Genomic DNA, 57,587 nt, shown 5'->3' with positions numbered 1-57,587 from the left:
CAACCCATCAGTAATGGATTTTACTCACTATATCACTCTGGTCTCAAACCCAAAAGTGCACCTTCCTTAGCCTTTGAAGAGAAATTGGAAATAATAATAATAAAAATTACAGTATTGTATTCAACATTGGTACAGTTGGTAAATAATGGTATATCATTTATATTTTGGTTGCTTGCTGTAGTCAACATTAATTGGCTGTCTCCATTAAATTGTTGAACAGAACTCAGGTGGTGTTCAGAATATGCTTCATATTAGACTTGGGCTAGTGAGGTAGTGGTTATGATGTAACTCAGTAAAAGGAGAAGGTCTGATGCAGGTGTAGCTCTGCATCAAACCATATTGTAGGTGAGGTCCTATTGCTAGGCCTAATGATGATGTCGGATTGGTCCTCATAGAGTGGTTAAAGCATAGAGGTAATGCTCACAGAATGCCAGCAGGAAGAAGTGGAAAGGCTAATGGTCTGTGATTAATTGAATTTGCATGGAGTGGCCAGTGATGTTTGGTGTTTGGTTCCTCCCCATAAACAAAAGCTGTAGGAAATTAACAAGGATGAAGGACAATGATGTTTGCTTAATTTTGTTTCTGTTTCTCTGGAACACTGTGTATGCACTAATACTGTTTCCTATTGTACACTGTTAACCAGGTGTTTGTGATTCCAATAATATCATAATTGCCTGCTACTTTAGTAAGATCTAAGTCATGCATCTTGTTTTTAATACTCATTATTACATTTAGTCACTTAATTTTCTGACTGATGTGTCATATTTTCTCTTGGGATTAGTGTGAGATGAGTGAGATAAATGGTACACAGAGAACTCTCTGGAAAATAAAAGACTGATGAGCAGGCATGGTAGTGTGCTTACTTTTATTTAATATCGCCACCGAATAAATAGGAAAATCTTTCACAAGAGCTTACAGGCTGTCATAAAAAGAGTTATGTTTACTCTTACCTTGGTAACTGTATGCAACAGAAGTTGACCATCACTTCCTTGTTGAATAATGTAGCCTGAGAAAAAAAAGGTAGAAAGACAAAGCACAAAACTGCTGAAGCACAAGTATTCTTCAGGTGAAGGGTACATATATTCAAGTTAGTGAGATTGTTGGAAGACCAATTAAAAGCAGTATAAAATGCACTAAAAATTGCAGGGATGTATGAACAGCCATTTGTGGCTCAAACACAGCCAAACTTGGTCTTTTAAAGAGCTGCTTTTTATAGCACCGATCTGTTAAAGAGCTGCTTAATATGCTTATAATTATTTGCATACTGTAAATGCACAAATTGTGTATATTTGCTGTATTTGGACCACTGGTCTTCCCAATTTATACAAATCAACTGCAATATTGTTTATGCATTATAAGCAAGGTATACATTTTAGATCATTCTTTTGAAAACACTATTTTTTTCTTTTTAAAAAGGCATTCTTCTCCTCTTCTGCACAACCATTGTATTGTTATGTGGACATACAAACACAGATAATTGAAAATACCTCAGTTAAATGAAGAGCGATATCTGCAGATATATTTTTCCAATATCAGGGAAAACACAGTTTCACTTCTGATAATAATTGACATTTTCTGATTTGTGTGGTTTCACTGATCATTCCCATTGGCAGTTTCAGTAGTTTGAGAAATTCCATAAAAGTTTTTTTCTTCAGCACAATCAAATAATAACACTGGACTACAACTTTTTTTAAAAGTGTTGTTTCCTCAGAAATGTTTGGTGATTATGATAGACCTCTTGATGTTGAACACAAATACAATTTCAGACTGTATCATGTGGGATTATTGAGAAAAACGAAATAAACTTTTATACAATATACAGTAATGTGTTTAATCAAATAATGGTGCTGAGTCCTTGCATTAGTTCAACTGAGCTAAAAATGTTTTGTGGATGATTTTCATTTGTACTCGGTATCTGATGCTTCTCTGATCAATGTCCAACTACAATCAGCCAGCATTAACGGATTCCAGTTGCCCTGATACCATTCTTCCATCTTCGTGATGTCCTAGTGAGACCTTTCATCATGCTTGTCACTGACCAAGATTTGCATGGAAGAAGTCCATATGCGAATGAAGAAAATGAATCTTTAGTGACATTTTGCACTTCGTGGACTTGTATATTTGAAGCATGTTGCCAACCAGCTGGACATAGTTTGGTGCTTTGTAGTTGCCAAGAAAGTTTTCAACAACATCCTTGAATGCCTTCCATGTGACTTTCTTCAAACTGCCTGTCATTGATGACCTATTTGATTTGTGGACCAACAAAAATACCTTCCTTAAACTTGGCATCACTTATTCTTAGAAAGACCTGTCTCAAATATTGAAATTCAATCAATTCACCTTCCTTGTTCATTGCCTTAACAACATGTTTCATGAGTCCAAGCTTGATGTGAAGAGGCGGCAAAATATCTTTGTTGGATCAACAAGTGGTTTATGGCTACACTCTTCTGCCCTGGAACCAAATGCTTGTGGAGTGGCCAGTCCCTTTTAGTGTAATGAGAATCTTTAGCACAACTATGCCACTCAGAAATGAAACAACAGTACTTGGTGTATCCAAGCTGCATTCCTAGTAGCAGTGCCACTAATTTCAGATCACCACAGATGCATTCCTACTCCAGTGTTTTATGACCTGCACTGGGTGCAATGGCATAGTATACAAAGGCATGTCTGGACACAAGAAAGAAAAAACTTTTCCAGCTTACGTTGACTGCAACATTTTAATAGGCCTAAATTATTAATTGAAATAACAAATATAGGCGGTTTTAAAAAAAATGCTGTGTGATATGGAAATTCCATGGTTACTTATGTGATCAGCAGCCCAAAATCCATCAGATTTACCCAAATGTATTCAGGAAAACAATGTTGTCCAGTGTAATTGAATTTTATTACACAACCTCTCCTGTGTAATAAAGTTAGTGTGGAAATTGTTAAACTTTTAGAAAACAGAATACCTTTTTGATGTCTATTTAAATATTAGTCCATGTCAATGAATGAATTAATCTATTCATTGATAGACGTCTTGATGTGGATCAGAGGTGTCCAGTCCTGGTCCTCCTGGTCCTGCAGGGCCGATGTTTCTACAAGGTTTTCAAGGTCTTTTCACAACCGCAGCACCTGAAGAGTGAAGCTTAAGTCGGTAACCAGCTAGTTTAGCTTGATAAGAGATGAGCTTGAATGAAAACTCATAGATGCACCAGCCCTCTTCAATGCTTGATCTTGCTCAGTGGCTCCCAGTCCTAGTCCTGCAGGAATACTGTAACGGAAGCCGGTCCAGGCTCCCGCGATGCGCGATGCGTAGTTCAGGACCATATGCAGACGGTATAATCCGGAAGTAAGTGGAGAAGGACATCAGGGGAGGAGACGAAGAGGATCAGGGCGTGTTGACAGACAGGGGGGCATGACTACGGTGATCCGGTGCTGGGGGTGCGGGGCGATGGCAAACAAGTTCAGGTAGTCCAAAAGGGGGAATCTGGGGCGCAGTCCAAAGTCCAAAACCGGGGGATCCAACCAAGATGAAACAAACACAGTTAAAATCCGGAATAGGAACAGGGTGTAAAAACCAGGGTGATGAGGCCAGGCGCTCCGAGCCCCGGAGTCAGACGGTCAGGATGCCGTGATGAAGCCTATGCCGTCGGGTCTCTCCTGGACCGGCTGGTAGGTGGGCTTCTGGGCGTCCATCTCCCACTGCTGAGCCAGGAATAGTGAGAGCGTCAGGCTTTAATAGTGGGACACCTGTGTTTTATGTGGTTCTCTCTTAATTCAGCTGAATGGCTAAAACTGAAAAACTAAGAAAGTCACAATGAATTTGGAATGTCAATTTACATTATATTAGTAATAAATTATGAACATTACTATAAATAATATGGTAGTTTAGCGTCATCTAGTGATTACATTTGGAATGACATAAGTGGTTGGAAAATGTCTACTGTTGAGCTACTTGGTAAACATTCATTCATCCGTGTTTGTATTGCGACAATTATAGTTAAACGGGTTCCTTGATGTAACGCTCAAATATCTGCATGGAAATCTGAAATGTGATAATCAGTCTTAAACGATTTCACAGAGCAAGACGATTTCAATTTTATGCCATCCACAGTTAATTAATTTTAATTTACATTTAATTTTTGTTCCCAGTACTTCAACTGATACTTGAGTTGGGAATTAAGATAACTGAGCGTGATGGTTTTCAGACCTGTTGCAACCTGCTTTTGTAAACGTAATGTAATAACATATTCTATAAATATCATCGCGCATTTTGTAAACGCCAAATTATTCTCTTTTATAAAACAAGTTATGTGGCTAATAACAGTTATTTAAAAATATAATCCCATCATAGGATATACATTCAATAACATCACATAGGCGTCACAGACATTTATATTTTAACATATGCGTCAAGGATCAGTACTTTTACAACCGCAAATATTCCTCATTTTGTAGAAATAATGTCGGTAAAATACAACAATATAGCTCTAGGTCTGTACTGTGCTGTTATCTTGCCGGAAAAAAAAAGATTAAACTTTTTTTCTTTTTTTACTGAACTATCTCTTCCACATTTGCACTTCTTTTTTTATCCAGCCGTCACTGACGGCTGATGCCGAAATGAGCCGAATGTGACGTCAGGTGCTTCGCAAGTCCCGTGTCGCTGACTGGCGAAGGAAAGGAAAAAAAAGCAACAAGAAGGAAGAGCAATGGCGACATTGGATCGCAAACTGCCCAGTCCGGATGCGTTCCTGTGCAAACCCTGGTCCACCTTTATCGACGCAGCTAAATTACACTGCTCTGACAGTAAGGACCCGGCATAATAAAGCTTGTTTTCCACGCAGAGTCATTCAAATTGTGCTCCAACGCTGTTAAATTGTTAGAGTGGCCACTGGTGTCCTCCATGCTTCTCTTTTTATAATAAATACACAGCCTGAGAAATCAAATAAGTATGTAGAATCAAAGGGGTTCACAGTTTGCTGCTGTTGAGTTTTAAGTGTCGCCGTGTTTCCCGTTGAAACGTTATCTCTGTATTAAGTATCTCTGTGACAGATGTCCTGCACTGCTGTCTGCTCTGTACTGTAGCCGTACGTTCGCACCTATGTGGGCCAGGTACACAAAATAACTGAGATTAGGCAATTCACTTTTCAGATTTACTTGGAGAACACTCCTGACTTTTCTCTCTTTGCGTTTGTCCGCAGATGTAGATTTAGAAGAGACTGGCAAAGAGGTTGGGAAAGGCAGGGAAGTGATGAGACTCAATAAAGAAGGTAAGTTGAGAGGCGAATGGTGTTAATTTCAGACTCTTACACACAGGAGGCTTGGAGTAACGCACTGACAACGCGTTACAAGAACCAGGCACACTTTCCAAGTCCTTACAACCTGGGTTTTGTGTGCGAGTTTGCCCGATAAACTTCGCCATAGAATAAACTTTGCCGCTGCGCCGCTCGAGTTTCACTACAGCTGTGGACGGAACACGCAGGGGCTGCTTGCCGGTCTGCGAGACCTCCAGCGTGATGCTGGCGCACCGGTAGCTGGCTTTCAGCGTGGCACTACAGAGAAGTCATGATTAGGATCAGATATTAGTAATATGCCTCTCGGAGATGTACGACGCTCCGTGGGCTGTGGAAGTGTTCAGGAAGGTGCGATTTAACATGCGTCATTTTTTCCCCTGCCAATAAGCTGACGTCTATTGGGGAAAAGCTCTTGCTATGTTATTAGGGCATCATAAGGTTGAGTTTATAATCCCTCAGCTAGCAGCAGGTCGTGGCGTTTTCACTTCAAGCTTCACAGTTTTCTGTGGCAACCTGTAAAGAGTTTTAGTAGTGTTGCTGGTGGCGTAGCAAACAGGTTGTTCAAAGTCCTGTCCCTGCAAAGATGCTTGTCATACGCAAATAGCCACACAGGTTTGAAAGAAGTTCTGCTTATTTTACAGCTTTACAAAGCACTACTGGAACTTCGATGGGGTTAAAACTCTGTGGTAGCTAATGCAAGGTAGGACTGCTTTCAGAGATGACATAAATGAGGTCTGTATCCTGTTTGTTCATTCTAATGGATAATGTATTCAGGAGATTAATTAGAGGCATCTAAGAGGTTGGTCAAGGATAGCTTTTACATAGTGTCAGTGGAGTTTAGGTCTAGTGATTGGGAGAATATGGCAGAGTTGTGACACCTTACTGTTTCTTTGCATTGGACTTGATTGTGTGAACTGGGACATGATCCTTCATGTCCTGGCTTCCTAGGACAGATGACTTTCGACATGCACAGCACAGCTACTTCCTTGAGGCTCTTAATAAACTGGGCAGAACCTGTTTGTCTTTGCAGTCCATCAGGTGTGACAGTCCAGGGGTCCAGATAGAGCCTCATACCGTAAGAGACAGGCCACATGTTAGCTCTTTATTACTGTGAGGACCATATCAGCCTGCTGATGTCTAGTTACTGGATTGGTTATTTCTATAGAATTAAAAACAAACCATTGAAAACTATAAAAGGCCTTTTTTCTATATAAGCAATGGCAGGTGTGCAATTTTAAAATAAGCACTGTCTGTAAACTCGAAGCATGATGTATTTATATTCATAGTATGAATATGATACCATATAATTAACATTAACAGAAGGAAATTCTTGTCTCAGTGTAACATTATGTTTTTCATACATTATGGGTAGCACAAATGAGAATAGCTGCTGAATTAGGAATAATTCGCATTTACATATTATTTTACTGATAGACTTTTCCAACCCACTGACATTTGTACAGCTGGGTGTTTTACTGGCATAATCTGAGAGCAGTACTTTATGTGGGAGTACAACAGCAATGCCACCCCTGGGATTTGAACCCACAACCTTCTAGTGATGAGTCCAGAACCCTAACCACTACTTCACACTACTGCCTTGGGAGAGCTGGCTGGAGTTTACTGATGTTCTTTTTTCCGTGTATACATCTTGTGAACAGATCTGAATCATTTGCGAGCTGCATTAGAGAAACCAACATGTCATAGAGCAGGTCTCCAATTAATGTGTTGCATTATTGATAAGTGAGGCAACTCCTACCAGCAATGCAGTGCCACAGCTTTGCAGGGCTTCCGTTGAAGTCCAAGCACCTCCTTACTTGAGCCTGTATATACAGTACATATTAGCCAAACAATTGGTTCTGAAAAAGTTATGCTACGTACAAATGCACCCTATTCAATTTCAGAATCCTCTCTTTCTACCTAAAAAGGCTGAGATACTGTACTGCTTACCCAATTAAAATTTTGGTTTTTAATTACATTGTACAATTCTGGAATCTCTATGAATTTTATCTAAAAGATGATTGGTGTGGTGTATTATTTATTGTTCATGAAGACAAGCTACTGTTTTGTAAGAGTTATATTTAGTTTATAGCCTAATGTAAAAACAGGAGAAAAACTAATTCACAGTACTGCACACAGCAACTCCTTCATGCTTTTAGCAACAGATTGTTTACATATTGAGTATAATATGGCAATAGTGTTTGCATTTCATACAAGCCCTGTCTAGGTGGAAAACTACGGTTCCTGAGGAACCGTACCATAGCCCAAATTCATTTACACATAAATACATCCATTCTTAACCATAACTAGAACCATGTGAATGGTGGAATCTTCATTGCATGCAAAGACATAATCCCTACTTTTCCTAAAGTAAATTCCTTTGTGGTTGGTGTAATTTGCATATTCAGTTCCACTCACAGTTTTGAGATGTTCAGTTCTGTGTTTTAGTCAGTCTTTGCTATTATCCAACTCGCTGTTTGTGATCTGTATAAAGGTGTGGCTTGTAGCTTGTTGCACTTGAAGTTCAGCAGGGGAGGGAAAGGTCCCTATAGATGTTTATTAACTGTAAGAAAGGTAGTAGAAATTGCCCATTCATGGAGTAAATTTGCTGTTTCATAGAAGAAAAGCCACAATATTCTCCTTGAGAAATATGAAATGGGAATCTGTCCCATATAAGAGTACTGTAACTGGAGTGCTCTAACATTGTATAGTTTTGTATAGTACCATTTTAAATGTTGAATTAATGAATAAAAAATCCTGCATATGTTTCTGATAGATCTACTTTTTTACTTACTTTATCTCAATAGTAGTAAGTACATTTTGTATTGTAGGCTTTTAACAAGGATCTGTTAATGGCTTTTTGAAGCAAAGTTATGAAAGTTGTTCCTTATTCAGCACAAAAGAAAACCTGTACTTAAAATAATAAATCGCTATAGAAGCTGACCTATAGTTTTTTCTTGGAAAATGTAAGAAAAGCTTTCTCTCAGTTATATCCTTGAACTGAAAATATCACATTTGCTGAGGCAAGGGATTGGAATAAAAAATAAAATCCTAATCCCGCACCACTTTAAAAACAGTGTATAAATAATGTCTTAAAAACAACTGTAATAAAAGAACATATGAGTGAAGTAAGATGTTGATCTCAACGCATTTCATGTTTCAACTTCTTCAGCTAATAGTTAAATCAGTTTACTATAAATGTTGTTTTCATGTTTATTTAAAAAAAAACATTATGGTAAAGGCCTACAGAATCTTTGGCTATTATAAATGTTTCTTTCTGTATCACCTTCAGATAGGTGTAAATGAGAAGATATAGGTTAACTGTTTCCTTACACGAGAAGGAACAATCTGAAAGGAAAGAAATAAATACTTAGTTTGTTTTTGTTGATGACAAATATATTCATGGGTAGACTAGTTTATTTTGCTCATACACAAGTGCATGAATGTGTGTATTTAGAATAGCTGAGAACTAGGCCACTGAATTTGTATTTGTGATCATGTGATGATGTGAGTATACACCATTCTGCAGAAGAAGTTAAGAGTGCCTCTACAGTTTTCAAATAAGTCCCTTCTTTTCTCATTCTCTGATATCGTATTTCTTGGTAGAGAGTTTTGTGTGTGAATTGGAGTATTATTGAGTATGAAATTAACAGAGAAAGAGTCAAACTTGCCCCCGCGGCAAAGCTGGGGAGCAGCCTAGCGTTTGCCATGCTAGCTGGCCACTCACCTTTCACTCGGTGCCGGTTACCTTGGAAACAGATTCCGACAGAAAATCTGCATCACCTGCAAGCAGTTTCCACCTATATCTGGTGGTGCACTTAAGGACAGCTTTGACATGGTTTAGGGTATTGGTATAGAGTCTGCTCTTGAGTCTACTGGGAGCCCCCCTGTATTCCTAGTCTCAGGCTCCTGAGTTCTCTAGTTCCCTGTTTTGTGCTGTGTTTTGGATGTTGGACCCTTGCCTTGTTCTTGACCTAATCTCCCCTACATTCCCTTGGAGCTTGGTCCCTACAGTGTTTTCCCGACTTTGACCCTCGCTAGTTTCTGACCAGGAACTCTGGACTGTTTGCCTGTACCACTGTGCTCTGCCTATTTCCCCCAGTCTGCTACAGCTTCGTCTCTGGCTCTCTCAGCTGTCTCACCCAGTGAGTGGGTTCACCTTACGAAAAAGAAAAAACACTGCTGCACCAGGTGATCTGTCGATTTGTCCGACTTCTCCTCAACCTGTTTAAACCACAAGCTTTATACTCACATGTACTTGTAAATAGCCCTCCTAGAAAGTAATTGTATTTTGCTCTTTTTGGGTGGTTCTCAGACTGACCGACAGCATGAAGATATGGTCTGGTTAAATTCAGACTTATGCCAGGCTCTTACAGATGGGTATGTTGGGTATCCTTTATTGTGCTCTGTTTTCAGTGGCCATGTCCAATGATGCTTGTTTTAGTTTTGTTGCATGTTCCTTTTTGAGGTGATTTTGCATAAATCTGCCTCGTTCTTAAGGCCCTTGACTATTAACCTAGGTAATTAGGAATAGCATAAAAGGCCTGTTCATGTCCTTGCACATAATTCATTAGGATTTCCAGTTAGGATGAGGATCATTTCATTATAAATAATCAGGCTTGCTGTAATTATGGTAATACTGATATTACCATATTTGAAGATTGTGTATCTTAGTTGTACCTTTTGAACTTAGTTTTTGAACTTTGCTCATTCTGAACGTAATTAGCTTCCTGGTCACAAAATCCTATTTCTGGCTTTGAAATTGAACTATATGACATTGTGTTACTGTCTAACGGTTGACTGGTTTGGGGCCTATGATTAGCTATCCATTTTGCTGAAGAATCTTATTCATGGAGGTATATTAAGACATTTTGTGAAATCATTTTGTCCATTCATCATATCACTTTTTCTAAAGTAATTTTATTGAAGGAGTATTATTCATAATGATATATTTTCTTTACGTGAACATGCAAATACAGATGTTATTAAAATGGATGCAGGTAATCTTTGTGTATATAAAATACATTTGACTGTACATATAGGAAATTACCACTTTAAAATACAACATCCTTAAACATTTGCTTTGTTTCAGAACCACTTGTGATTTTTGAGTTGACCTGTGTTATTGCATTATTACCCAAAGACCTGTGTCTACCTTCTCAATTTTGGAAGTCTTCATGTATTATTAAAAACCTTCAAAAATGATTGACCAAGTGGATCCTAGATAGCGTATTTACTGAATGATGTGTGTGTTCTTTTTTCAGATATGCACTTATTTGGCCATTATCCAGCACATGATGAATTTTTTCTTGTTGTATGCAATATCTGCAACCAAGTAGTAAAACCCCAGGTTTTCCAGACGCATTGTGGTGAGTATTTAAATAATTCAAGCCTTTGAGGGATCAGAACTGACTTGATTCAGTACATTGAGTCAATCGCTGACTGTGACCAGGACATCTCAAGTAGTGAGGCACAATTAGCTCAGTGTCGCCCACAGAGTAAGAGTGGGATTAGTCACAGCTTCAGCTGTAACATCCCTGTGACGTCCTGCAGAGGCAATAGTGAGGAACACACCTCTCCACCATTCAGCGTTGATCCACTTGTTTTTCACTGCATGACTTACAGTGGTTTGTAGCGAAAGATGAATCGCTTGGTGGAGAGGTGTGTTAGAAGAGCCTGTCTACACTACTGCCCCCTTGTGGGTACAGGGGTCGTTGCCGACATCAAGACATAATTGGAATTCCAAATTGGGTGGGTATGCAATACAAAATTACACCCGTAGCTCTTTTTTACGAATGCAATTAGTTCCCAGAAACCCTTTTGTATAGCGAAAATTAGTAAAAAGAAAAACCTACTTTCATTATTGTTTATGGGGAAAAAGCACGATCTGTTCTGGACACCAAAAATGTCCCTCCTACTTTTACTTTTTTCACCAAAAAATGAAAAACGAAACAATCACGTTAACACTGTGGTTTGTGTTTTTTGTAATGAAAAACACTGCTTCCCTAGTCACACATCATTAATCATACTAGTGGGTGAGTGATAGTGGATTAGTGAAATGTGATGCGAACACTGCACTATGATATGAATTTAAGACAATTGTCAGTAAATTGTGTGCAGTTTTTTTCATAGAGTTAAATCTAGAAGTGTTCCGTCACTGTTTGTCACAGGACGGACTTATTTTGTTATTCAGTCTTAATTTTCAGACTTACTTTTTACTTTAAGTACAGTGTTGTCCTGTACAATATCCACTTCATTTGCGTTTTGTGTAATGACACACACTCACAATTTTCATTTTCTAAACACCTTTAGGGTCCATGATGAAGTCTACACCATTAATATTCTTACCAAAAGAGCACACACAACAGCGAACAACGCACAAAGCAAGACGTGGTGAACTGTATCACACATGTCTCTTGTGCCAATATGTAGGTTCTGTGCCAACACTCACCCATACTAGAGGGTGAGTGATAGTGGGTTAATGGAATCTGTTGCAAATGCTCGATATGAAACGTGTCGCCTTCCTCTTCACTCTCTATATTTGGCAGAGATTTTGAAATGTTTCTTCGTAGTAGTTCTTTCTAGTTTCGAGTTGGGTTTCGTTAGTCGAAATGTGGGAAAAAATTCACATGCTTCGTACTATCTAATTTTCATAAAAAGAAAATTTGTAAAAAGAGGTACGGGTGTAGTTGGTGACTGGAAAATTAAACATGGATTTTAAAAATGGATTTTAGCTGGTATTATGCAATACTTTGCGGTTTAGTATTGAAACAGTCTAGCTCTTTATTTAATAGCTCAGCGTAATGGTTCAGTGTAATAAAATTTGCTTTTACAAATAAGAAACCTTTTTCCGTACATTTGGTAGAAATTGAATTAGATTACAAATTTGAACACTGTTATTATATTGTGAGGGTGCATCATTTGCTTTTCTAATGTTTACTTAATGTATACTGTACTCTCTGTACGACTGTCTCATTGTCAACACAAGCTGCAAAGTTCACTCTAGTGATTTGATACAACATCACAGTTATGTAAATTCGGTATTACGGCAAGATTGCCTGACTTTGTGTCTTTAATGTTAAGTGCTAAGTCAGAGGTTGCGAGAAATGCGAGTACTGTTAACTTACATGGTTGCTATACTTTTCTGTTCCTGGTGGATGTCCAACATGCACATAGTCTTAAGATGGAAAGTTGGAAAATTTTGGGCATGAAAAAGTTTAGTGCAATTCTAAGTGATAACTAACACAAAAACTTTTAAGTAAATTGTTTGCAATTTCTTTCGCAAAGGTCTTTCCATGGTTCATACTTTTTACTTTTTCGTTTGACACATTTTAGTGTCTTTGTAACAGTTCCCAATTCCTGGAAAACACCAGGCATACACAGGCATAGAAATGGCAGGCAAGTGAAGTAGGGAAATATCAAGGCTAGGGGTATGATTCTGTAAAGTGGGAACTATACTGATTGAGGTATACAAAGTTGCACTTTATCCCCTTTATCATTTTGTACTGTACTCTCTGTTTTCTATAGAATGGTTTAAAGATAATGGAGTTTGTGTAGAGATGTAGAATCACTTTTTCGTACCTTGCTTCTTAAATTAGTTAAGTGATTAGGAATCTGAACTGTCACTTGTTAAGATGTGTGAGTGTTCACTAAACCTAGAAGAGATGTCATTGTGAAATATTATAATTTAACAAATTATTTTTTTACATGTAATAAGTTTTACATCTGAGATGGAGGGTGCCAATGTATTTGTAACTGTAGGTTTCACTAGTCTGAATTCATAAAAACCAACCTGGGTTTGGAAAGGATTGTTAAATTTTCAGGAATTCCAAAAATTACTATCCTTGGTAGACAAGTGAATACAAATGAACACTGTTTGGTTTAATGATTCTAAACACTTTCATCAAATTGTTAGTGACAATTATGCAAAATATAAGAAGGTTTTTTATATACGGGTTTTAATATCCATCCAGAAATATCCTTTGCTGACTAGTAATGTCACGTACCCCATTTGTGAGCTATACAAATGGCAAAACTGCCACCCAGATCGTAAATCTGCCAGAAAAGAACCAGAGGTTTACCACCTGACCATTTTATTGTTTTGGTGTCTCAAAGGTTCCTGGAACTGTCGATTAAATTGAGGCGAGGTACAAAACATGCTCCTTCAGCGGTTTCAGAATGAAAAACAAGAACTGGAGAGAGTTTTCATCATGAGAATTGTCAAGCCAAACTACATACAGTAACTAGTGTATAGTAAAATGTGTTCACATCTGTACAAGTACACATGTATATAAACTCATATTGCATGGGGAGGCCTAGCCATGGGTAGGCAAACGTGTTGCACAAATGCAGGGTCCCTGAAGGTTTTAGAGGCACCTTTTAATGAGCTCCTGATCAAGACCTGGACAAAACAAATATTGTGACTTCTTGTCAAGGATTCAACAAGGATACAAGTGTTTATTTCAGCGCCCATGCACACCAACAGTGTCAGTGGCTCTTTACAGGGTAAACCATCCAAATAACAGTGAACAAAAGTAAAAAAGATAAGAGAGAAAAAAGGTGGAAAAGGAGGAAAAGGCATACATTAATCATAAGCTTGACTAAACAGATAAATCTTCAGTGTGGAGTTAAAGACTGCGAAAGAGTGTACATTTCTCAGATTTTTAGGCAGTAAGCTCCTGAGTTGTTGGAGCAAGGCAGCTGAAAGTGTGCACAACAAGGTGCTTGTACCTGTAAGAAGGTGCTTCAAAAAGATGAGCCTCAGCAGAGTGTGGAGCATCTCGCATAGGGAGCGATGAGGGATGCTAAGTATTGTGGGGATTTGGTGTGTAGGGCTTTACTAGCTAAAAGTAAAATTTTGAACTAAATGCACTGGGTGATGTCCACTTATTTGGTTCAATTAAGCCATAAAGATCTGAGATGGAGTGAAAACCAGAAACCAGAAGGCAGCACTCCAGAATCAGGGCTGGATACCCTTGGCCTAGACGACAAATTATCAAAAACATTTTCAGAAAGTTAAACATAGGACTTACATGTGTTTTATGGTTACTTTTCTATAAAAGTTAAATTATTACTATCCCATATCATGATCACAATCATGACATATTATCCAGGATCCCCTGGCTCATGAAATGCACAGATTTTGGGCCGTATAACATGTGAGGGCTGTGAACTTGTACTGAACTTGTTAAGTGCCTGTAAGAAGAGCATGTTCCCGTTTCCAGTCATGCATGTGCTGGGTTGTGACTTCACGAGCAAATAAAATCTGGGACATTGCATTCTCACTGATCTCTCATGCACTGGGACATCCCCAACACGATCATGAAATAATAATCACTTGCTCAATATAGTGACACCTAAAGCTGTGTTTGGCATCCGTTAAAGGCTTGCATATATTAAAAACCATTTGTGATCATGTTTTCCTGAGCAATTGTGATTGGCTGTGTTCCTTAATTATTTATAGTGTTATGTTGTGAAGGATTCATTTGTTAACTTTGTCCCGATTTTGAATATGTGGAACAATATAGAAATAGGATGGTTCCATCTTGGTGTTATTGATATTGATGAGCTCTTTGTGAGCAGCAGAGTAACAATGTTATGGTTTATGCTTTATCCAAAGGAATATAGCTTATGATTGCATGATATAATAGAGTATTAGAAGTTTATTCTTTATCCAAGTCAGCTTAGCCAATAATACAATTGAATGATAGGATGGAGGATAGTAAACTTGTAAAAAATAGTTACATATTGCAATTCTAATTATAGTGGCATAGTATAAACCTAATGCAGTAATCTGCTTTAAGCAAGAAGCAAAAAGCTTTGAAGTTCTTTCTAAAAAGTGTCGTAAAATATATTGAGAGTTCGGGAAGCATTAGCTTTTCTTTCTTTAATACACTATTTTCTAAGAAAATTTCCAATGCATAACTCTTTTTATACTGCTAAAGGAAGCATATAATTGTTATTTTAATAAACTAAACTTAGACTTAGTTTCTGTAACATCAGCAGTCTCTGACGCTTTCTGCTTTATTAGGCTAAACTATTTTGACCTCAGTTAATGACTCAGGAAGTTACAATATACAGAATCACTGCTGCATGTATCCTATATTAAAGAAAATTAAAAGATGACAAAATACCATTTTTTTATAACACATATAGACACAGTAGTCCTGCAATACTGATGAACTGGGAAAGTGAAATATAGTAGTTCACTACCAAATCCTGTTGAACTTTTGCAAACTTCTGTATTTCAGGATCATATGTGGGACCATAGAACTCGACATCTACACGAGTGGGAAAGTGAGACAAAATTAGGTTATTATAACACACTCCATTTTCATATTGTAGTATTGTAAGTATGGCTGATAAATGTAATTGGAAGGGCGGTCATGACTTCCAGTGGTCCAGTCTGAGAGAGGTTGCACATTGAATCCGCTTGGGCACATTTCTATTGCTACTTTTGATCAGGATCGAAAGAACAGGATTCATTGTTAACACACTGGTGGCAGATTTTATGTTCCTCTGAGGAAGAATGGGTTTGACAGAATCATCTCTGATCCTGTAACAGGATAGACACACACAGTAGTACATGGTGGATCTCCCACTGTGTGATACAGTACACACTGTGGTGCATCACATCACTAGTTGTGTTTTAACAAAAAGTAATCCAATTACATTTTCTGTTTAAATAACCAATGCATTATATTAGATTTTTCTCTAATAATTACAGTTTTTTCAGCATTCTATAAAGCTTTGCATCGTTTCTACATTTGTGATGCAAAATGTAACGACAACAAAATGCTTTATTTTTTCATCATCTGTCATGATGCTGATGTTATATTACACTTGGAAGTCAAGTTAGGTAAGGAACAAATCAATCTTAAACGTTGTTGATTAAGTTAACTTAATGTGCACATGTGCTCTGTAAGTAGCTGGATAGTGTTTTATCCTCTGCTAGGTTCAGTATTATTCCAGGTGCTGTCATATATTATACTGTAATAAAGTTCACATTACAGTAAAGTGAAATGATCTGACAACATACTTTGTGTTGCTTCGTGCAGTGTTCCATAACACCTTTAATTAAATGACAAATACTGTCTACAACAAATCTGGTGAGAAAATGCTATATACAGTAAAAAAACAATACAGCAGCTCAGTATTACCAATCTAAATTTTTTGTAAGATTGTAAATAACTGTTCAACCTAAGACTGTTTTCACATTTTGTCATATGTAACTGAGAATCCTCCCTCCTTTACTTACAAATGCACACCAAAATCCCTTCTACACAAAAATCCCTACTCTGGGTCTGGCCCAGGCTTTCCATCTGTAAAGAATAGTCAATGAAACTTAACCTGGAAGAGAGAGGGAGATCATATACCATTACAGGAGGTAAAGAGGTGTTCTAGTAATGTGAGAGGCCTGTAAAGAGTACTCTTGGAGATGTGGGTATTTGGAAATAACTGCCCACTTTTCATAAAACAGGTGGATAGGATTTTGAGTCTGATTACTGTATAGCGTGCAAACATGCTTGATGGGCTAAACAGTCTTCCCGCATTTGTGACCCATTGTGCTTTTGTTGAAGATCCCTGTCAACCTGGGAAAAAACAAAGAAAAGAAACAAAGTTAGTCCAAGTGAAAATCATTTTGTCAGTGGTTTACTTGTGAATGAAAAGTCTAAAATAAGAAAGCCATGCATAGTGCAGGATTCCCACCTCTGGTCATGGACCGCCACAGGTTTTATGGGTTACCTTTAAATCTATTTCTTATCACTTGCGGCATTTTTGTCTTGTCCTCTGAAGCAGGTGATTTGTGCAATAAATAGCTATTGAGATGTTTTCAAGGAAAATTCCATCAACCTGTAGGGCTCAAGAGCCACAGTTTGCTTGTTTTAATTCAATTGATTGACTAAATTGATTAAATCTCATATGTTCCACACATGTACAAATGGATGATTTAAGGATGGATATCCTGCAAGACCTGGTATACTGTTGCTCCTGAGGGCCAGAGTGGGTCACTCCTAATATAGTGGTGCAATGTATGTTCACATAATATGTTTAATAGCGCAGGTCTGTGGACTCCTGTGGCTGAAAGAATTCGTACAGTAAGGACCGCACTGTACAGACAAAAATAGTTTTAATGAAATAAACACTTCTGCCACGGGTAAATAGATTCTGAAAGTAGCACAACCCAAAGTTGTTTCATATAGTAAAATATGGGACTAGAGCTTCAGTGTGACTTTTTAAATGTTTTTACTGCCTAACACATTGTGCTGCAGTAGAGTAAGGGTGATTTCTAAGTGAAATGTAAGAGAAAAGGTTATTTCATTGAAAAGACAGTGTTTGATATATGTTGAATGATCTTAATAAAGAATGAAACAAATCATTGGGCTTGCAACAAAAAACTAAGCTGCAATATTCTAGCCCTCTTCATTTCTTATTTGTGTTTTCTTTCACTGGTAGATCAAACTAAAATATTCAAAAAATACAAATCAACTTAAAATATTCCGCTGTTATAATTGATTTCTTAGGTCTAGAAGACTAAACCACGGGAAATGTTATGAAGTGGCGTTAAGTGTTTTATAGGGTTCAACTTGGATGGCAGCATGATGTTTTATAAGTGCAAATACTGTTAAGTTACAAAGTGTTGCCATCACCTTTATATAATAAAGTAAAATTTCTATAGTATATAAAAGGACTGCATCCATTACAGATTATCTGTAAAAGAAGAGGAGAAATGAAGAACAAGGGTGTTTAAAACTGAAAACAGCAGCTGGAATTTAAAGTGTCTGGACATCATGTCTGGAATATCTCTTTGAAGGCACTTGATGCAAGTATTCAAAGTCCTCAAAGGTATGGACAATGTCAACCCAGAGGACATCTTCAGAATCAGCAGCGAAACACGAACCAAAAGGCACAAGTGGCACATATGAAAGTGCATTTAAAACAAACAACAGGATGCACTAGTTTACACAAAGTGTTGTGGGAGTGTGGAACAAGCTACCCAGCCATGTTGTGGAAACCAATACCCTGGCTTTTCACAATAAAAAGCTGAATAGGAACTTTGTAACAATTAGCTACTAACTACCAAATGAGCTACAGTGGCTGAACAGCATCTCATTTGTTACCTTTTCGGTGTTCTTTTTGAATAAGTACGGCCAGTGGTGACCTTCTCAGATTTGTAAATTGAAGTCCATTTATTGACAGAATTGAAGTACCATTGAATTAATATTTCATATTTAGTGGTGTAGATTAGCAAAAAGTTTATTTCACTTTTACTAAAAGTTAAAGCAGGTATTGCTAATTCCTGATTTTCACAATGAGACAAAAAGTGGCCTTAAAATCCCACTCAAAAACAGAACAACTTATTTTTCATGTACAATGAGAAGGAAGGGTATATAGTTTTCAAGACGGTAACTCCATTAAATAAATTGCATCCTCAGTGGGAGGATACAAACAGTAGAAAAAACAGCAAACATAATATTTTAACAATTAGTGATAGCAATAAGAAGGTTTTCGGGTTCAGTGACCTGCATAGATTTGTGTCTGGGGTTTTACTTATTACCGGTTTGTGGACAACTGTATTAAAAGTATTAAAAGATGTTAAAAACTGTCCTGATGAGTTTTTTTTAATCATTAGATTGAGAAGTTGGAATATTGAAAGGTAACCGTTCACATGTGGTGCATTAATAGATTAATTAAAGGTCGAAGGGCTGAGAGCCACATTCTCACTTCAGTTTAATTTACTAGTTTGGTACATAAAGTGATTCACAGTGGTAGCTGTTGTTGGGTGGGTTTAGAGTAGGGATTTGTGTTGTAAATAGTGAAGACCTTTACTAAAATAAAGTCTTCTTGCATGATATCTTGTGTTCCGCTGTGCTTTTCCATGTGCTCAGGCCTCATGAGCCACCTCCTGCCGAGAGGTAGGCTTGTTGCAGTCAGTTCTGATGACAGGAGGGTATGAACAACTCGTTGAATCTTTAATGTGCGTGTGGGAGTACCAGAGCTGAGCCAGTTACAGATGTCACGTTACAGATAGTGTGAAACTGGACGCCTGCTGTCCAGGTTGGTGGTGCTGTGTGTGCTCAGGGCCCTCAAGTACTCGGGATCGAATCCTGGCAGGGGCAGCGAGAGCTACATGCGTTACATTGGCAATCATGCAGCAATGCAAAATGTGTTTTACTTAGTAGGCCCGTTTCGCATGTGAAAATGTACAGCAATACAGTAACACTACAACATGACATTTTAAAAATGTCCAGCAGATGGTGCTACAACATTGCACATTTTTAATAGCTAAATGTTTTAAAATTAGCATGTTCTTTAGGTGCAATCGTAGAAGCTAATATTCATGGGAGTTATTCAAGAAGTACATTTTTACTTTGCATTTTTAAAGTGCTTGTTGTAGAAATTGTCTAAGTGAACAGCTTAGAAAAATTCATCATAGTCTTTGTCATAGATGTATGTGAATTGAATGGGGCAATTAACTAGATTCCCGGGCCCCTGCTTTTTACGTTTATGCAGTTTGCTATTTATTATGACGTTATCACAATTTACAGCATATGTACCATAATAATAATACGTATGTAGAGGAGAATCACTTTCCTGTACTCAGAGCGTATTAAGACTTTGCAGAAGATTCAGTACCTTGTATCCTGTATAACAGTAATTTATTTTTCAGCATAGGTTTGGAAACAGTCTGCATTTTCATAGGGTAATAGATACAACTGATCAATGTTGAATTTCCAGTCTAATCAGTGTTTCCACATTGAAAGGAATATTTTGAAAAGCTCAATTCTGGGACGACAATGCATTTCAGGCTAGAAGGAGCAGAAAGTATTCAAGGACTGAGACTTCAAACAACAACAAAAAAGGGTGTAGAGGGCAGACTCTGCTTATATCCTCTAGCCCTTCTAGCCAAATTAGTAGATAGTCGGGTTCTCTTCCCGGCATTTCTTGACGGAAGCCAGGGTATCAGCTTCAACCAGCTTTTTGTTCCATACCCCCCACACCTCTTTATATATTTATATATATAAGAAAATTATAATTTCTTATTTATTGCACATCTGCAGTCATTGTTTACATTCAAACTGTTTACTTGTACATTGTCTACTGTTTGTTTGTATATTGTCTTAATGCACTGTCTGCACTTTGTGTTTTTACACTTGTTTTAACAATCGAGAGACTTTCTGTAAGGAAGAATTCCATTGTACCAGTACATGTACCGGTTACGTATGGCAATAAAGTTCAAGTTCAAGTAGAACATTCCCTTAAGCCCTGGAATGTATCTGATAGCTATTGCCCAGTTTGATTTCCAGAGCAGCAGTATTCTTTTATATAATGTGGTGATCAAATTTGTGCACGATATTCTAAATTAAATACTAATATTTATTAATGGAACCTAAGCCACGTATCATTGAGCAAAAACTGTCCAATTGGGAGAAGGTCCACATAAGCACAGGGAAAATGTGCAAACTCTGCATGTACAGCCTAAGACCAGCGTTGAGCTCAGCACCTTGGAGCTGTAAGGAAGCAGTGGTAAGCATCCCACTACCCTGTTGACTATGAGTCACACGAGTTAGTGTAATTTATAAAAACCAAACCATCTTCTTTATGGTCAGATTTCATTAGTCCTGTGGCCTCTGTACAGTGGTTCACTGCTCTCTACAGAGAATTCTTCATGATTTTTTAAAGGTTTTTTTTGTAAACATTAGTATAGAGTCTCTGATCTGTAACTGGCTGTTGAGTGGGGTGCACACCTAATTCTGTGTACAGCCTGCCTTACGAATGCCTGTAGCATTTTAAGATTCACCTTTTGAAAGTTTTTGAACCCAGTGTATGTTGTAGACATACTCTTGTGTGAATTTCTTCACTTGTATCATGTTTCATACTTGCTGAAGAATTTCTTCATATTTAAGCTTGCATTTAAGTATGGTATCCATGTCTCTGGAAATTCCATTTAATGTTCCTATATTTTGAGAGTTTCTTCAGAATAAAATCATTGTAGTTTGGACTTTTATTTTTGATGTAATTCAAAATATTATTGCACATTCAGAGTATGGGGGTTTCTTTATAGTTATAGTTTTTTTGTTTCATCTTGCTGCTAAAAGGTTATAAAGATAAATGTTTGATGCCAAATGTTTTTCTTCCATTATAAATTGTACGCTTGACACATGCACAAAGAGCAGCTCCACAGAGTGCCAAGTGTAGCTGTACAGTTGTATAATTTGCAAAGAGCCTCTGGGACATTGTACGTACAATACAGAGTGAGGACTAATTCTGTCATAAACAAGTAACATTCCATTCCAGAAATCCTGCCCTGTTGATGGGGGTAGAGTGGTGTACGATTTACTTTCACTTTTGGTGTGTGGATTTAGCACAACTGCTTCACCAGAGGACTTGGTGTTTTTGTGTGGGTTGCACGTGCGCTTGTATAGATAACGTATGTCTAAACAGGGAAAGGCAGTAGCGTTTTGTGCTTGTTATTCTTGGCAGCAGGCCATCTTTCTCTGAGCTTGTGCTGCCTGGTCACAGTAGGACCTGAAACTTGGGCGTTTGATAAGTGCCTGTCCTACTTACGTTTGCAGACTTCTGGAGATTAACTTCTGCTGCAAACAGCACGTGCCGGCATAGGAATAATGCCATTGCTGTGTGGAATGAGTGCTACGATGGACAGTCAGTTTAGGATTCCTGTTGCAGTCTGTGTGGCGTTTTGAAGTACTCCAGCCCTGGGAGGTGCAGCATGTTTACAGTTTTTGCACAGCCTGATCAGGCAGGCCGCCTGTGCCCATGTAAGTGCCTTGAGTTTGCATTTGTTGCTCGAATGGCAGGGTGTTGTAATTCGTTCCCAGTTGCTGACATACTTTTTTTTCCCTGTGTGATTTTTCTGTAACGTTGATTTAATTTATGAGTGTAACCAAAGTGTTTCAAATCCATCGGGACCTGGGTCTTTCACATTTTGCTTCACTGGGAAGTGCTTAAGTTGTTTACTGCAGCCATGACCTACAGGGCATTTCAGTTTCATAGCAGCACTTCAGAAACAGTCCTCAGTTCTTGAGTCTGACTCTGCCTAGCTAAAAAGATGGTTGACATTTTTTTTTCAAGCTGCGTTGCACTACTTCCTATGGCTGCACAAAAGCCATGATACAGTGAAACCCCAGTCGTTTCCTTTACAGTACAAACTTTTAGCCAGAAGTGAGTTTTGTTTTAGTGTACCTTTCGGAGAAAGACTTTTCTCTGTCATTGTGATTTGTACATTAATGTGAAATGTATCATTGTGATACCATATAATACGTTTAAAGAGGAGAATACATGCATTTAGAAGGGTTGATTTTTGTGGTCACACTGTTTGCTTTAGAGGGATTTTTTCCTATTTGTATATAAATGACACATTTATTTTAAATTGATCATGTTTATTTTTCTGTCATTTTTTTCTCTTTTATGAATATCTTGAAAGAGATACTCATTTGTCTTAATCTACACGGTACATGAATATTACGTAATATGTTTCTGGATGAAAATCCTACGTGGCCTATAGTGCACTCAACAACCAGTCTCAATTGATTTTAAGATCCAAAGTTTTTATTACAGACTTTTACAAATTACCCTGATGGGATAGCTCAGGGAATTGCATAATGTCTTATATTGTTTCTTGATCTTATGGTTTTCATTAGAATTTTAGGATTTTATAGATTACATAATTATGCAGATAAGGAAGAAGAATTTTAACCAAGATCTTTGCCAGTTAACTTTTAAAAAGCATTGTTTTGACTTGCTAGAAGAGGTGGTTCATTAAAACAAAGAATCCAAAGCCTTTGTTAAAATAAACAATACTTTTTCTATGAGCAATATGACTCATGGTAATTTAATTTCTAGTTGCAGCTCCCTCAACATTTTAGAACTGTTTGCACTCCTTACAAACCAAGATTTGCAAGACAGCAATTTACTGTCTAAAATGAAATGTGTACTGCTTTCAATTAAAACATAATTTATTATTTAAGCATTTTTCTGCTGCTTAAAATGAATTGTCACTTAATATAACTTCAAACCTATGTTATTTAATATTCTGATTACAAAACTAGCGTACTGTAGATCAGTTGAAATTTATATGACTTGGAAGGTACCACTTATGAGATGCGGGGGTGACCCACCAGCTCTTTTCTTTTTGTTTAAACTTAGAGGTGCTGGAAATGTCAACTTACATGCATAGATATCTGTAAAATGTTTCTGTTCAGGGGGCCTATAGTTACTAACTCTGTGGACGAATATGCAATCAGAAGAGATGTGACTGACGAGAGGAGGCTATTCCGCCCAGAAAGCTCATTTGTTTGCTCATAGCAAATTAATCAGAGGAACCCATCAAAGTATTTTTTTAAAGAAACCTTCAACAACATGGCTGGGTAGTTTATGCCAGATTCCCATTTCCCTGTGTATAATAATAAGTGCCTCTTGCACTCAACATGGTCCTATGTGAGCATACCCTTAATTTTACTTACCTATACACTACAGGTGGGGGCGGGTGTTACATGCAATGGTATGTTTATGTACATTAATTGAAAGAATTGTGTATGTATGCTGGAAATACACAAAACTTTGGTAAAGAATGGTTTCTTACAAAACCAAACACAGTAGTATTATTCTTTAAGGCAAAAAGCAAATTACATCTTTCGTGAATTATATCTGGTCAGCAGTGTAAAGCAGCAGTTAGGGAGCTGGACTCATAACTGGGAGGTTGTGGGTTCAAGTCCCAGGTGAAACACAGCTGTTGTACGCTTGAGCCAAGTATATCAACTAAAAGAGTGCAACTGTAAGTTGATTGGAAGAAAGCATCAGCCAAATAAAATGGGAATAAGTAGTAACATTTGGAGTTGTTTTCGTCTTTTTACTGATGTTTTTCTTGATTTGATTTTTTGAGGCTTTGTATTCCATTTTATCTAATAATGTTCTAAATCTTTAACCAATTTGACTGATTTGGTCAATTTTATTAGTGCATTCATTTTCGTGTTCAGTATTTAATTGAATATTTATTTTTAATTACACTGTAGTTTCAGCCTGATTTTTATAACTATTTCAAGCAAAGATTTATTTTAAATGATCTCTGCCATTAGTGTTAAAATATGTAAATAGTTATCTGGAGCATAGTATATTTAGAAGGTGGTTTGGTGTCATGCAACATGCAGTTCCATGTAAAATAATTCAGATTAATTTCATTAGTACAACTACTTCACAGTTGTGGTTTGACAGAGTTAATAAACCATTTTCTTTATTTTTTGTGGAAACATTTCAAACCATTTTATTCACTTTTCAGACAGTTACATAGCAGTAAAACCAGTCTTGTTAAAGTTGCTAATGATCTGCTCTTGGCAGCTTATTCAGGTGCATCTTTCCTCTTAGATCGCATTTCTGCCTTCTCTAAGGTAATTCATCACATGTCAGGTTTTGAGTTTATTTTAAAATCTTGCTTATGTTCAAGACTCTTATCATATGGCTTCCCAGTATCTGGGGATAATGTTATTTGTTTATTTCCTTACACAAGACTTTCGCTCAACTGATTCTAGTTTACTGTGTGTTTCCACTGAAAGAAACCGCTTTTACGTCTAGTCCAAATATGTACTTTTTTTAGAAAAGCTTTTTTATTATATTTATCTTTTGTATCTTCTTAGTCTTTGCTTTATAATTTTCATTGTGTAATCTTATCGATTGCATTGTAAATAGCAGCTATTATAAAGCTATTTAGATAAAATGAAAAATATGATTAAGTTAGAGGTTGACAAATATATATAATTAAAAGTGTCAACTGTGTATAATATTGTTAGATATAGTTGTCTTTATATAGCACCTTTCTTTCCTAAGAATTTCTAAATAGCTTAATTTCCAAAAGTGCCTTGCAAAAGTATTCCCCCTTCCTAAGATGTCCCATTTGTCGAAGTATTAATGATGTGTGCACATATTTTTAATAAAAACTTGAATGCTGCAACTGAACACTTCTATTGAGGGAATAAACTAAATGTAACCAAAAACTAAATCAAAATAAAATATGTTAATTAAAAATAGTCACCACCTTTGCTATGGAAAACATAAATCCGTTCAGGGCACTGACTGAATTACTTTGTAATTTGACAATTACTTTTTACTATGAGTTGAGTGGCCTGGTAAACTGGTAAGCACTATTACTGAATAAATGCACAAATAAGCAAAGATTCAACCATGAACATCAAGGAGGTAACGTAAACACTGTCTTTGAAGTGTGCCACCTAACATTGGGTCGCCAACAAAGCAGCAACCCAGTTTTGCTTAGTTGTGAATAGTCATGAACAGGTGCAGCCTTTGCTTCTGAGAGCTGATGAGATCTTTCCACAAGGGTGTAACCCTGCTCTCATTAAATATCCTTCTCATTATATTAGACACTATATCCTACTTGCATTTAATAATAATAATTTAATTATTGCTTACACTTATAAAGCGCTTTTCTGGACACTTCACTCAAAGGGCTTTACAAGTAATGTACTGTAGCCCCCACCTGGATGATGTGACGGCAGCCATAGTGTGCCAGAACGCTCACCAAACATCGGCTATTACTGGGGAGGAAAACATCAAAGTATGTTATCACTGGATTGATTTAAGTTTTTTCATATCTGAACATTATTGTATGGCTTTAAAATGCAAGTCAGATGAAGACTATTTCTAGTTCAGCAGTCCAATACAGAAGAATAATAAAAGGCAACCTCATTGTTTTTCTCTAGCGAGAGGAAACATACACTTGTGTGCAGTATGTGCCCGTATGTCTATATTATACAATAAAGCCCCCACGAGTGTTTTAACTTTAACTAGCAGAATTTAATCTATTTCTTTATGATGTGCAACCCTTTGGCTCTACAGGTAGCTGGGGAATAGTTGCACAGTGATTAGAGAGGACTGCCCTTCAAAAACCATGCATAGCAGGAACAGTAAGTTGTATGGCATTTTACTATACTGATCATTTTACTGTACTGATCAACTGAGTTGTATAAAATAAACATCAAATGTTTTTTTTTAATGGAATTAACTAACACTTTTAAACCAATTAACAGATGTAAATTAAATTCATGTAAACTCCATTTCACCATTTTACACATTTGCAAAGCCACTGCAGTTGGGATGCTGCTGCACTGATTAACGGCCAGTTTAATTACATTCATGTTTGACTTAGAGTATAACCTGATATTTATTCCTTATTTTCCACAGTTTAATTTTTTTGACAGTATATAATTTATAAGCTTAATTAATATGTGAAGAGGATGATTATGTTGCTGTTACCAAAACAGATTGTCAGTTTTTATTTTTTGCTTAAACATCCCCAAAAAAGTTAACTATTTTTTTTCTGAAATCTTCACAAAAGGAGATGCTCAGTTGGATGCTTCATTCTTCCGATTCTGAAAATTAATTTTCCTGATTAAAATGGGGGTTAAAGAAGTCGTTTATACCTCAGGCCTATCACAAATGACAAGCCTTGCACTTAATGGCAGCATTTTGCTGACCAGAATCTTTTTGTTTCAACCCACTGGAACCCTGCTGTCCAGTGCTGGATTTGTCATTTTTCCTTTACAGGTGGTTCAGAAAAGCTCAGCTTGGCCCACACGGAAGAATTGCGAACACAGAAAATAATCAGAAGGTTTATCTTGTGCGCTTTATGAGCTAGTATGTGACGTCTTTGAGTCAGGTATCAATGGTAAAGTACAGTACATCTAGTATTTTGCAGCCTACTGTATATAGTGGTAGCTGCGTTGATGTGTTGTCTGCAGGGAGTGTGATGTGAAAGTAGTGTTCTTGGTGCAGAGATTATTAGTTTTGGGATGGGCTTTATGGTGCAGGAGTTTGCAACCCTCCAGCCAGCAGTATCGGCATGTGAAGATGTTTTGCCTGGCTTGCCTAGTCATTTTCTGTGTCATCAAATGACAGACCTGATATTTCGTGCATTTACAGTATGGGCTCACTCTCAGTTATATGTTACTTCACGAAATTGAATCTGATTAATAAGCAGTCTCACTCCCTGCAGGATTCCACAGAGGTAGAAATTTCCAGGGGATCACTCGTCACTCAATATTAGAGAATCACTTAAACATCCAAGGGAAAAAAAATGTAAAGCCGAAACTGCTGTATATTAGTTGTATGTAACATATTCCTTATGTATAATATCATATTGATTTTACGGGACACACACTCCCAGAAAATTAAAAGGTCAGGGAATTCACTGGGGAGTGCAAGTTGTTAGAAAGGGGTGTTACTCTTTAATATAACTACATGTGTAGCTGATTCCAAATTTAAAATGTGTATAGAAGCAGGATGAAGATAATGAGTCTGATATCTAAAACAAATGCAAGTTGTCTTTTGGCAAAGCTACCAGATGACAAATGGCATTTATTCTATAAACTGTAGAAGTCCTAGGAGTTTTTAAAGTTAAGAATGCACTCCCAGTGTCTTTTATCAGTTCACTATATCTTGCTCTGAGAAATTTTGTTCAGCAAACGTCACAGCAATATCTATAATGAGTAATTAAGAGTTTCCATGAAATATCCTTAGAAGTAAATAATACTGATGAATAATGCAAATAGTTTTTTTTCCTTGTGGCTACATATCAATTATATCTTTTATAGAAAACAGAGTAACTGGATTCATTACACTGGACACAGAGGTCAAGTCATAATCACCATTTTCATAATTCACTTCTGATTTCTAACAAAGCTTATATGAAAATGTACTTAATTGTATAATCATTGCTTATTTTTATTTTGATATCCTCATGAAGTTTGAAGCCTAGTGCTGTTGTAAACTGAATCAGGAGCTGCTGCAGCTTATCTGGTATTTGGCTTTGAGCCATATTGATGACTAATTTTTTGGACAGCAGGGTGTACTGTGCCACACTCCAGTTTGTTGTTCTGCACAGCTCCATGTGATGTCGTTTCCAGAGATAGCAGGCTGTGATTTAAATCTGTCATGGTAGGACTGATTATGAAATAATGCAATTATAGCTGTACCAAGACATTAATAGATTTACCATCTAAACGAAACGTTTTGAAATATTAGTAATTATGACTTTGATAAGTACTGTGTTGGATGATATGTTTGGTTCAATAACTAGTTACTTTGCATATACAGTACTTTAACATGTAAATGAACCTCAAATGAATTGCAACATTCATATCAACAAGTTTTATTAATCATTTAGGCCTTGGTCTCGGAAAACAGATCATTCCTTTGTTTAATCACTATTATTAAATCATGTTTTTCTGTAGATGCTTTTCATGCTTACAAAAATGTAAATGTTACAGTTTGCAATTCTTTGTCTTGTCATTATTTTACAATGTGTGTACATTAGGCCTTTATTTTTTAATAGTAATGTCTGCTTTGAAAGAAATAAAGGCTTCTATGAATTATACTGAACTTCTGAAGGAATGTTAGATGAGGTTCCTCTGTGAACAGACTAGCAACTTTCAAGTCAAAAGACCAGGTGATAGACTGTCAGATGAAATGCACTGAGGAGAAATGTGACTTGCTAATAGTAATTTTTATCTGCAAGAGAATTAGTTGTAAGGAGCATTTAAAAACTGTCACTTTTTTGTACAACATGACAATTAGTTTTTATGTCTGCCGCCTTTAGATGAAAAGTAGACTTTTCTTCAGTTCTTTCTTTTTATGTTACACTGTACATAGTTGTTTGATCTTTGGTTTGCTATTGTCTAGTAAGTTCTTCGTGGAAGTTCTTCAGTTTTTGTTTTCAGTCAGAATATCATGCGGAACCATCTGGTTATAAAACTAGCTTTGAGCACAATCCTACAAACAACCTTAAAGTGTTGTGTATGTGCCAACATTGTTGTACTCAAAGGATTACCTTTTGCTTTGCCTGACCTCTGACCGCTGTGAAGTTCTCACCTGCTGGTGGTTTCTACTGGATGCAAGTCTTCTTATTCATCTTGTGGACCACTGCTCTATAAAGCTCTGAGAAATATCAATGCAGTACTGTTTTTCACTCTGATTCTTTTGAAAATCAACCAGAATCCTGTCATTTAGTATACAAGGTATATGACATCTGTGGCCACTTAGGAATCATCCAGAGATAGAAGTATTTACTAAGGGGCTCTAGCTGGGCAGTGTACCTCATGGATTTACAAATATTAATGTTTTTCGCTCTAATCAGTTAAGATTCTTTTGTTGCTGCTTTGGCATTCATTACTGAAATGTGTAGTGTGTTTTGAAATCTAGGTTGCATGGCTCAAGGCTTTTTATGCAGCTTTTGTGAAGGTAGTTTTGTGAAATATTCAGTCTTTATTCAGTCTTTCAGCTCATTTAAGGCTTTGTTGTAAAATAAGCCTGATGTACAAGTGATCTTGAAACTAAAATGAGGCATCAGCCAAAATGCTGTCTGTTAAACCAGGTTGCTTACCTTGCTGTGTGCTTTGTAGAAACATCCTGTTCTTTGGAGCAAGGGGGTGAGCTATAGTTTTTATTACCATTTCAGTTTTAAAATACGATGCCTGCAAGGAACTGAATATTGTTCTTTTGAGTACCTGGATTGGAAAGCCTTGAATGGTACAACTGTATCAGGTTCTGAATTTTGGGAACTGGCTTCCTGTACCTTCCACTACCTTTGTAGCTGTATTTTCAGGATTGTATGTAGGATTGTGGCTGTATTATGTGAACTAAAAGATGAGATGCCAAGAAACTGATTCGTGGCTTTGTTTTCTGAAGATTAGATTTCTGTAACTCTGTGCTGGTCTCTCTTAAGTATACGAACAAGCTTCAGTACATTCAGAATTCAGTTCAGAAGGTCCTGCAGGTCCATTAGGCTTGTTTTGTTCTTCCTGGACTGGCACCCAGATCCCTCTCCTATTTTTCAGTACTCCTAATAATGTAGCTCTTTGCTGCATGAAGTAATTACTGAGCTATTGGGCTCCACTCTGACAACTCAGATCATTAACTTTGGGTTTTGCAGTGTGCACCCATGCTGAGATGTTGAACGATAGGGATTTCTACATAACTGCACATAAACTGGCATGTTGTACCTGAGACTCTCCATCTCCGTTTTAAAAGACCTTTAAAAACACATTTCCTGATGTTTAAAAATAACACTACATGGCTGTATTGCCGTTTTGCTGTATTGTGTATTCTTATTGCTTATGTTTTTAATTGTAAAGGACTTCATCATGATGTCTTGACATGCAAGGGATTATATAAAAAAATATTGAAAAATGTATCTCTATCAAAAAGAATTCTTAACATCTTTAATATTAGCCATCGTTTCATTAGTGTGTGTGATGTATTTCACATACAACAATGATCACCTTTTGAGTTTATTACATGGTAATTGTTAGTAATGTACATGTCCATTCACACACAGAAGTAAATATTTAGTCTTTAGTGTCTATGAATTTTGGATGTTATTGTACATGTGCTATGAATGCAATGAATTTCGGGTATGTTGTGACATTTATTTTTTGTCTTTACATTTTGCAGAAAGAAGACACGGTTCTGTGTTTAAACCTTCCCCATCACCAGCTTCATCCCCCTGTAATTCTAGATCATCATTAGCCCAGATGAAACCCAAAGTCTGTGTCACCCACAACTCAGTCAACAGCAACTCAAAGCCATTCAGAATGCCCAAAGACAATCTGCATACCTCCATTAATAAGCAGCAGCACACAGTCTTTGCTTCGAAAGTGCCCAGGGATAAACCATGGTGAGTTCTTGCTGCCCCTGTAGCTTTGATAATTAAAAAAATGTTTTGTTGATGTTTTATTTATTTAGGCTATATGTAATGATAAACTTGAACAGGTAAGGTTATTGTTCTTAATAGACTGCATCAGTGGATGCTACAACAGACACTGCTTCATGCACCTGGACATTCACTGTCTTCAAAGGCCACTTCTTGCATTTTCACTGCTGTATTTTTTATCTCAAAAGATTGAAGATTTATTTTTTTCAATGAAATTTTTATTACTTTCACAAAGGTGTCATTTTTCACACATGATCTACAATTTAGTGTTCTTGTGTGCTTTTCACATTGGGAAGTTCAGTTTTGAGATTTTGTGTAAATGGGCAAGGACATTGGAGAGCGCCCTGGACTTGCTTGCAGCATCATGCTTATTATATCGCTGCATTCTGAGCCAACAAGCAGGTCTAATTACCAGGATTTTATTGTTCACGTTCTTTTCACTTCCATTATTCTTCCCAAACTGTGTTTCAGAGCGTGGAAAAGTCCACTGTAACATAGAAACTCAAATGCTAGTGGATGCAATTGGGATGTTATTGCAGGGCTCTGAGTAGGTGGTTGGTTTCCACTTTCCCTTAAACATTTATTTAATTGATATATCCTAAAGTGGCAAAGTGGACACAATCCAGTTAGAACTTTGCTACTGTTGCTTAAGTGTTTTTTTGATTCATACTTTGTTTATATTGATAGTCATAAAAGTGTTTCAAGCATTTCAGCATTGTAGTTGAGTTTATTTGATCATCAAGTGTGAAGCTTATGAACTTTCATGAACTTTCAGCTGAAATGCTTTGATTGCTAATAGTGCTTTAAGAAAGTATTCACCCCCTTGGATATTTTCACATTTTATTTTGCAAACTCAAATAGATATATATTTATGTGTGATTTTTTTCTCACTACACAAATAATTATTTAATGTCAAAGTGGAGCAAGCGTTTTTTTACGTATATTTTAAAAGAAAACACGGAAATGTCTTGATTTGGCAGGTATTCACTCCCTTTGCTATGACACTCCAAATTAAGCGTGGATGCATCTGTTTCGAATAGTTGATTTTAGAAGAAATATACATGCACCTGTCTATGTAAGGTCTATATCAGTTGACAATGCACGTCAAAGCAGAAACTATTATGAAGCCTAAGGAGCTGTCTGTGCAACTCTGTGATACAGTTATGAGGAGGTATAGATCTGGAAAGGGGGAAACGCATATCTAGGGTTTTGAAAATTCTCAGGAGCAGAGTCAAGTCCATCTTTAGGAAATGGAAAGAATATGGAACCACCAAGACTCTTCCTGGAGCAGGCTGTCTCCACAAATTGAGCAACTGGGCAAGAAGAAGTTAGATCACAGAAGAAGTGACCAAGAACCCAATGACCACGCTGACAGAACTACAGAACTCCATGGCTGAGATCAGAGAACCTGTTCAAGGACAACAATCAATGTAGCACTATGCAGATCTAGCCCCTATGTGAGAGACTCATACTACTGTGTCAAAAGATTCTCTGGTCTGATTAAATAAAAATTGAACTTCTTGGCTGAATGCAAAGTGCTATGCCTAACACAGCTCATCACCCGTGTAACACCATCTGTACCATGAAGCTTGATGGTGGCAGCATCATCACATAGGCATGCTTTTCAGCAGCAGGGACTGGGGTACTTGTCAAGATAGAGGGAACAATGAATGGGGTCAAATATATCACATACCAGCAGGACAGCAAACCCAAGTATACAGGCAAAGGGACAATATGATAGATTTAGAACAAGAGGTGAATGTCTTTGAGTTGACCAGCCAAAGCCCAGACTTGAACCCCAGAATTCCATTGAAAATCTGTAGAAGGACCTGAGTGAAACTTCACTGATGCCACCCATCCACATTCATGGAGCTTGAGCAAAACTGCATGGAAGATTGAGCAAAAATCCCCAAATCCAGATGTGAAATGTTGTTACAGACATACTGAAAAATACTCAAAGCAGAAGTTGCTGTAAAAAGGTGCTTCTAAAAAGTATTGACCCATGGGGTGATAAAGCAGTTTTTCATTTTTCATAATACCATAAAAGTTTTTTAATTTGTTGCATATACAGTATTGTGTGAATTATATTTTTCAGGGGTGATGCATACTTTCTGAAGGCATTGTATTTACATTTTGATCATATTGAAGTGCTGTAGTTCACTTAAGAAAGCTGCATTATCCTTAAGAACCATATACATTAAAACACAAGCACACAGTTATACAATTGCATGCTCAGAAGTACATGATTTTACATTGCATAATTATTTAGAAATTGTTACATCATGTATTTTGCATTTGCCGACCCTAGGGTAAACCTGATTACACATATATGTGGAAATAATTTCTACCACTATAGCTATATGAAAATGTATAATTTATTTAGGAAGGCAGTTAATACTAAACCCTACAAAACAATTTAGACTCATGGAATAATTTAACATGTAACAGCCTTACTGAAACATTCTCTCTCTATATATATATGTTACATGGTAGTGCTTTACAAGAAGGGATGTCCATGTGTGATTAATGGAGAATAACATGTCATGTTAATAGCCCATGAATCAGTTGTGATTTAAGTGTATTTCATATTAACATCACAGGAAATGAATTACATCATGTTTAATGAAATTGAAAATACACTTCTTGTAAAGTGTTACTTAACATATATTATGCAGTTGGCAGCCAAAATGTTTTACACAGGCAGAGATGTGATGTAATTCAGATTATCAGAAGATGGTGTACAGTATATGGCATTGAGACAGAACACATGTTCTAAGGCACAAGATCTAATAGGCATGTGTCTGTTTGGCAGTGTGAAATTCAGAAATAATAAGTGAGGTATATTTAAATGGAATGTGGTGTTTAATCACCCTTGGAATGGTGCATTGAAGTTTCCACATGAGATGTTCTCCCAAATAAACTCAAGGAATGAAAGCACAAACATTTCCTCAAGTTAGAAATGTATAACGGTAAGTGTTGTTAGGGCATTCTTGGAATAACTCATTTGGTAGACTTTTGTCCCATGCACAATATTAGTGAAATGCTAAAACGATGCTTATCAAACACAAACATGGAAGAATGACAACTTGTGTTGACATAATGTTACACATAGTTATAGATTACAAATTTAGTGTCATTTCCTAAAGTTCCCAGATGGAATCTGTAAGTTTTTTACTCTCTGCTTTCACACTATGTGAAATGCTTAATAAATTACTGTTCAGTCTTCTTTATTTACATGTTTTGCCAAATTTTACTGATATTTAAAAAAATCATCCTGGTGCACATCTTTTACATTCTGGACATTAAGCTGCTGGAAGTCTAGAACTGGGGTTATCTTACTTTTCTGTCTGGAAGACCCTTTTTGATAACATCCCTCATAATAAGTATTACCAAATTTTTGAAGTCTAGAGCTATTCTAATTAGTGATGCTGTAATTTATAAAATCTTATTAGCAGCACTGGAAATCAGTAGATGCATTGTAAGCAGTGGCAGGTCCTTATTACACTGGTGAAAATACCCTTAGATTCTGGGGACCTCTTGGACAGTCTCTGAAGATGTCCAAGGGTTTTTCAGTGTTGAGATTGGGGATTATTGAGTGAATTAGTTTACATGATTCTGATTATAAAGAATCTGAGTTTGTTTTCCTTTTTTATTTTTCCTGCCAATAGTTAATCTTATTAACATGTAAAGGCGCATCTGCATTATAGTGTCTGTGAATTTGTGTTTATTACCAGACAGTAAAACACAGGAGACTGTCTTAATCAATCCCCTAAAATTGGAGATTTTTTGTTTTTTGTTTTAGATGAATGGAACTAAATCTAATCTTACTATACCCAGATAACACACTTTTCACTGAATATGAAGATTACTGAGATTAATGTCAAGAGTTGTTCAAACAAAAATAACTTGGTTTATTAAAAGCAGTTCTCTTTAAAAAAAATAAAATCACTGGCAGTTTGGTGTTTGTGTTGGTCTCTAATGAAATAACTTAAACTTATTTTTACCAATGCAAAAAAATAATTGGGCTATTATTTAGTCTGCTCATTGGCTCATTTTATTACCTTCTAGTGGAAGTACTGAAGGATTTTCTTCTAAGTTGACATTTTGAGGTATAAGATCCATGTGTGTGGTCCATGTGACTTCAAAAGCTGAAATATTTCTTTTGCTTATTTTTTAATGTGAAATGTGCACATATTTGTTTTAGGGAAAACATTTTAATCAACTGTAGAGTTTGCTGGCTAACCTGAGTAAGAACACAAAAAAGTGACAGAATTAAATTTTTAACCAACCCCTTGACGTTGTTGTACTCTCATACCAATTATGTATACTAGATAAGCACCTTCAATAAACTTCAAAATGTATAATTCATAAAATAATTTAAATCTTCTTTATGTCTCTGATGCAAATTAAATGCTGTTGTAATTCAGAGGGCAAAATATCAGATCCATATATAAAAGAAGGCCTTTTCATTTTTCTTTTGTTAGACACCTGTTGAACACAGGTGAATTTAATCTAGTATAATGAAAACAACAAACAGGCTTTTCTCAAATGTGTTTTCAAGTTCGTTCTGCTGATATTACGTGCAGTACATTGATGAAAGATTAAGATTGATGCAATTATGTTGCTGTGATGTTTGTAGATAGCAAGTCTTAAAAACGTTCTTAGTTTTGTTGCAATTGTGCGTCTGTATCTGTTTTTGTGTCAACAGCATAGTGTGGCAGCTTGTTTTAGTTTCCCAAATGAATATGTATTCCTTATTCTCACTCTTAAATGTGCTTTGCCTAGATGTCTATTTCATGTTTTCACTGACCCGCTGCTTAGATAACATAAATCAGATGCAGCAATTGAAAGACACTGGGGCTTTATGTCTATTTTAAGAGGAAATGTGGTATGTTTATCAAGTTAGGTTTTAGGTGTTTATCAAGTTAGGTGACAATATCAAGGACATGTACTGTGTGCACAATTATTATTGTTTTGGAAGACTTATCAGTTAGATATCTGTTGAGATACAGTGTAATTCCATACTGTAATTCTATACTGATCATCAAAAGCAACTTTATCAGTCTATTTATGCATTTGTTTTAGGAAACAAACCATGCAGCTTTTTTAAATCTTGTCTAATTGATCGATTCATGATAGCCAGTATGGCCTACATATTAAAATATCTCAGTGAAAGATTTTATAGGATACAGTTGATTAGGTAATTTCATCTGATGAATATCATGCTTAGTGAAAATCAATGAAGTAGAACACAGATATTACCCATTGTGTCCCACTTATCAAGAAAATGCATTTCTGCTGTAAGTGTGTTGGAAATTGGACAAAGTCTCCTTGGAGTTAAATACTCTTTAGAGATGAATCTTGATTTTTATGTAGACCACTGGAATTCAGGGAGTGTGGTTCAGATGTGTGTGAAGGTTATGGAGAATTGTTGTGTTGAGCTCTCTTTACATTGCAGCATTCCAGCTGACACAGACCTCATGCATCATGGTGCCACAGTGGTTAGCATTGCTGCCTCACAGTTCAGTCCCTGGGTTCAATTCTGGGCCTGGAGTGGTGTCTCCTTGGAGTTTGTATGTCCTCCCTTTGTCCACATGGGTTTGCGCCAGCTGCTCCAGTTTCCTTCCACTGTCCAAAGAGATACTGGTACTTTAGGTTCTTTGCCTTCTGGGAATATTGGCTGTGGTGTGAGTGTGCAAGTGTTTGTGTCTGTGTGTGCCCTGCGATGGACTGGCTTCCCGTCCAGGATGTATCCTGCCTTGTACCTGTTGCTTGCTGCGATAGGCTTCAGCTCTCCATGACTCAGACACTGGATGAAAATGGATGGATGGACATGTTTTTGTGTGGGATGTGTAACAGTGGCATTTTTTGTGAGGAGAGGATCAAATTCCTATGTGAGATCCATTGAAGATTTGAGGGATGTTCTGGGATGATGTGTGTCATCTAAGGCTCACAGACCAGTGAACAGGAATGTTTGTCCAGACTTTACAAGAGGAATGGGTCAGAATCTACAATATAACATCTTCAACCTGGTTGTGTACATGTGTTACAGAGAAACAGCTTGTACTGCTTCCAATGGTGGTCACACGGGCACAGCACAGCCCCTGTTAGTCAGCTCTGATGACAACAAATGTTAATCATCATAATGAAATTCCAAAGCATTTGCTACAAAAACAATAATCATTTTCCAGATAATTGTGGAAAAAAAGTGAATTTGTGCAAGTGTAGGTGATAAGTTTCTTTTGATGTTCAGTATATTTTTTCATTTCAACTATTTTTTCTGTTGGCAGAGGAAATTTCTTAATACTTGATTTGGCTAAATTGTCTGGGTAATGCTTTAAATCTTTCATGTCACATTATTCATATGATTTTACTAACTCAACTAATATTTTAAGGCTTCTTTTTGATAACTGATTTTAATAGTAACTTCTGTTGCTCTTTGGGCTGTTAACAATATTCAGAATAGTTAGAAAACAAGACCTTTCTTAATGATTTTTTATATGAAAATATTATGTTAGAAATGGGTGCAGAGCAAAGCCTTGTTTTCGCAATCAAGTTGCACCATATAAAACTGCTATTTCCTGCAATGACCTCTTTTGGGTCATTGAAAAACAAATTGTAGTTTGTTCTCAGCTTAAGTATTTTTTCATGGAATTTGGCACTGTATGAACAATGATACAGTGTTAAGGGTGCTCTGTACTTTCTGAAATACTGACTACCTTTCGAGAATGAAAAGTTAAGACTAAGATGGCTGCAGAATGACCTTTGTTGCCTCCTAGAAAATGTTTTTTTTTCCAAAAAGTGGACCTCTATGGATAGACATTTGAAAATTGATAGTTGGATTCAAAGAAGAATAGTATGGTTGTCCTAATAGGAAAATATCATTGTACGTTCCATTTTTAAGTTGCTTTTTGTTTGCTGTTACTTTTTTTCATTCGTTGTTCAACGTTTATGGTAAGAAGAAAAAAACATTGCATTTGGCCACCTGTACTCTTCTACTCTTGTTATTAGCATGATTGTTCAAAGAATATAGAGGTTAGTTTATTTTGGACAGACTGTACTTTTCACTGGATATATACAAGTGTATGAATGAGGGTCTACATGATATATTCAATGTATAAATACAATAAACCAAATACATTTTTATTATTTATCTATGACGTAAATAGGTTAGGTTCCTATTAGGGCTCCAGTAGAGCAGCTTATTAAAAATCTAATTAATGAAGAGCATGCTAAGTAAAGCATTTTAGTTTTTATGGCATTCTTGCTGCAACTTTGTCAAATTTTGTTGTTGCTTTAATATTTTGCTCTTTTTAGTTTTTTAACAAGAACACATAGATAAGCATACAATGCACCTTTTGTTCCATTGAGTGTGAAGCAGCAAGGTCTAACAATTAGGCATTTTTTCTTTCAGTGTCCCTGTCCCAGTAGTCAGCCTTGAGAAGATTCCTAACCTGGTGAAGGCAGATGGTGCCAATGTTAAAATGAATTCCACCACCACTTCCACCACCACCTCCTCTGCCTCTTCATCCACCACATCTTCTGCAGCTTTGGTTAAACCTGCTTTGACATCAACAGCATCAAAGCCAGTGCCTCCATCACAAGAGAAGATTCTGAATGGCAAAGGACTCATATCCCCTTCATCGTTAGACAAGAAACACCAAAATGGCACCAAAAGCAGTAATAAGCCTTACAAAAGACTTTCTGGTGAGCATATGCACCAATTTTCTTCCTGTAATATGGTCAGTGGTTTTGGTGAGGCTGGGCCAGATCTCAGGCAGAAGTTTCCAAGTTGTGCTAATGCACAAGCATGATGCATTAAAATCCAGTTTCATTTCTACATATAAAGCAAAAACACTCCTAAACTAAACTTAAGTCACTATCTCATATATGTTACTATTGAAGATTGAAATAAAGTATTTAGCAAACTGTCAAATTTGCGTGTTATTTAAAATATCAATTTTAGACAGTTGATTTAAGAATTATCTGGTTTTTGGCTGCTTAATGTGCAAACTAGATTTTCAAACATGTACCTACAGTAGTATTTTTTAATTATTAAGGGAATAAGGTTAAAGGTATGATCCGAATATTATGATAATATTTTAATTTATCATGTTTAGCTTTGCATTTCATGTTAAATGTTACATATAATGTTTGAAATTTTTGTTTTCTTTTACCAGACTGTATACATCATCCCTGTAATAAAAAGCCAAGATTGCAACACACAGGCACACAAAAGGTTTCTTCACATGACTGAATTAGTGGGAGTTTGCCAAACAGTTATTTTTGTGTTTTCATTCATTAACCCACCAGCAAACATTACTTGTTAATATTGCGGTCGGAAAATCTGTTTGAGAACTTATTGTTTTTTCTTAGTTTGGATTTTTATTTGTGCTTTGTAGTTTTGTTAGTTTCCAATGGCTATAAGGACAAATAAGAAACCAAAACCAAAAATGATTAGAGACAGCTGTTTCTTTTCTACAGAAGCACATTGCTGCCACTAAGGGAAAAACAATTGCCCCCTTATTTCATAATTACAAGATACATATCTCGTAATTATGAGATAATGAATTATCTTGTAATTATGAGATAGCAATGCTTACGTCAGTGTATGTACAACCTGTTACGTTGTGCACTGAACGCATGTAGAAGCTACGGTGAACTTGGCTGGCACTTTCAGTTTAATGTCCAGCGCTGCAGAATTTGTACAGATTTCGACTGGGGTTTAGTCATAATGAAACCTTGCAGTTTTGAGCAAATTGAACAGAATCCTTACAAGCATGAGGACCGGTTTTGTGGGATTTAGAGATCAAAGCAATGATGGTTCCTTTATGACCAGTTACACATGCAATCACTTCCACTGCTTAAAACTGTAAGTCCGCACGTAGCAATATAGGTATTGTAATGGACACGGCCGACAGTACAGGTTGTGCGAGCCGTCTGCCAGCGTGGTGACGTCACCGCCCTTCCCTGTGAATAGCAGGGACCTCAGCCTCCAGGGCTGAGAAATCACATAAAATTAAATCAATATATTTGCGAAAAAAGTTTATTAAAAGTAAAGTTAATGTAGTAACTATAAGTAATAAGATTTAATAAGCTAAACTGTTGTAAGATCTTGTACATTTACTGCTTTTTGAATGGAATGTTCATTATGTACAGTACATACAAATTATTAAAACTTATTTTTTTATTTGTAAGAATAGGTAGTTTTTCTGTTTTCATACACATTAAAATGTGAAGTTGGCCTCCTATATACAGTATAAAGTACTTTATACTTTATGGGAATCCCATGAGATGAAAAGCACTATATACAGTACATGTAAGGGATTATGATTAATCATTCCTTTCTATAAGGAACTTCGTTAATGTCCTTTAGATGTTTTTGGAGAAAATCAAAACGGTATATCATTATACTGTAGGAGTGAAAGATCTCAATCATAAAGCATCCTGGCAAAGGTGTGTGAATCCTTAATACTAATAAGCATGTTTAACATATGGACAAAACAAAATCAGACAGCATTATGCCTTCAAGAAAGGCATTCCCAAAAGGGTCTGTGTTACAAGCCTTAAAAAAGTATTAATGTACACAACATTCCAGCAATTTAAAACTGTCATCAAAGCTATGACCCAGAAAACGATATTGAAAGCCAGATTTAAGATTGCACATACAACTTTACAAATACAAAATATTAGTACTATTACAGAACCTAGAGGAAGAATTCAGAATAGTGGCTTTAAATTATTCAAATTATTTAGATTTCAGAATAGTGGAGGCTAGCATAGGTTAAGATTGTCCTGAGCACTACGTCAGTGCTGCTACCTAGTGGTGAAGCTGTTCACTGATTACTCATTGCATTTCAAGAATGCATCGTTCTGGCTCCCTGCTGTGGAATGATTGTGTAAAGAAAGAGACTTCCATGACAAAATGTCAGCTGTGTTGTACATTGTGGCATGATCTGTTTTCCTGTTTTGACTATCTTTATGAAATCCTGGTTCATTGTAGAGCATGTGGATATAATGGTTATATCGGGAAGGCTGGTGTGAACAGAAGTACCTTCAGTGAAGTCGTTAACAAGCAGGCAGGGTAGGGGTTTCTCTGTCAAAAGCTGACAGGTTTCCAAAGTGGAGGTGCACTTTGTATCCCCCAAGAGCTGCTGTCTCAGTCTTAAAAAATCTGATGATCTCATTAGTTAATAAATTCAGAAATAAAGATTGAACAAATCAGAATGGTGCCAGTGACCTAAACATTTTAAGTGCTGTATAAATGTACATATTTTAGGCATTTCTTGAGACTTATTAAATTTGCAGAACATTAACTTTATTCATATTAATTTTATTCAACAATTCATTGTTAAGCATACATTTTGTCTGTGTACAGTATGCAGTTTTAGATTTCCTAGATATTTTATTTTGTAAATGTTTTACTTATTGTGCTTTTTGTTTTACAAAGGTCTCCCTAAAAGTATCTCCCTAAAGGTGCTCCACATAAAAAAAATCCCAAAGAAAAATGATTAAATTTTCTGGGATGTTATATTTAACTCTTTCTGCTTCTCACGCTGCAGAATTCTGACATATTTTTGCAGAACCCTACGACAATTACCAAAAGTATGATTTCTTTCAGGGTGTTACATATGCAATTTGTAAAGTGTTCCCTGTTTGTTTTCATGTAAGCAAAATTTCCCAAGTATCACATGATTTTTACAGTATCTTGTAAAACACTAATAGTTTTAATTGACACTGGACACTCTCTAAATGGTGTTACAGTGAGAGTTGTGTTACTTTGATTATTTTGGTACAATGTACTGTGCCAATAAAATTGTAGAGAAATGATATCTGAAAAACTTGCTTAGTAATATCCTTTTTTTGCCAACATAATGGTATGCATTTTGATGCAGTCTAAACTAACAAAAATGTGTAAAATAAGGATTTTTTATCCAAATTATAACTTGTGCATTTGTATATATTTATTTAAAACCGCAACATGAGTTTAGTAATATAGTGAAAATGTTTTATCTTGGTTTCTATTGGCATTCATTGCCATGTAGAATTGTACAACACCTCTGTACAGTAAATAAGGTAATTGATCTTGAAACTGATTGATTTCATTATGTGGTCCTATCATATTGATTGACTACAATCATGATGAAATGGAGTAGTTGATTAGTATGAATTGCCAAAGAAACAACATGTCTTGTAAATAGTAACTGTTTTTGGAGCTATATTTTTAAGCCAGTGTTGTTGTGCTCTCTTGCATGGAAAGTTTTTTTTCTTAAGGTGAAAAGACCTTTTCTCTTTAATGGTATGGACAGTGAATGACATTATGCACAGAAGATCTCTTCTTTGAGTTTGCCATCATAAACAACTGCATTCTTTCCTAAACCTTGAACAAAGTAGGACAACATGCATGAGCACCACAGCTGGTCTTTAATAGGGGTGCAAAAGTGTATTTGGATACTGTAGTGTGAGTACCATCAATTAAGGATTAAATACAAATGTGATAAACATGAGAAAATAAAGCTTGACTGATATGTTCAGTGTTGAAACACATGCTGTTTGCTCTGTAGATTTTTTTAAAAATTAATATTAAGTCAATGAGGAAAAATGAAAGAAGTTCTTAATATTGGAAGCAATACCGACCAATACAATTTTAATTTATCATATTTTTTTCTTTTTCTAGAAAGGGAATTTGATCCCAACAAGCACTGTGGTGTACTGGATCCTGAAACCAAGAAACCATGCACAAGATCTCTTACCTGCAAGGTGGGTGGACCTCAGGAGAGACAGTATTTCTTCTATAGCAAAGCTGTGTCTTTGACTAAGGTTCTGCATGAGTTGGTCTAGCCTTTCTGCTTCTGAAGAATTGGCATGTGGATGTCATTGCTCTCTCACAGGCATGAGTTGGTTCTGATTTTTTTTTCCATTGCAAAGTCTGGTCTGAAAAACGCCAGAAACAGAAATGTATAGTGCCATGTGTTCCAGCTCAGTGTTATGAGCCGGTTTGAAACATCTGATTCTATGATCTTTAGCCGGTTACCCCAATCCTCTCGTTTCCTCAGACTCACTCTCTCACCCACCGGCGGGCGGTCCCAGGACGAAAGAAGCAGTTTGACATCCTCCTGGCAGAGCACAAGGCCCGGGCGAGAGAGAAAGAGGGGGTGAAAGACAGGGATCACCCAGGCATCAGGGAGCCCAACCACAGCCATCCTCTGCTCTTGCAGGACCCTGTGGCAGGGACCCTGGCCAGCCCTGGTTTCGAGAGCAAAACAGCATCTCCAGCAAAATCCAGGCTCTCTAATGCCAATTTTTCAAGGTATTTCAGCATCCAACCCACCTCAAAACAGCAGCATTCAGACATTCGATATTTATGTGGTGTAAGTAATTAAAAAGACTCCTTTTTAAAATCGGCAAACCCCCCATGAATGCTATTTAAAAATGAAAGCTGCTGTTTTCCTCGACAGAGTTGTAAAATATTCCCTTTTGCAGTGCTAAGAGAAGCCACAAGGTGGTGCTGTGTGATCAGAAACACATTTCCTCCCAGTTTATGCCGGACTCGGCAAGTGAAGGATTTAAAGTGACGAATAGAGAAACATAGTCAGTGTGATGTGAGCATTCACAAAGACAATTCCCAAAGTCAAAGTCTTTATGTAAAAGTTCTTATAAGTTAGTAATGGAGGGAGTAAAAACATGCAGGCTGTGTTCGTTACCATGCCTGTGTCTTGAAACAGTTGTGCCTGAGCGGTCGGATCAGTGAAGTGTAGTAATAGATGAGGCAAGCGGAAGAGGTGACTGTGATGTGTGCGCTGTCTGCAGGCCGTCCCTGGGCAGCTCCGGAGGGGGTCTGTGCTCTTTGACCGACGGGGGGGCAGGCACCGAGCCGCCTGCCCCCGCTCCGGGAGGCGACGTCGGGGGCCGGCTCTCGAGCGACGAAGGAGAAGCGGAGGCCCCAGAGGATTCAGAGAAACTGGACTGTCATTTCTCTGGGCATCACCCCAGGCCACAGGGAGTACGCATCTTTACATGCCACTTAGTTCGGCTGCCTCCTGACAGCGCTAATTCATCAAATCACTTCCACGCTGTGGCCACACCGGGCTGTTAGAGCACATTGGTTCCTGCACAAAACAATTTCCGGTGGTGTTTTCTGACCTGAAAGGCTTCTGAAGCTTTGGGAAATTATCGTTCACTCGTATGGAGTTGCGAATAGGAACCATGTTTGTAATGAGATTCTTTTGCATTTCAGGTTCAGAGAGTGGAATGTGATCAAGCACAGTTTCAGACATTGTCCTTCACTGCAGTACTTATGTGTTTTCAGTATCAATGAGAAATGTCTTTTGGATTAGTCAGTTATCGTAAATCGTAAAACATGGTAGCAGTAGTTCCGTATTGCGGTGATTTAAATGCAGCTGTCTGGCAGAATAAATTAAGCACTTCAGTAAAAACCTGTAAAAAATAATTGACCTTTATAAAGCCCTCTTGTGTATAAATGTCGGCAGCAGATCGTAGAAACATCAGGTCTTCAATTAGAATGCAGTGCATTAGTGTCCATAATATTTCAGCTCTTTATCAGAGCTTGTGCAGAGGATCACTGAATTTGGCCAGAGTAAGCATTCATTGCTCAAGCTCTTGGCCTGTCAAATGCATGTGTACATGACATCATCACACTGTTTAATGACAGTGGCATTATAGCCTCCAGGTTTCAAGCCAGATGCCTGTCAAATATTACACCATGCGGTAAAAGGGCTGTGATAAGCCATGTTCAAAAAGACCCTTGACAGAGCCCATCAGAACTTGAATAATAATAGAGAAGAGCAAGGATACAGTTCATCGGATCCTGCATAAACATAGCTACCAAGGGGATGTGGCTCGGGAGAAACCCCTTTTCTGACTACAGCCAATTTAGAGCTCTTTATTTCTATAGTTTATTTCTAACTGCCTAGCTCTTTATGTGGCAATTAGCAGTAATTAGGTCTTCAATAGAACCAAATTTAGTGAAAAATATTAAGCTTTTATGGTGATTTATTCTTATTAATTACAGTGATTTAAAACATTGTAATCATGGTGATAATTATGTACACTACATAAATCTCCATTCTGTTGAAAAGAACATTTGTCTTGTTGACTCATGTAACTGTTGGAGAAAATAGTAAAAACCGCAAAAATCCACTCTAGGCTAAATTGTGGAGCTGGAGAACTGAAATTCAAGTTAAAATGACTCAAAGATAAGTGATCACTGTCATGTGTACACTCATCTTGAAGGACTGGTGAGGCAAAAATGCTCAGCATCTGTGATGAAAAACAGTTTGCCTTGTTTCATAAATAGCAGAGTTTTAGAGTATTTAATGAAGAAAATCAGCTTATGATGTTTTTAAAGCACTCTCCAACCCTGGTTCTGAAATGGTAATAGGTTATCTTGAAACCACAAATTTTCAAGGAACTGAAACAATTTAATTGTTACTTAAGCAGGTGTATTTTATTAAGTAATTAATCCTGCCAAGGCTCTGTAATTTGTATTCTGTTCACAACCCATACCATTTTAAAGCTGAGAGGGAACCACTTATGGATTTACCCTCTGACACAATGTTTATATGTATGATCTAATTTGTATAATTTGGCTTCTATTTTTATTACCATTTAGGGAGATCAAACATGAACATAATTTAGGCTATGGAAGATTAGACAATGAAAATTTTTTAAATCGATGCCTGAAAAATTAGCGTTTTTCTTTTGAATCATCCGAAGCGCTCAAGCTGGCTAATGATGTTATTTTGACATTTTGCCTTGCAGTTTTGCACTTTTGGTAGTCGATTGATGGGAAGAGGTTACTACGTGTTTGACAGAAGGTGGGACCGGTTCCGACTAGCACTTAATTCCATGGTAGAAAAGCACCTCAATTCACAAATGTGGAAGTAAGTATGGTATCGTCAAGCAGGAAAAGGCACAGACAACAGATAACGGCCAGCATCTGCATTGTATTCCTGTTTGTAAAGATCATTGAATTATTAAAGAAAGTTGTTTATTAGCAGATTATACTTTTTATGTGGTTCTATAAATTTGTAGATTTATCCCAGAACGATGCTGGCTGTCATGAATGCTGTAAGCATGAAAAAGTGTGTATTTTATTCCTGTCAGAGCTGGTAGTATATTTTGATTTCTGTCATTAGTTGCTTGTTCTAATCATGAATTTAAAATGCATGAGATCTAGGTGTATAAATGTACACCGATTATTACTTTAATTTCTTGGTAATTTTAGATTTTATGACATTTATTGAACTGTTCTCTTGTAACTTGCTTTTTTCTTAGTGTGAGTCTGTTTTAAATTCAGTTCAACGACCTTTCTTGGCATGACCAGTGATTTACAGTGTTGCCAAAGCGTATACAATCAACACAACATCTACAGACATTTACAATACAATTGGCTTTAGATTTGTATAGAATTGCTTCACTGACTGCTGTACTGTTATAATAACTGTATTGTATAATGTTTAGACATTAAGAAGGGAGAAAGCTTATAGAAATGTTCAGAAATGAGTTGTTTGATTTCTGTTTTTATCTACCATGCACCGTCTTAGGTCTTTTGTGTATTGAATGGTTAAGATGGCTAACAAAGCACCTGCTTTGTTTCTCCCTATCTTTTTCCCCTTACACTTCTATGGTTACGTTCGAAAAAGTGGGAGCTTTTGAGCAAAAAGGCCTTGAGATCTACCCGTTGAGTGTGTCCGAGTTATCACGCTGTTGCTTGACAGGACTGTACGTGAGACAGGGTAGTTGCAGGTGTCTTATGTGTGCCTCTCTATGTTGTAGGAAAATCCCACCAGCAGCAGACAGCCCCATGCCTTCTCCCACACCGCAACTCACTGCTGCCTTTCCAGTCCTGCAGGCCTTCAGCAGTCCCAGCGCTGTCTACCTTTCTTCCTCTGGCATGAGTCCGAGTATGGCACCTTCCTACGTCATGAGCTCGCCGCTCTTGTCTCCACCAGCCTTTGCGAGCCCTTCAGACAGTAACTCCATCATGTCCTATACTGCGGCCTTCCCCCACGGGACTGCGGCCTTCAGCATGATGGATTCTTCCTTCAAGTCCCCTTCCCTCGTGTCCCCCGTTCCTGCCATCGCGCCCAGCCCATCCCACGGCAAACAGGCCAGAACCAAAACCAGCAAATCCTTGAAGGTCAGAGATATTTCCTCCCGGGCGATCAGCAGCTCCTCGGGCAAAAAGAAGAAGCCTCCGACTTCTGCATCCCCCTTGCAGTCATCCCCGGTGTCGTCCTACCCAGGATCACACAAGAAGAACTGTGTGCTCGCCCCAGGCTCCACACTGAACTCCTGTCAGACCACCTCCTCCTACAACAATGTGTCAGTACACAACAGCAACAATGGGACAAACCCACTTAGTGCCAAATCTGAGCCCTCAGGACGAACTGCTTTATCCAGCAGCTCGACAGACTCTATAAAAAACATTAGCATGGTGGTGAGCAGTATTGACCCTTCTGTGTCTATGTCGTCGCACATACACCACTCTGGGGACCACGCTCTGTCAGCGCACAATGCAATGTCTTCAGCTTCCCTTTCCTTCGACAGATCGGAAGGGAAGAAGCGGAAGAACTCCAGCTCGATTAGCAAATCTAGCAAAATTACCAAAATGCCTGGTATGAACAGTGTTCACAGAAAGAGCACTGCAAGCCTTTTATCTGCGGTGCCCGAGTCTCCAAACAGTTCCCTCTCCCGGCAGGTATGAAACGATTACATTTTATATTTTGCTTCATGAGACTGTTCTAAATTAGGATGCGGAGAAGCTGCCGGTTATGAAATTTAAGTTATCTGAATAATTATGATTAAGTATAGGTTAGTGTTGTGCATAATGTTTTGTTAAGAGAAATGATCAGTCTAGCTTTGGCATTTACATTCTAGAGGACTTTAAAAATTGTAACTTTAAAATTGCAGAATGTAAATATATATATGTAAGTATTTTAAGAGAGTTGATTTAATGTGTACACACCTGCCTAGTGGATAGAGTATGGAGTAAACATAAAAGAAAACAAATCTACATATTGGATCTCTCTTCACCCGCACTTCTCAAAACATGGGAATCCAGTAGGGTTTTAGCTCCTCTGCAATGAAAAAAAAACTTCTCCTTCTCTCTGGGTTTTATGAGCTGTTTCATCTGAGCTTCTCCTTATCAACTTTTCTAAGCATCCATGCATTAGGATTATTCTCATTAGGTAGTGGCAGCTTTATGGTGCTGAACTGAGTTCATTAATGTTGGCTTTATTCCTTGTTAGATATTTCAATAGCCATGCATTGCTTTTTACAGAGGAGCATCATAAGGAGCTATTTCTGTACATCTGAGCTATAAAGCTTAAGTGCCTATATATGCGACCAATTTCAAGAAGAATTTAAATTTATAAAGTGTTGAAAGATAGGATTTCCTGCAAGGTGTTTCTTTTGCTTTTATTTTGTCATGTGATATCTCTTGTTCGGCGTACATTTTACTTTTTTTCCCCTGAGTTGAGTTTTTCACTGTGGCGCTATGGTAGCAGGTTCAAAGGAACATCACTTTTCATGTATATTTTATTATTTATTCACAATATAGGAACCATGCAAATAATAGCTATTCACCTAAACTTCTGTATTATTCGTATTCCTATGGCAAGTTCTCTAACATGCTGTTTACCAGAGTGATTAAAAACAAAAAAAAGAGAGAAATTATGCTCCAGTTAACCAGGAACAACACATGAGGAAATCCCGCACACCAAACTTCTGCTCTGTGGTCTTTAGTTTCCATGAAGATGATTTTTAAAACTTGTGACAAACTCTTGAATTGTCACATGTGGTAGCATGTGACCAAATTATAGGACCAGTCAACTTAATTTCCAGCTTCTTTGTACGTCCATGTGAGCTCTGCAACTTACATGAAGTTACATTACTCTGTCATACTGTACTGTCATATATTTTTTATTTTTATATAATTTTAATATCAGAAGCTTAATATACCTACTAGTTGTACATATTGTATTCCTTTAAGAATTTCTAATCATACTGTCAAAGATAATGAAAGGCTTCACATTACTAAATCGTTTTATTTTACCCACTTTTGTAAGATCCTGAAGCCGATTGTTGTCTCAGTAGTTAAAACAAGACTAAGCCATTTAGTACTTGGCTGGAAAGTACCAGAAGTTTCTGCTACAAATAGTGCTGGTGAATCAGAAGGAAACAGCATTATATATAAAACTTCAGTTATATACTGTGTATAATGGGTTAGCCTTCAGCTATATCACCCATCAACGTACAGCTGGCAGCCCATTGAAGCTCAGCAGGTTTGACCCTGGCCAGAACCTGGATGGGAAAAAACTAAAGTTGCTGCTGGAAGAGGTGTTAGTGGGGCCAGTAGGGGGCGCTCACCCTGCGGTCTGTGTGTGTCGTAATGCCCCAGTATAGTGATGGTGACACTATACTGTAAAATAAACCGTCCTTCAGATGATATGTAAAACTGAGGTCCTGACTCTCCATGGTCATTAAAAATCCCAGTGTGTTTCTCGTAAAGAGTGGATATGTTAATCCCAGTGTAATGGCCAGACTTACCCGGTAAGAATATGTGTGTTTGTATCTGTGTGTCTTCCCAGCGACAGGTGTACCATCCAGGGTTATCCCAGCTTATACCTGTTGCTTGCTGGGTTAGGCTCTGGTGTCCCCTGTGTTCCTGTACTAGATAAAGTGGGATAGAAAGTGCATGGATGGATGTTACTAGAATTATAGTGCTTTTTTAGCATCATTTCAAAGCATTAAACAAGTATACAAACTCCTGGTCCTGGAGAGCGTTGTGTGTTCAGGTTTTTGTTTCTGCTCAGCTCTTGACCTGCACCGTCTTATTATTGGTTTAATAGAACCAACCTCTACTAACTTTTCAGGTGCTAGAGTGTCCAAAAGGCCAAGGAAACTTGCAGACAATACCTGCCCGCCAGGACCAGGAGAGCCCCTCCCTGACTTAAAAGAATGTTATTCACTGGCAAGGGAACTGAATCTCCCTAGTCTTAAATGAAGGAAAATCTTGTTTCTTAATACAAGTTTTCAAAAATCAGAAAGAGTTTGTCAAAGTCACCTCAGTAGAATCCTTCAGGACCAGTGATGAAACACTTCTCTGAGAACACAAAGAGAAATTAAAGGGGTTTTGAATTAAAGACTGGAAAGTATTAACACAAAGGGTTAGGTTTTCTGAAAAAATGTATGAAGCCATATTATTGAAGCAGATGCCTTGCAGTTCTTTTTTTAAGAAACAGCAAGATGAGATTCTCGGATCAATACTAGGAATCAGTTGAGACACAGAAGAGACGTAGTCACGTCTCATCTGTAACCTTTCTTAGGTTGTTTGGATCTGAAGATTAGAGTAGGAATATTGACCTTCTCAGGCTGAATAAGATGTTGGGTTTCCTGGGGTCCCAGTACTTTGTTTAGCCATGGTAAAAGTCTGTTTCCTGCACCACGTCCACCATCACAGCATACTGAACATGGACCTGAGCCACAGAAGCAAATCTCTGGAAAACCCTTTAAAGTGACCACTTGAAAAATAGACCTTAATATCATGAAACGTTTCTAGACAGTAAAGGTCCATATAATTTTAAAGCTCTAATATATAAAAAAAACTGCAGAGATGATTCCTTTTGCACCTGCTGTACATGCAGCATCGTTCCTGTTGAGTATACTAGAAGAATCCTAGTCACAAGTTAATATCATTTCTGGCATCCATAGTGGACTACTGTAAAAAGGAACTCAACACATAAGGTACAAAAGTATTTATAATACCATGATATGATTTGATGAATATATCTATGATGCGTGTTTGCTCCTCAGTTTGGACAGTAGAGACCAGAAACAATAAACAATGTGTCGCTTTACAGTGCAGGAGACTGAAAGCCACTCCTCGTCAAGGTACTTCTGTAGAGTGTGCTAAAGCTGACGTTAGTAGGGCTCAATTTCTGCTTTCAATGAGTTTCTATCTCGAGTGAGCAATTGGTCTACTATGTGATTTGTTACAAAAAGCTGTGACCAGGTGGCTTAGGTATAACTTAGTTTCTTTTATCTTTCTTTTTATAGATGGGGAAGAGTAGTGTTCCCTTGTCACAGACCAGTTCATCATCGTCATCAAACTCTTTTCACAGCAGACAGGTGGGCAGCTTTTACTGCAGGCTGTTGAAGTTGTGTGTGTTTATTCCCTGTCCAAACAGTCTGAGTGACACTGGTGGGTTGCTTCAGGGAAGATGGGTTTCCTGAATGATGCTGTGATTGTACAGTCTGTTTAGGAGCGCTTTTGCTCTCTGCCATGTTGTACACATCTTTGCTGGTGTGGTTGGTTTACTCACAACAACCATTGTGGTCCCACAATGTTAGAGCCATTCCTTGCATGTCTGGAATACTTCCATGCCCACTACTAAATAGTTGGACTTCTTCATGTGTTACAGCATGCAGGGGTCCAGTAAATACTTAACATCGTGTTCACTTTGGATTTGATTCAGATTTGTGATTGAAATTCCCCTTTGTCTGGGTATTTCTTTTTTATTTTAAGTAAACGTATAATCATCTACTTTAAAAAAAATGGATTGTAAAATCAAATTCTCCTCCATAAGCAGGCACTTGAACATATATTAGCCACTGCCAAACAGGTTTGTAGAGTTTGTTAGAAACACACATTTCAGTTGCAACGTAGTTATCACAGGATAGATGTACTGTTTTAGTTAAAAAAACGTCTGCAATGTGCTCAAACATGTGCAGTGCAGTGCAAAAAGTGCATTTCCAGAGTGTACTGTTCACCTTTCGGGAGCATGCAGAACACTTTGTGTTATTCCATATTAATCTTAATTGTGCTTCAAGTGGTGACATACTATACTATCTAAGGTGACATAGTCTAGTCTCCAACATACCAATGGCTAAAGGGCACTCTTCTCTGGAAGAGCTTAGAATATTGGTTCCTTTCTGTTTTTTCTTGATTTTCAGCAGGTTTGACATTCAGTGAGTTTGATTATCCCATCAACCTTTGACCATCTTATCACCTGTGCCTTGTCAATTCTCTCACTATACTGTATAGTTTAGTATGTATGTGATAGTTGAAGCCATTGGAGTGTATCATGATCAGCTGTGAATAAGCAATTAATCAAGACCCTGCCAAAAAACGTATACTTATTTTTTCTAAAACATACGTGCATAGAGGGATAAGTTCCTTTTGATGCTCCCTATATAAAACATTCTATAAGAAATTGAGCATTTTGCTGTATACTTCTAAAGAGGAGCATCAGATTTTGATTTGTACAGGTAGTGGTAATTTAATTTCTCTGCATTATATCCTGTAACCTTTTTTTTTTTTTTCCAGCCTAAGGTACACCACTGAAAGGGTAAATAGGGGCGATCAGAAGATTTTCAAGGAGCTGGGATGACTAGTTCCGATTCATCATGCTAAAGCTATGAACATGGAATCACAGGACAGAAGCCTACCACGAGGCAGTCAAGACCAATCTCTCATGTTCACTAGTCAGCCGGCTTTTGTCCCATATATACAAAATGCCCCTACTTACTGCTCATATTTTCTGTTTTCTTTCTAATATGTGAAAATTAAATTCTGTATGTTGTTTACAGTTCAATTCATTTAAAAAGAAAGTGTCTGGATACTAGACACTAGAATGTGTTTCCCTCGCATAGTACTTGATGTATAGAAAACACCTTAAAGCTGCAAAATCTGTTTCAAGGGAGACAGGTATAGAATAAGAAAAATGTTTTAAAATCAGCATTGATTTTTTTTGTATACATTTTGAAGTCTGGTTTCACGTTTTTAACTTTTGCGTTAAATGTTACATATATAATAGGAAGGATATTTCAGGATTTTTTTGGTTTATTTGAATGCCTTTTTTATTGTTCTGTTACTTAGGACCATGCACATTTCCATCACGGGGATAGATCATAGGATTTAATGGATGCGAGAGCTCCTGTAGAAAGGAGTGTTTTTCATTTATTCAGTGTTAAAAGTGCACTTAATTGCAAGTTTCTTTACACCTTAAAAGGAACAGGCAGCAGAAGTTTAACAGTTAAGGGAATCTATATTTCTTTTGCTTATTAAAAGATGTCTTTTGTAAAGGTTGTAATCAGGTTTTAAAGGTGAAAATTAAATATTGCAATGTATACAATTCTAAGGCTAATACCCTTAATGTAAAATTTTATAGTGTTCATTTTGTAGTAATTTATAACTTAATACTGTGCTGACTGACTAGGAAATTTTGAGTTATAGATGTTGAGCAAAATTCTATTTTTATTTTCATTTAAATTTGAAAGTGTTATAAAGTTCATAAGAATGAACAATTTGTACATATCTTTATTATTTTTGCACAATTTTATTTTTGGTGTTTTTCAGTTTTGAAAAAAAAGAATCTGTATTTTGATTTTGTATTTATTTTAACTTCTCAGAGCTACAAGAGTTAAGGGATTTTCCCAAAAATGTTATGAAACTGTTTTGAAGCAAGCTGACGTCTATAAAGAGCATGGTATTCCTCTGCTTGCTCGCAGTTGATTTGCGAATGATACGATATAGAACTTACTCTCCAAAAGTGTTTCTTTTTTGGTAAAAACATAATTTAAACCAACTCATTTATCTTTGTTCTTCATCTTCCCTACCTTGCTTAGCTCCCATGTTTTCTTTGTATTTCCAGCATTGCTGACATGTGGCAGTAGGGGAACATTTCAACAAGTAGTCTTCTATGTTTGTTTGTTTTAAAGGCTGTTTGTTGGAAATATTGTATTACATCATTTTAATGGTGTTTCAAAAACAGTTTATTGGTAGACACAACACATGTTGTGCAAAGAGTTTGGAGTCTTTCTATCTTTTTCTTCATAAATGGTATTTTTACACAAAACCGCTCAAGCAATCAAGAATCTTTGTCATTCCTTTGTGGTCTTTTTTAAAAGGTAAATTTTGTAAGGAATGGGTGCTTTTTTGGTCCCTCGTCTCCTGATCAGATGCTGGAGATAGCTTTTCGTTTGAATAAAATGAAATATGACACGTTTATTACTGTCAGCCACCAATAAATAAACATCTAGTATAAATACCTAACTGTTTTGAAAACACTTCCCAATGACCTAGTAGAGACGTATTTGCTTACATGCACTTTTTCCTATATTGGGAACTTAATTGGCACTTAATTGGTATGTTTTTCACGTTTTTTTGGTTAATGGTGATAGGTGGATTGCCAGCTCCAAGCAGAGTAACATCCACCCTCCTTCTCTAACAAAGACATGTTGATTTGTGAACATATTGACACTGTATTGGTTTTGTAAGTTTTTACTTTAGGGATTTTTCAAGCTTTTAAGTTCAGGTGCCTCTCTTCCCTGTTGTCAGTAGCCAAAACAAAAACAATCTGAATAGATTACTTAGAGTTATAAAACAGTGATTTGTTGTTTTATTTTCATCAAGAGTTTATTTGTACAGGGCTGAGCAAAAAAAAATCCTCTCAATGAAATGAATTTGCTTTGAAGACAGCATCATTGTTCCTGCAAACAATTTAGAGGAAACCAGTCTGTCTTTGTATTTTTGATTTTTTGATTTTGTGAATTACTGTACATCCCATAGGGATTCATCCCACAGGGCGTGAAAGAATGAACTTCTGTATGTTGTAAAGATGTGCTATATTTTCCATTCTCCAAACCAGCACAGAAAAACAGTTTAGGTCACCATTATTATTTTTGATCGAAATCTTAACCGCAAGAAAGTAAATTAACATCTCTTGAAATGCACTCAGATTACACCATATTAACAAATGTGCAGTTAAGGGGTTAGGTTAAATCAGTCGAGGTGCTTTTCTGATGTGCAGGTTGGCCTCTGTGATTGGTGGTTCAAGGCTGGGTCCTGTCACTAGCTGACTGTGACCAGGATTTCCCAAGTGGTGGCTCACAACAGGCCGACCACCGATGGGATGGGTTGGCCAGAGTTGTCTTGGCGACTCTTGCGGCCTCCTGGGTGTCTCTGCTGGTGAGGGGTGCTCTTCTCCTCCAGGTGGCACTGAACCTCCTGTAAGGGTTAAGAGAGTAGTTTCCCTACATCCCCCTTCTCCCCTGTGAACTGGGGATTGTAGAAGTAAAACGAGATATGAGAAACACAATGGGCTATTCCAAATCAGGCAGGTATAACAGAAGTAACTGGTGATTTTAAATCAAATTCTTTCAGCAAAATATTACAGTATCTTAACAGAACAAAACTCTTCTAATGTACAAGAACTGACTAGGCTAGACTAGAATTAAACCTTGCTGTGCCCAGAAGCTCCCTGGCATGAGTTATTGTTACGTATTGTAACTACTTTGTATGTCAAGGCACACTTTATGCAAATGCAGGACAGTTATTTGTCAGATGCTCAGTGCAGAACAGGCTGAAAATGCACGAACATTTTTTAAACCGTTAGCTTAACAAATGTTTCAAATGTTGAAAGAAACCTGTATTTAAATATTTTATTTAAACATTACCTATTTAAAGAATATAGAAGATTCCCATTTTTGTTTCATGTGAAATTTGAAATGCAATTTCTTCCTATTTTCTTGTACATCCCCTTTGGTTCCCTTATAAAGAATAGTGAATTATTCCTGCCTTAGAACACCAAGTAGATTATCCTTTTTTCCTACAGACACTTATACCTCTTATACAGATATCTTATAGATATAAAGAATGTATCTTATAGATATATAGGTCTTGGTTTAGTGTGTTTAAAATTTTGCCAAAGCAACTTAAACATGACCTCAAATTTCCAAATTTATTCCTATGGGTCATTTATGGGGAAAACTGACTAATCAGTTATATTTAATGTAAGACAGGTTTTGTGGGTATTTTAATAAAAACATTTATTTTGGTGCTGCACGCACCATAAACTACTTCTAAATACTTCAGAACGGTTTCACAGAACGAGGCTGGCAAAAATGTAAAGCCTAGTTGTTTGTAGATTGGTGTGAGAAACCACACTGGTATGTGCTCTGAAAACATATGCTCACTTTTTTTATTTACAAATGTAATTATTTTTGTCCTTGTTCAACCTCAGAGGATAATGAAAAGGTCTTTTTTGTTCAGCCCTTGAGATAGATTAAGGAGTCAGTTTGGCCTTTAACACACCTTTTAATTGAACACACTGCACAGTAAGGAACAAATGCCACAATGACAAATTAAATAATTTGTGTGTTTCTAAAGCCTAACATGCAGGGGGAGTGTGATAGCATGGAATATGTATTTAATCTTTTGTTAGTAATCAATCTGGCTGCATAATCAGCAGCCTTAAATTCATATCTAGTACAGGTATATACACTACTGGAAAGGATGAGAATGTTACTGTACTCTCTTACGAAAGTATATCTTAAGGACATTTTTCTTTGACTGCCACCAGGGAATGAGAACATACCTGCAATATGATACTAAAGATTACACTTTGTAGCTTTCCTTTTTTGGGTGATTTATGGAATCCCAAATTAGTCAACTTCAAAAACTGTTCAGATGCTGCCTTTTAAATAGACAGCATTTGCAGCCTACTTTCTGAGCTTTACTTTTTAGCAGGATAAGGCCATTGACCTGTAACATGACAGTCGAGTGCTTAAGTATACCACTTCAAATGCAAAAGCCTGTCAGCCATATGAAAGGGGTGTGGATAACTGTATGCCTTCTTTTATATATTGATGCACCAGGTGTAAATAAAGCTGACCAAACTTTGTAGAGAATAGTTTATGCAGCATATTCTATTCATGCTGATTCTCAGTGAACTGTTGTGTAAAAAAAAAAAGGAAAATTGTTTTTTTTGTATTTACACTTTTTTAATATTTATGCTGTTGACCCGTGGCATCTTTGACAAAACTCGATGGGAATTGCTGGTTTGTCATGGGTTGCATTAATTGTTGTTGCACAAATACCAAGTTGCACCTGCCATATTGTGCTTTCCTACTACAGATTTCAAATCTTTTTAGAAAACATAGAGCATGAGAAAAAATTTTACTTGCCATATTGTACAGTGGTTTTCTTTTAATTACTTTGTGTTTAGGAACACTAAGAAACATCCTGCACCTTTATTTTTCTAATTAGCAGTACATGGTAGCGTCCATTCCATCCGTGTGGTTATTGTTAGCAGAAATGTGTCTGAAGTAGGTGTAAATATTCAAGCTGTATGGCTTAAAATAAAAAATTAAAATGAGAACAAACTATTGAAATGATACTGCCATGGTTCAACCCCCTCCCCCCCACTGCAGAGACGGTCTCTGGACTGGGATGTTTTTTTTGTTTTGTTTTTGTATCTGGCTTTGTAAATAAAATAATTTATATGTTTGTAAGAAACACATTGTCCAGTCTCTTAAATGAAAGAGTAAGACACTTCCCCTTTTGGAAGTGGGTATGTCTTAAAGGATAGGTTACGTGGAAATGGTAGCCTGGATTCCAAATGGGCACGAACAGCTGATTAGCACCAGATGGAACTTCATTTCCTATCCTTACCTTTCTCTTACTGTAGGCTTGCAGGGAACGCCTCCTTCATTTGACTGTAAATCCCTTTATCTGCTGCTCTGTTCTAAACTAGTAACCTTCACATAAG

The 57,587-nt window shown here is 37.0% G+C and overlaps 1 protein-coding gene across 8 annotated transcripts; it reads left to right on the top strand.

Moving 5' to 3' along the window:
- Window positions 1–4,663: 4,663 nt before the first annotated feature.
- On the top strand, window positions 4,664–57,334 carry LOC148829668 (ataxin-7-like protein 1). Of its 8 annotated transcripts, none has more exons than XM_088923832.1 (12): window positions 4,664–4,788; window positions 5,184–5,252; window positions 10,538–10,642; window positions 30,753–30,975; window positions 38,426–38,718; window positions 42,689–42,771; window positions 43,068–43,321; window positions 43,822–44,014; window positions 45,793–45,914; window positions 46,810–47,734; window positions 51,094–51,165; window positions 52,364–57,334. In XM_088923832.1, exons 1-12 carry the CDS (start codon window positions 4,692–4,694, stop codon window positions 52,379–52,381), a joined length of 2,454 nt encoding a protein of 817 aa, XP_088779958.1. In that variant the 5' UTR covers window positions 4,664–4,691; the 3' UTR covers window positions 52,382–57,334. The 8 variants fall into 8 exon arrangements, with proteins under 8 accessions (XP_088779958.1, XP_088779960.1, XP_088779959.1 ...); XM_088923835.1 differs by lacking the exon at window positions 4,664–4,788 and adding an exon at window positions 15,524–15,584 and having other exon boundaries at window positions 5,237–5,252; XM_088923834.1 differs by lacking the exon at window positions 10,538–10,642.
- Window positions 57,335–57,587: the final 253 nt, after the last annotated feature.

Source organism: Atractosteus spatula, chromosome 8 (genome assembly GCF_055471065.1).
Source record: "Atractosteus spatula isolate fAtrSpa1 chromosome 8, fAtrSpa1.hap1, whole genome shotgun sequence".
Lineage (NCBI taxonomy): Eukaryota > Metazoa > Chordata > Actinopteri > Semionotiformes > Lepisosteidae > Atractosteus > Atractosteus spatula.
The sequence above is the reverse complement of the archived record's forward strand: the minus strand, read 5'-3'. Positions and strand labels throughout refer to the sequence as shown.

Coding starts and splice junctions, on each gene's coding strand:
- LOC148829668 (XM_088923832.1), top strand. CDS start 4,692: ATGGCGACATTGGATCGCAAACTGCCCAGTCCGGATGCGTTCCTGTGC. Junction 10,643..30,752: donor GGTTTTCCAGACGCATTGTG/GTGAGTATTTAA, acceptor TACATTTTGCAG/AAAGAAGACACGGTTCTGTG. Junction 45,915..46,809: donor CTCAATTCACAAATGTGGAA/GTAAGTATGGTA, acceptor TCTATGTTGTAG/GAAAATCCCACCAGCAGCAG.